A 72089-nucleotide genomic window follows, 5' to 3' on the forward strand; every position below is an offset into this window, starting at 1 on the left:
CCGGGCAAACCCATAGACCAGCCGGTATTGACCAGGCTAACAGGGTTATTTTGGACGCACGAGCCCGTCGGGCCAAGTGCCGCCTCGATCCGCGTCCTCCATTCATGAGGGCCTTTGACAAAACCCGAAGAAAAGGCGGCTTTGTTCCGATTAGTTATCAGGGACGCGCTCATTTGTTCCAGTGTGGATAAGTGCTTTTGACAGCCCCTCTCACAGTCGTCAAGGCCGATGGGTTGCGCTCCGGGAAACGAGGCGATCAGCGCATGCCAATTGTAACGGCAATCTGTTGCCATGGCAGCTAATTAGCTTAATTTCAGGCGCAGCTACTGTTCTCTCCGGCTGTATCTCTCAAAAATATGAACAAAAATCCATGAACACTTTTGCTTCGGCTTCGTCTCTAAAGCTGTACGACCAAAAATCAGGTCCATCAAACTGCTCAGTGTATTCAGTCGTCAATCAAGAAAGAACAAGAAATGTACAGACTGTCTTTATGTGATTTTGGATCAAGATTACAAGAGACTTAAGTACATTTACATTTGCAGCTTTTAGCGGACGCTTTTATCCAAAGCGACATACAGTACTGTCACAGTATACTGTCTAAACAATTAAGGGTTAAGGGCCTTGCTCAAGGGCACAACAGTGGCAGCCTTGGTCACTAGGGCTTGAACTGGTGAGCTTTTGATTACTAGTCCAGTTCCTTAACCACTAGGCTACAACTGCCCTAGTGTGTGTGTGTGTGTGTGTGTGTCTGTGTGAGTGTGTGTGTGAGTGTGTGTGTGTGTGAGTGTGAGTGTGTGTGTGTTTTGGGCTTCCTAAATCCAAACATGAACTCGTGAGCCGATTCCTACCTCTGGGGGCGGCTCGGTGGCTCGGTTGGTAGCATTGTTGCCTCACGGCAAGAAGGTCCTGGGTTTGATCCCCAGGTGGAGTTAGCATGTTCTCCCCGTCTGTGTGGTTTCCAAAAATGAAATAATTTTGGATTCATCATAAATTAGTACGAACTTATTCTGATTACAGCGGTATCTTCAAACTCAACGTCAGCTGGTTCTTGAGTTTAAACGACGTTGAGTTTCAAGGTATTTTTTCACATAAGGATGTATGGGAAACCTGTTAATGCGTCCATGATCCCGTGGAACTGCATATATTTTAGGCTCATGTAAAATAATGAGGATGTTTTTGACACTCATACAATGAAAATAACACAAATATAATGTAAACACTGAAATAAGCGTCTTAATTAGTGGAGAGAACTTATGAGCAGTAATAATGAAGAGAAGTTTAGTGCTCCTGTCTCCTTTTAGTACATTAAACTACATTAAGCTTTTTTTTTTACGATAAGTGTTTTAGACTTTCGGAAAAGCTGATTCTCTCAGTTTCTCAGAAGCTGGAGCTGTAACACAAGTTTAAAAGTGAAACAGGGAGGAAAATCCAGATCAACACAGATACACGTGGAGCTGTAACCCTGGATCTGACGTTTATTCCACACTGAAGCAGATTCGTCTCATATTCACACACGATGACGTTTTACCGCTCAAGCCGAGCACTGAACAAAGAAGCGGTCGCACACATTTTGAGTTTAAGGGAAACGTTGAGTTTAAGGGTACAAATTTCTTGACAAAGGGTGTTGAGTTACAAGGTACTACTGTACTTAATGATTATGATTAACTCTCGTGTTCTGCCTCTCTAACAGCTCACAAATTATTAATAGCCCAATTCAATCAGCTTCATACTTCATGACTTTACCTAATTTGACATAAACAGCAAATAAACAATATTTAATGTTGACATAGCATTCCAAACAACCCCTAATTTATACACCTCTGTTTGGGGTCTCAGACACCCCCCAGAGCTAGAATACATGATTAAAAGAAATAGATGTTTATATGTTTTTAGTTTCTGTCTGGTGTCTCTTTTGATCCACCCACACCGCACTGGGGTCTCTTGGAGCCCAAATACAAGACGGTAAAGTCAATGTCAACAGAACACAAGGGTTAAACATTTCAGCGTATCCAGATAGGAGTGATTTCTGCTAAACAATATACAATGCCCTTATCTACCAGTTTGAGGTGTGACTCAAACTGTCCCGGTTCCATTGCACTGTATCCAAATCCGGAACCTGGAGTACTGGAACGTGGAGTACCTGATGTGCTATTGAATGTTTCCTAGTGCACAAGGGTACCTTTGAAATTGGGATGAGTTCACAGAAGGGAAGGCTGTCATGGCATTCTCCTTATGAGACGATGCTGAGAGCAAATAAGTCACCGTATCTATAAATATACTGCTCAGGTGAATAAAATCTACTGCACTTACACATTTAGCATGAGTACAGGTAAAGTAGGGGTCATTTGGCAATGGAAACAATTACTACTGTATTGTATGATACTGTGTAATGAAAAAAGGGTCATAAATGGTTTGATTACAAACAAAATTATGGAAATTAAATGCTCCAATATCTCATCTCAAAACAGTTTGATATCTATATCCATATACACGATCAGCCATAACATTAAAACCACCTCCTTGTTTCTACACTCACTGTCCATTTTATCAGCTCCACTTACCATATAGAAGCACTTTGTAGTTCTACAATTACTGACTGTAGTCCATCTGTTTCTCTGCATGCTTTGTTACCACCTTTCACCCTGTTCTTCAATGGTCAGGCCCCCCACAGGACCACCACAGTGTAGGTATTATTTAGGTGGTGGATCATTCTCAGCACTGCAGTGACACTGACATGGTGGTGGTGTGTTAGTGTGTGTTGTGCTGGTATGAGTGGATCAGACACAGCAGTGCTGCTGGAGTTTGTAAATATCGTGTCCACTCACTGTCCACTATATCAGACACTCCTACCTAGTTGGTCCACCTTGTAGATGTAAAGTCAGAGACGATCGCTCATCTATTGCTGCTGTTTGAGTCGGTCATCTTCTAGACCTTCATCAGTGGTCACAGGACGCTGCCCACGGGGTGCTGTTGGCTGGATATTTTTGGTTGGTGGACTATTCTCAGTCCAGCAGTGACAATGAGGTGTTTAAAAACTCCAGCAGCGCTGCTGTGTCTGATCCACTCATACCAGCACAACACACACTAACACACCACCACCATGTCAGTGTCACTGCAGTGCTGAGAATGATCCACCACCTAAATGATACCTACACTGTAGTGGTCCTGTGAAATGACATGAAAATCAGATGCCACTAAATCCGGACTATAAGACTCTTTCAGTCTCTCAGACACGACCAATGACTCCTCACCGCTTCCAACAAAAATATATCTATATATAAAAAGTACAGGGAACTTTCTGAAGATCTTTGGTATATAAATATATATGTTTATTTTGGAATGATTGCTTGTTCTTGATCACGGTGAGCACGAACATGCGCTGTTGGTCGGATTTCCAACATCTGTCTCCAGAAATGTGGAAGCACTAAGAATCGTGAATGGAAAGATGTTCCCAGAGCTAATTAGGTTGAGTTTTGTGAATGTAGCAGCACGTAACGATATGGTGAAGAACTCATGAGAACATTCTCATGGAGCTGGGAGGGAATAAATGTGAATGATGACGCAGTCCCGCCCATTCATACCCAGCGACGCCCCGGCGGGGAGACAACGAACCGAGAGAGGGAAGCGAAGCGAGAGAGTGTGAGAGAGAGAAAGAGAGAGGAAAGGTGAGAGAAAGACACTGAGAGAGGGGCTGGAAGTTGAGAAATAAGAAACAGTTCGGATACAGAAGTTGAATTCTAACAGGACTTGCGCGCTGAATGCGAGAATGACGGCAGCGGTGGATACGACGCCAGTGTTAACTATTATAAAATCTGAAAAAGCCGACGGTGAGTAGCAGGATTTGTTCTTTTTCCAGATGTTGCTTATGCTGTTTAATCTATGCACATTCGAGTGTATTGTTACTGTAACTTTAGTACGATCAGTTTACTGGATGCCGCATCAATACTGACTGACGCGCCAGATGCGCCTATCAATTATTTATTATAAGCTTTCAGTGCGCTCCCCAGCTGCAGGGTTCAGAGTGCGGGTGGTTTTCACATCAGCTAAACATCTAGCCATCTATACTCTAGTGATTGATTCTGATAACATCCAAAATCTGATGTACAGGCTCCAAACATTGTGGTGAAGTTTGTGAAACATGCTGTGCGTGGGCAGCGTGGCACAACAATCCCTGTAACCGAGCTGCAGAACTGATAGCTTCCCATTAAGTGTGTCATGTTTATATGTTAATGTTAGGTAATCACATTGTGCACATTGCAGGCAGTCACATGGTTTGCATCTACACCAAGACCACATTATTTGCACGCTGCAACTTTTGCATCACTTGTGTTTGCGCAGACGTTGCAAGTAGTGGTGTTGTGGTAGACGGTGCAATTTCAAGTAGTTCAACTTGCTTGGGTGTCCAGTTAGGCACAAGGTACACATGATTTCACTGGTTTGATCAGTTGGTCATGGTCGTATCAGTTGTATTTGCGCAGACGTTGCAAGCAGTGGTGTTCTGGTATGAGATATTATGCAAATGAACTATAATGAAGCTGTTTTTTAAAGGCAATACACACAGGTCAGAGCACCAGTCCATATCAGGGCAACACACACTCATAAAGTTACTTACCTACTCAGACTAGGTGCAGTTTTGGGTAGTCCAACTTGCTCGGGTGTCCAGTTTGGCACAAGTTACATATGATTTCACTGGTTTAATCAGTTGTTCATGATCGTATCAGTTGTATTTTGTCAATCTGCACCCTGTTACCTCTGATATAGTGTTATAAAAGTATTGTCCACCCATAGGTTATAAGAAAAACTTGTAAACAAACAAACTGCCCCATCATGATACCTGATGAGCTTTTGTTTAATAAAGAAATTTCTTTCTACGATTAACTGATTAACATTTAGCCTATTTGTAATTCATGTCAAAGCAAAATATGTGTAGTTTATGTGTAGTTTTGTAGTTTAATGATGTAAACTGCAGTCAGAGACACTTATTTGAGTATTTTATAAATTTTTGTTGGATGTATAGGAACTGTATGTTGCATGTGTGAGATTTTACTGTTTAAATGAAACTTTTCTTCGATGCCTCTCTGTTAAAAGGCGCCTTTTCTGAGTCACAGCCTTTTTATGAGATTTGTACCAGCTTTTGCCATCCATTAATTAATCCATGCCATTAGGAGATTAGATTTCTGTCAGGCCTTTATCACAGCTACATGTTTTCTGTCTCCCACTACATATTTATCCTCTTTTGGGCGGCTCTGTGTTTTCGTGAAGTGGATGCGGTCGTGAGATGAAACCTTGGTACTTTTTTACGTATGGACAGTGCTGACTCGCTTACTCGTCATGTTGCTCTTTGCCCCTTCGTACCACACCACACCGGCGGGCTGGGCCAAGGCTGCACGTATTACTGTGATGTCGGGAGGGTGGGAGAGCGAGGGCACTGCATGCGGCTTGAGCAGTCAGCACAATCGTCCTCCCCCTCGCTGTCCTGAGAAGACACTCCTGAAATTTGGACCGAGGTGATGATCGTGCAGGATAGTTAATGCTTAAAAAGGGAGGGAGGGAGAGTATGACAGATTATAGTCCTGCTGGACACTCGTACGATGCACTTTTTCATATCTGACCCTTTTTTCCTGCTCGGTCAGCAGAGCATAGCGAGTTCAGTGGCCGCTGGCTTCCTAAGTGAAAAAGCTGACTATTAGAACTATGTTTAGTATTTGCTTTCACACACACACATGCTCACACACACACATCTCAACAGCTGTAGATACATCATGGAAACATGCCATTCGCACCGCAAGCAGGTCAGAATGAAAACGGTCTGCTGTCTGCTCTATACCTTATGAATCACGCAGGCATTATCTTGCACGTACATGCACAAGCAGTGTTCACACACACACTCACACACACATAAACACACTTTATCAGGCGCATGGAAAAACACTTGCATGCATTGAAAAAAAAATGCTGATAGTTGCACTCGATTTGCCAAAGCGCTGTGGTATCTTGCAAAACCATTTCTCAACACAGAGACGCTCCCTCACGCTTGATCGGTCCTGGGTTTGAAATCTGCAACGCTAAATTTTCACTCGGCTGTAATCTGGTCTGTGTGTAAGAACTTTACTGGTACCCGAGCATGAGCTTGTTGGGCATAACATTGCAAATTAATAGCTGTTGTTGTACAGGTACCTAACAAAGTCTTCACTTCTCTACAAAGGTGTTTTTGAGGGATGGATGGATGGATGGATGGATGGATGGATGGATAGATAGATAGATAGATAGATAGATAGATAGATAGATAGATAGATAGATAGATAGATAGATAGATAGATAGATAGATAGATAGATAGATCTAACAGCAGCCCAAGGTGAGGATGAGGTCAGGGCTCAATCCAGGCCACTGGAGTTTCTCCACACTAAAGCCATCAAACAACGTCTTTATGGACCTGAACCGTCTCCAAACCGTTGCCACACATTTTGTACACCAGTTAGCAATAACTAAAACCCTTGAACTTAATAACAAGAAGGTCTTTTGTACATACATTAGCCCTGGTTGGAAGGAGAGCATCAGTGTGGCCTCCAGACTGATATATATATAATTATTTAATAATGGTTGAATGAGCAGAATAAATTGATAAACAAATGCATCATCAATTCCTACACCTTTTCCCTGTGTCTAACCCGCTTCCCCTTGTGTTTAAACAAAGGTGATGAATTGGCAGGTAAACAAATGGAGTCAAGAATCGGACCGAAGTAGTTTAGAGTTCATCAGATAATCTCATTTACTCTAAAGACAAAAAGAGGAAAAGCACACAATGGAAGCTCCAGAAGAGAGCACCAGCTTCAACAAACACTCTTAATGTGTTCCGACGTCCACACGTCTTCTAAAACAATGTCCGCACGGCGTCCGAGTGTTTCCTACGTAACGCAGAGTCACAGTATCATAGCCTAGCCCTGATTTGGCAAAAGCACCCCAAGCCATTTTAAAATTAGCAATCTCTTGCATCAGCGTCAACGCCCACTATCCAAACAGCATGAAAAGTCTGGATTGTACGTGCTCATAACTCGCGGCGTCGGATTACTTGACGACAGGGTTACTTCTTTCATGTTCGACCAAAGAGTACTTAGCACAGCCAAGCGGGTCAGCAACAACATGGGAGAAAGCCGGAGGTCACCTCCCACCCACTCGCTCGTTTCAGGCCTGTAGAAAGAAGTAGCGCTCGATGAGGGTGCCGCTCGCTTTCTTCTCTTTCTTGTTCTTTCCCGGTTGGAGTCCAGGGTTCAGTAAGTGACAGGAATGTGTAAGGGCTGGGGTGGCTGCCTGCCTGCTGCCCTCCTTTATCTGATGGAGTCTGCACCATCGTTTCAGACCATGCTCAGACACACTTCATAGGGACTCGTTATCAGGACGCATCAATTACATTGTGTAGCCCGAGGACTGTGCTGTTTCCTCGACGCCCTCGCTGACTCGGTTTCATCATAACGTTCCTGTGAGTAGCTTTTAGTCGGACGAGCCGAGTTTCCTGGAATTAGATCCAGCCTGGGGTGCTCTGCCCACGGGATGCCAGGCAGAGGTCATACCAGGTACCCTGACAGCTGTGCAAACATCAGTCTGGGCGATCCATGTTTAGATGTGGGATGCTGGTAAGGCAAAACAAATGCCTACAGCCCGGCTCATTTTAGGAGGAGTGCTTTAGGAGTCAGCTTGGACGGACTTGGAAGGTTTTAATAAAAGCTGCCAGGCATGCCAAAGGCTGGTAGACCTGAGCTTGCTTAAGCCAGCATAGAGTATCGCCGTCTACCTACCTCATTTGTGAGGGACTTAAGTGCGTAGTTTGCAGTTTTTGAGGCTAAACACGCTTGGTGAAACGAGGGCGAGGTTTTAGCAAGTGGGTATAACACAGGGGCGTAGACATACACATACTAAATAATACTCATTTTTTTATATCAGCATCACAAAGCAAACCAGGTTTACTTTACATCTGTGGATACTTCTCCTTTTTGCAGAGATACCTAGTACAGATACCTAGTATTATCCAGTCATCTATACCACCTCTTGCTGGTTATATATCTCTAGTAAACAACTCCCTTTGACACAGTCTGTGCTGGCAACAAGCCTCCCCTTTTAGCATGTCTGCTCTGCGACCACACGTATTTATTGTTCTCTTTTTAACGAGTAGTCATCAAAGGGAGGTGGGGATCATTTACCTCCAAGGGACGACCCTTTGTCAAATAGTAAGCATGTGTGAGGGCAGTCCAGACATCAGTGAATAAAAGAACTTGCTGATCTGTTAGCTTGCATCATCAAACGTCTTCGGGCACCAGGCGCTGGGTTAAAACGGCAGCGTACTTTTTTTAAAGTCCATTTTTAGTCTTCGAAACAGCCGTGTCAGACTACCCGACCAAACCGAAACAAAAACAACAGAAACAGCATGTCCTCGAAATGAGAGGAAGAAGAAGAAGATCGCGCAGGGAGTTTTGTTCCAGGCTTTTACAGCACGGCGTATCATTTCCACTCCCCATCTACATCTTGCTCCCTTCATTGATCTTTTTTTTCTCCTTCGTTTTCTCCTCCCTCGCGGCCCACATGCCTCTCCGGTTGTGTTGTGTCTCCCTGGCTCCTGATGTGGTGCCTGTCTGCTGCGCCGTCGTCTCATCCCAGCCGCCTGTAACGGGCTAATTACTCATTTGAGTCAGAGTCTCAGATGGGTAACGTACAGTCCCTCCCCCAGCCCTTGTTTAGAGACCCACTGGTGGGATTCAGACTCCCTCCTGGGTGGCAGGAGGCTCTGAAATGGTCTGAAAGGTAAGCCAGCATGGTAGGTGCCTGTCTGTCTCTGCCAGGCTTCGGTTTAGCTGTTTTATAGGGATCTTATCAGACCTGACGCCAGGCTTGAGCTCTGGTTTGGAGAGAAGCGTATCCTGAGTGGCTTACTGTATATTTATACAAATATAAATGGCCTGTCTTGTTATTTCCTTCTCAGCTGGAGCTAGATCCATCATCAAACCAACTGTTAGTGGACTTACAAGCCATGAGCTGCTTTAATACTTAGGCTGGTTTGTTCTTCACAGCACTGACAACGGAAAGCGAGAGTCTGGATACAGTTTGCACTTCATATGCGGGACTCTCGGCAGCGTAGTGCGACTTTACTTCGCTTCCCGGCTCTTTCTCTACAGCGAGAACTTGTTCGCACTCTGTGATGTGCCCTCGAATGGAGGACACATGTTTTTCTGACAGTCCCAGTCAGCTTTTGCAGATGGGCTTAATTTTTTTCCCCCCTTCCACTCCTCACATAGTGTCTTATGTCAGAAAACAGCTTAGGGCAGCTGGCACAAACATCTGGATTGGCTCGCAAGCACTGCCGTAATGGCTTCTAGTATTTGACGTTTTGCACATACGCCATCGAAACTGTGTAGCCCAGCGATTCAGACATGACCTGCTTTTGTACTTACGCTGTTTGTGTGTCGACCCTGACAACCGGGGCTGAAAACAGCCTGACTAAGGTCCTGCAGAGTTCTGTGACCATGCTGTGGTTTCTTCCTTCTCTAGAATCTTCTATAATCCAGAGGTTTCAGGTCTAAAACAGCTAGCAGTTGTCACAGGTTTCTGGATTGGTGCTCAGAAAGGCCCAAAAAGCATCAAGCTTTTAACACTTGGCATAAGAGCTGTGTGAAATCCAGGAACTGTCAGATCTGATCACCAGAGGTTTATACATGAGATCCAATGCATATGGTGTTAACATCTACTAAAACTACCGCTCCTGCAGATGTGCTCTGGTTTCCAGGTGTTTGGCTGGAGTGAGAACGTTATTCGGACCGTCTGACGTGCCCTTGAATCACAGGCGTGTTCTCTGACGCACATTTTCTGATTCCTTCTTAGACTTCTTACAATGTCTGGAAATGATCTAAGAATTTGATATTCATGGACATGCAAGTAGCGGTTGTAGCAGTCTGTCCGAAAACCTACTGATCTCTCTACATAGGTGCATTTGAGGTCATCCTACACTCCTGAGAAGAGGACATGTCTAAACCCCTTAAGATGCTTCTACTGAGGCGGCTTAATTCTGAGTGATAATCTGACTGAATAACGAGGGAGCGTCCGATGCCTCCTCAGCGCTCAAGGCAATCCCAGGAGCAACCAACGGAGTTCTTTTCAAATGTAATAAATTCTTGTTGATGTGTAATTTGTATAAAGGTGCACAAGTGTCGTTTATTTGTAAATAAATAACCGTTTTCGGTACACGGAGGGAGACGTTAACTGTCGGTTTAAACAGCCTGAGGCTGTGTTAGCTTAGTACGCTAAAACTGCAGTGCTGTATTCGGCGTATCTCTGTCTAAGTAGTGCGTCTAAATAATCTGCCTTATGAGTTCCATGTCTTATTAGAATCTGTCTACTGAGGCAGCTGATCAGGTAGGTAGTAGGGAGCAGGGCGGGTCACTAGGTTTTCAGACAGACGCTTGAATGTCAGTCATGGTCAGAAGGTTTTTAGATTGTATTTCTAGGTGGCTAGCTCACCTGAAGTAGGCTTTTTGGTTGGCTTGTGGTCACCACATATGATATTAAAATCACTTAAGTGATGCTGTATCCTTGCACCAGTATGGCTCTGTAGGCTTCTAGTGCATATTTTCCCCAGCATGGGTAATGGGGTAATGTTTTACTTCATTCAGTGCACAATTAGAGCTTGTAAACCCTGCCAATAATGGCAAGAGTCAGTATATAATGCCGTGCATGCTGATGGTTCTAGAAAAGCAGTCAGTTTCTGTTCCAAAAACCTAAATGTAGATGTAGGGTGTCACTTTCATGACAAGAAAAGAAACCCACTGAAACTGATAATGTCCTGAATGCAGTCTGTGTGGTTATTTTAGGCGACTACTTTTAGAGTGTGAGTGACAGTAAGGCTTAATGCTGTGTGTATGTATAAAACGTTTTACATATAAAAGCTTTTGTATTTAAATTACCGTACAGTAACGTGCAACCACACGAATGCAAACGCGTCCACATCAGTGATCGTAAAACAGGGCAAGAATGCCTGGCATGCAACATGAAAACATTGTGGTCTGCAGGGAATTCATTTAGCAAAGTACGCATCTGCTGGCCCTGCCTGGCCCCACAGCATACAGGAACCATTAGCCACCCAGTGCTAATTGCACACACGGGTTTTCCTTATTCGATCACTCCGGCTCGGGCATTTATATCTGTTGGTCAGCATCGCGTTTCTGTTCTAGCAGTAAGATAGACCCGGTGGGGGGGCGGAGGCTTCGGCTTGGGAGGGAGGACGTTTGACGGTTAAGTAAACTGTTTGTCATGTTTTGTGCTTGTTTGTTTCCGAGCTCTAAACAGTGCCGCTCTGGAGCTGAGCGTCGAGCACGTCAGCTTTTGGCAGCTATCACCAGTTCATGCAACTGCAGAGTGTGCAAAGTGTGCAGTGCAAACCTGCTGGTGCAGCGCGTACCTTTACAACACACCTTGCTACAGGGCGGAGGGCTGGCGGTCACGCCTGGATAGCTTTTGTTCCACTTAAAAAAAGGATTCATTATTATTTTCATTATGGAGACCTGATGTCTTATTACACATTTACAGTGAAGCCAAATGTTTACAAATACTCGTAAGAGGCACGTTTATCATGGCAGGCTTGGAACGTGAACTAGTGACTTATCTGTGCCCATGTAAACTTCATGTGCACAAGTGGTCTCCTTACCCTGAGAGAACGTTGTCCTTATGGTCAGCCCTACATATATGGGTATAACGACTGTTGCTCAGACTCAGTTTTTTGTTTGTCCGTATGATCGTCAATAATCTTCCGTCAAGCTTCCACGTGTCTCTTTTAAAATAACACAGCCTGTAAGCCCATAATAATGTAAAGCTTGCTTGACTGTGGACAGTGTTGCTTATGTTCCATCACCTCATTTCCTGTCCTTGAATTGAGCCATGTCTTCCTAATTCCCTGTTAGTGAATATAATGAACAATATCTAGTGACTTCTCTGTGCCCATATAAACACAACGTGTGTTCTTGCCGAGCTTTTAGGTGTCTCTTTTAAAGTAGCACAGCGTGTAAGCCCATAATAATGAGAAGCTCGCTTGACTGTGGACAGTGTTGCTTGTGTTCCATCAGCTTAAATTAATAAGAAATAAAACAGAACGTTCAGTAAAGAGACTTAACTTTGAGCCACGTCTTCCTAATTCCTTGTTAGTGAATATAATAAACAATTAACAATAACTAGCAACTTCTCTGTGCCCATATAAACACAACGTAGTTCAAGAACCTGTGAAAACCCAAATTCACACCTTTTGCTGCATCTCTATGGGTATAACGACTGTTGCTCAGACTGCTTTTTGTTTGTCCGAATGATCATCAACAATCTTCCGTCGAGCTTCCATGAGTCTCTTTTAAATTAGTACAGCCTGTAAGCCCATAATAATGAGAAGCCCGCTTGACTGTGGACAGTGTTATGCTTATGTTCCATCAGCTTCTTGTTTCTTGTCCTTGAATAGGGTAACCAGTTTGATTTGTCTTTCCAACCTTGGCAAGAGTTTACTGTTCCATGAGGTGGAATGTAGTATAGCAGTTGTAGCCTAGCGGGTAGTATAGTGGACTAGTAGTCAAAAGGTCGCTGGTTCAAGCCCTACGTCTGCCAGGATGCCACTGTTGGGCCCTTGAGCAAGGCCCTTAACCCTCAACTGCTTAGACACTATACTGTCACAGTACTGTGAGTCGCTTTGGATTAAAGCGTCTGCTAAATGCCCTCCTGTTTATAAAGTTTTGGGACGTCTGAGCTTCTAAGAATAGCGCCAGTGTGGGCCAGGAAAACCCCTGCTTGTAATCCTGGTCATTGCTGGCACAGAGTCTGGGATCTCCTGGCATTCCCGTGCTGGCCTGGCACAGCGTTTGATTCTGTTGAAATGGAAATCCAAACAGTGGGTAAAACAAGCACCTCTGTGAGTGAGTGAGCACCCTGCCGTTACCCCTGCCCCCCGCCGACTCTGACCGAGTGAAGTGAATGACCCTCCTTCATCCCGGCCAGATTTTATGACCCCACTTCTTACACTCCGCTGGAGAAAGTAAGAGATAAAGATCTGCAGCGCAGTGGTTCTGATAATGCTCTCACGTCCGGTCGGCAGAGACGAGGGGCTTTTATGCCTTCTTTCAGACCTCTGCCGGGACTTTAAAAGGCATTTTAAAAGGCGGACGAGCGTTTTTCCATTTCACTCAGACTTTCTTGGTGTTCTGCTAATCGAGCTCCAGATCCAGTACCAGTGCCAGTTTCCCAGGCAGAAAGAGCCTCCTGCTGGGTCAGCCGGTTCCAGATTGTTGATCCACTCTGGTGACAACTGAGAAGGTTCCTCTTTTATCCTGGCCAAACTTTATGGACTTGCCGGAGAAAGTGGATGATAAAGATCTGTGACCAAATGGTTCTGACAGTGCCGCGCCATCCAGACAGCGGAGACGAGAGGCTTTTAAACCTGCTCTCAGATCTCGAGCATCCTTAACTTTTTCTACTAGAATCTTCCTCCTGCTTTCTGCTCTCTGGTGCTCTAAAAGTGGATTTTGGTTGATAAACAGGCACCAAATCCAGTACTGAACATCCTGCTCAAAGTACTCAAATTTCCCCCATGGGGATCAATAAAGGAATCTTATCTTATCCTGCTTGGTCAGCCTGGTCACTGGTACCAGATTGGCGATCCACTCTTCTGAAAAGGGAACTTTTCAAGAGTTTGGGTGTATTACAGTGTGATGGGCTGGGTCCCTTTTAGGCCAGTGGTCGGACCCATCATGATGGACCGTCCAGGCTTTGTTCTTACCCTGTTTTGTGTTTCTGGAATAGGTTTTGGACCTACCATGACCATTGCAAGTTCTTAGCTCCTTCTTGTTGGACATTTGACTTCAATATTGCAAACAAGCTCACATGATGTGGTGTCTTTCTTCCATGCACCACAATACACCAACGCAAACCAGAATAAAATGCAGAATAGAAAGATAAAATGGGCGCCATATGCTAAATCTGACATATAGGCAGAATAAAACGGTTCCCACAAGCATTCCTGCCGCGTTTTGTAAGACTCGCGTAACACAGCGTGGCTTTTTTATTGCCCACCCGCTCACTTTCTCTCACGCACCATCACAAGGACACCCACAGTCACTTCCACACACGGTTAAATCTGAAGTCCGGGCTTATTTATAAACCCAGACTCGGCTGAACCGCTCCTTCTAGTCTGGAGACGTCCCAGCTGTGTGTGTTACCCGACCTCTGAATCAATAGACACACAATATGTATGAATGAACAATCTGAGACTACGGGCTTTGTGCCCTTGGCCACCGTGCCACTGATGTCATAGTTTCTGAGGGGCTCCATTCATGCGCACATTACAGATGAGTTAATCACTCGTGGCCCTCCTCGCCACACCTCGGGCCCTGAGACGGCGGTGGCGATAATCTTTATCTCACGGCTTTCTGTCTGGACACAGAGCCGAGAACGCCTGCTCCACGTTGCTGTCTATCTATCTATCTATTGCTAGTGCTGCTATTAATATACTAGATGACCAAAAGTATTTGAACACCTGACCATGAGCTGGTTGGACATCCAAGTAAAACAGCCACGCTTCTTAGAAGGCATTTCACAAGACTTTGGAGTTTGTGGGAATTTGTGCCCATTCAGTCAAGAGAGTATTCATATGGCCTGGGCACTGCTGTTGGTCAAGAAAGCCTCAGTTGATGTTCCAGTTCATCCCAAAGCTGTTCAGAAGGCCACTGGAATTCCTTTAAACCGAGCTTATCTTTGTGCACAGGGGCACAGTCATGCTGGAACAGGAAAGCTGGAGGCGCATAATTCCCTTTATTTCATTTATTTATTAGACCTGTTAATAATAATTTGTCTATATAGTGTATCTGTTACTCAGGGGTTTTATAACAACATGGCAACCTTATGAAGTTTGATCCTCCCCTTCACTCACTGCAGGAAGTTTAACAGGTTCTTCAAGGCATGGTTTCTTCTCACCTCCCAAAAAATGCAGTGCAGGAGGTCTGCAGTACTGTTGTGGACCAAATATTGATATATATTTTTACACTCAATAGTGGCTCTATAAGGTAGGAAAGCGATAATAAAAGATCTGGATTCATGTATTGATCATATTGTGGATTTTCCATGTTACGTTCTAATTGATTATGTGGTTAAATAATAAGTACATTATTTGTTAAGTACTCATTACTCTACGTCCTGTTCAGGCACGGTTAGAAACCCAATATTCTCGGTGACAATGTACCGAGCCAATAAACACACATATAGCTTCCATATGTGCATCATTTCAGACAAGCACACAGATCACTGTCTTTACTGATGTGTTGCCAATCATATGGAGCTCCATCAGTGTTAGACATCAAAGATTCAGGAATGTTGAGTGCCTCGTGTCAGTCATGATGATGAATGGCCACGCCATCGATGGCCCCATCAACCAGGGTGACGTGGCGACAACCGCTACCATGGAATCAATACGCATAGAACAGGGTAGAGAAATATGAACCAGTATCACCGTCTTTTATGGAAACTGTTAATGGGACTGGGTGATATGACTGTTATCAATATTGCCACCTAATAAAATAATAATACAGTTTGCTGTGCATGATGCTAGTGGTTTGGTGTTAGTGCTATTTTACCATAATAGGTTTATTATAATTGCAGGCATGAATTTTATTTCTTTTTTACATTTTTGATCAAATAAATGTTGTATTTTACTCTGGTAAAAGCAGAAAGGAAGTAATTTTCATGATTTTCTGCATTTTTGTTAGCCATACCACTTCACTATCAATACATATCTAATACATGTCTAATGTAAGTCATAACATTTAACTGAATTAGGACTCTGAATCATAAAATCGTGTTAAAACAAGGGTCAAGGTCTTGCTGGGTCTTGCTGGTCAGGTGTCTCCATCCATTAAAATGTAAACCAATGTAAAATACATTTTCAAAGGGAGGTTTTCCTATAGAATATTTTAAAAGTAGTAGCACAAGGAAGATTGTGGACTGTTATGTATGTTATGGATGATTATGTCTGTAAGTTTTTTTTCTATTGCTGGGGAGTCGAATCCTGCATCCTAGTGGTAATGGGCTTGCATAGTTTACCACAGCACCATGCACGCATCTTATAAAGCATCAAATTCTATTTTTTTTTCTCTGTCACATGGTCGTCATAGTCAGTGTTTCTAAAATTGCATTGTCACATGACTCTAAGAACCATTCCAACATTGAATGGAACTGAAGTCAATGTCAAGCATGATCTTCAAGTCTTATAATGCCTCCAAGTGTCAGACCGGCAAGTGTAGGCCTTTAATTAAACACCTACATGGGTAGGAGGAGCAAGCCTGCTTGAATCTGATCAAAATTGATAATCTGTTATATCTTTTTGCCGGGTGTTTGCACACTTAACATTATTTACCAGGCCTCCTCTGCACCCCGTCAAACCTCCTCTAAAAACACTCGAACGTGCATCCGGCAGTCAACCTGTCTGGCTTTAGCACAGCGATGCTCTACCGCGCGAGTTCAGCTAATGTAAAAATAGGCCTCTTCTCCAGCCGGCGTGAATGTTCCGACACACGTCAGGGCAGGAGGAACGGCCACGCTAATGTGCAATTAGGAGCTGAAAATGGAGAACGGAGGGAGCCGCGCCTCGTCCTGATCGAATCACGGCGGAGCGCCACATCGGCCCCGTTCCATTTAGACGCGGCGTTTAATGTAACGCTGTCAGAAAGCTGTAAAAAAAGGGTCACTGCTAAGTGGAAAGAGAGGGGAGGGAAGGAAGGGGAGAGAGAGCTCGGGAGGGTAAGGACGGACAGCTGTTGCAGATTCCTGGCTTGGCGATGTTGCATTTGAGACGCAGGTACAGCACAGCCTGATATGGCAATATACAGATAGGTGAGAAATTAATATAAAAATGATTGGAGAAACGAGTGCGGATGCTCTGAGAGACAAATTGCTGGCATGGTTTTGGGACCACATGTCCCCTTAGAGGGAATGTTGAATGCAAACACACCCATTCACCTATAGGGCAATTCAGTGTCTCCAATGGACCTGACTGCATGTTTTTGGACTGTGGGAGGAAACCCACACAGACACGGGGAGAACATGCAAACTCCACACCCGGGGATCGAACACAGGACCTTCTTGCTTTGAGGTGACAGTGCTACCCACCAAGCCCTATAGTATAACACTTCTATTCTAATTTCTATTATAAGTCATTGCTTTTAAGGCGTCAGTGCCCTCAACCTCATCCACGGGACACGAGGGTCACTAAATACTTTGATGAGCAGGAGATCAGATCTGATCCTGATGACATGAACACAAATATCCTATCAGATTAACGTCATGTATCGATCGATCTAAATAATGCCATTAAAGTAAATATATACAAAAAAAGAAGTGTGATTGCGATACAAACAGTCCTCAAACAATCCTCCTCCTCCTTCTTAATAGTGTTACTAATTCTGCAAAAGCCAGTTGAAGTAAATAATACAATTGTACAATATAATATAATACAATATTTAAAACATAAACATACATACATTATACAGCAGTGTGATTTAAGTCAGGTAGTACCAACCAAACTGCCTTGTAATAAAAAATAACAGATTTATCAAAGGGAAAAACAACTATTCTTCCTGGCGTGGTGTTCTTTGCCTTTGTCTGTTTGTATTCCCTGTAACAGGACAGTTTAATGTGCATTATCTTCTAGTACTATCAGACCAAAATGCTGAAGCAGCATCCATCCAGGTTTGAAGCATTAAATCCATCATAATTTAGGCTTCCACCAAAGCCTTATAATGATTTCTATGTTCAGTAAATTGTGATTAGCTATAATCAGTAAAAAAAAAATCTATAAATAGCTCAGTAAGCATTTCAGGGCAGTGGAGGATGTATCTTACATCCTAATATTGATATTATACTATCAAATCACCCAGTTCTAATGTGCCAGGCTGTAATAAGGTCACACCATACCCATCAAGCCCTAAATTCTATTATCCACGCTCAGTTTCCGGTGTGGCTGCATGGCATGTTCCTGATTTAGATTAAGTATAGTAAACAGTGGCACTTTCTGGCCCTCAAAGGGGTTTCCCCTAGGCCATTATAATTGCATTAGCAGGAGTCATAGGGTACTGTTTAACCCATAAAAGGCCCTCTGTGTCCCACTGGGCGTCCGCCCAACAGTGGCACGACTGTTCCGGCCTGACATCACTGCCCCGCCGGCACGTCCTTTGACCCCTGCCCACGGACTCCCGCTGATAGAAGCCTGTTTGTGCGCCGCAGGGTGGACCGGAGCACACAGGGGTAGGAACGGTGAGAGGTAAGGCGAGGTCGTGAACAGGCATCGGGGTCTGACCTGCTGAGCCCTCGACGGCTTAAGGCTGAATCTTTAGGGCGTGTCGGGGTTTTGAGGATCAGTAGGGAGGCAGATGGTGGATAAGGAGGTTTGAAGTGAGAGGTCGGGAGCATCATATGGTCAAATGACCTGCAGCAAGGGAGCATGAACTGGGAGAGAGGTCAATATTTCATACAGCATGTAGGGAATAAGTTTGATATAGATCGTTTTATACATATATAATATACATATACAATACAATATACATTATATACATATCTTTTATAAATATATTTATGTGTTTATTGTTACTGCACAGGTTTGTTTAATCCAGGGGCAGCACAGTGGGTGGTGCAGTGGGTAGTACAAGGGTTCGGGTACGGGGCCTGGGTTTGATTCACTGGCTAGATGACCAGAGTTCTTTCTGTGTGGAATTTGCATGTTCTCCCTGTGTCTGTATGGGTTTCCTCTGGGTGTTCCAGTTTCTTCCAACAAGTCCAAAGACATGCAGTCAAGTTAACTGGAGATACTGGAAACTGGCATAAATGTAAATGTGTGTGTGTCTGCCCAGTCATGGACTGGCGACCTGTCTGGGGTGTTTCGCCCAATGAATCAGACCCACTGTGACCCTGACCAGGATAAAACAGTGGTAAAACAGACAATGAGTGAATATGTAATCATTTTAATCAAATATGTGCATTTTTATTCTAATAAATCCATAGTTAATCTATTAAAAATGCAAAATGGGTTAGTAACACCCCTCTGTAACACTGGATATTGCTTGTAAAAGCAAGTCACGTCTGTAACACAACATTTATCATAATAAATTATATGCCAAAATAACAAATGATGCTAAATGGTCAAATATGTGTGAATACTAAACGTGAAATCTGCAGATTAGAAGATAAGTCTTGGAATAACACATTTATAATGCTAAGACTGCTTAAATATTAGAAAATATATAAATATACAGATAGAAAGATCTCAGGTTGAGTGTATTTTGAATGCAGGACACAAACCCATGCTGTATGATCTGACAGTTTCTCTTGTTTTTCTTTTATATTCTCACAGATCTGGAATGTGGAGATGTTCCTCTGCTGACCCCAGGGAGTAAAGAGATGATGTCCCAGGCCCTGAAGGCCACCTTCAGTGGTTTCACCAAAGAGCAGCTGAGACTTGGTATCCCCAAAGGTACTGCACACCTTCTATATTTTACGGTGGCATCAAAGGCGTTTTCTATTCAGTAAGTAGTGTTGGTGCAGATAGACAGACGGACAGACGGACAGACGGACAGACGGACAGACAGACAGACAGACAGACAGACAGACAGACAGACAGATAGATACTTTATTTATCCTGAAGGAAATTATTGATTGAATTATTGGTGCAGGACAGGTTTAAAGACCTAGGTTTAATCCTTGATTCTTCTTGCCTGTGGAAAGTCAAGCCGGTTTCCTTTAGGTCTTGCTTTAGGGTCACTCACTGTGACCGTCTTTACAACAGCAATTACACAGCAGATGAATTAGTCATTTAATAAATCAATGAATTAATCAATATGCCACCATAATATTCTGTCAAATAAAGAGTTACAGCATTTTTTATTTACATTGATCATCGGCTATTTTGGAAAGTTGTCCATTCATTACATGTAACATTTTTTGTTGTCAATTTTGACCAAATGCAATGAAATTGGGTTAGCAGAGACCACTTGGCAGTTGTGGGGCCTGAACCAGCAACCTTCTGATCGATAGTCAAGTAACTTAACCGCTAATCTACCAGTGGTCTATATAAGGCACATGATATTCAACCAGGTCTTTAAGGACCTCACTTTGTTCACAGGGACACTGTCATGCTTGAACAAGAAAGAGCCTTCCTTAAACTGTTGGCATTAAGTTGGAAACATGTAATTTATAAGCGGTGTTCATTTACAGTATATAAAACAGTATAGACATATATTACATTACACTTCTCAGACTAGTGCGGCCCACAGGGTGCTTCATCTCAACAGGTCTGCAATGGGTCTGGGATTAAAAATAGCTGTGGTGTATTAATATAAGAATATACGTGTGTGTGTGTGTGTGTGTGTGTGTGTGTGTGTGAACTGGTAAACCCTTAAACTATAATTACCACATAAACCACATAAACATGTTCTTTATAACTACTTGTAAATTGTAACTATAACTACTAGTAATTTAGACCAGCGACTGATACTAAGCATCATGGGAATCATGGGAAATCCCTAAAAGCTGACAGCGATCCCCTCCCCACCCTTCCCCTTGACCCCTTTTTGTCCTGCAGATCCCCGACAGTGGACCGAGGCTCACGTACGAGAGTGGCTGATGTGGACGGTAAACGAGTTCAGCCTGAAGAACGTGGACTTCCTCAAGTTCTGCATGAACGGTGCCAACCTGTGTGCGCTGGGCAAGGATCGCTTTCTGGACCTGGCACCCGACTTTGTGGGGGACATCCTGTGGGAGCATTTAGAGATGCTACAGAAAGGTTCGTGCGGATGTTAAATATGCTGATTCTGTTGCTCTGATTATATAAATATGGATGATTTGTATTATATTTTACTCCATACGTATAAACTTGCAATAAATACGTCATCCTGCTTAATGATGTATAGAAACGTTTATGACATAACAACAGAGTTAAATTGGGGCTGCATGACGATGCTTAAATAGAAATCAATTTCAGAAAATGTTATCTGTCTAAAGAATACATGCAAATGCAGCAATAGTTTAGGGAAGGACCTTTCCTCTTCCAAGCTTGGTTTAAAGAAACCCCAGTATCCTGCACCTAGGCACCAATCTACAGCTTTAAGATGAACTGGAACGTCAGTAGAGGCTTTGTTGACCTCAATCACTGCCCAGTCATACAAATTCTGTAATCTTTTGACCGAATGGGCACAAATTCCCACACAAATTCCTTCAAAGTCTGGCGAGAAGCCTTCGCATAAGAGTCACTCCATTTTAAACACCGTGTCCACTCACTGTCCACTCTATTAGACACTCCTACCTAGTCGGTCCACCTTGTAGATGTAAAGTCAGAGATGATCGCTCATCTATTACTGCTGTTTGAGTCGCTCATCTTCTAGACCTTCATCAGTGGTCACAGGACGCTGCCCACGGGGCGCTGTTGGCTGGATATTTTTGGTTGGTGGACTATTCTCAGTCCAGCAGTTACAGTGAGGTGTTTAAAAACTCCAGCAGCGCTGCTGTGTCTGATCCACTCATACCAGCACAACACACACTAACACACCACAGAATGATCCACCACCTAAATAATACCTGCTCTGTGGGGGTCCTGTGGGGGTCCTGACCATTGAAGAACAGTATGAAAGGGGGCTAGCAAAGTATGTAGAGAAACAGATGGACTACAGTCAGTAATTGTAGAACTACAAAGTGCTTCTATATGATAAAATGGACAGTGAGTGTAGAAACAAGGAGGTGGTTTTAATGTTATGACTGATCGGTGTATGTAAATAATCTTGATCTTGTACTTCTGGTTAGATGTTACTGCATTGTATTGGCTCTGTTCTTGTACTCTGCACAATGACAATAAAGTTGAATCTAATCTAATTATTATTATTATAATTATTATTATTTATTTTTCTCCCGCAGAGGATCCGAAGCATTTCCCCGTCAATGGGCTAACCTCAGGATTCCAGGAATCTCGCTATACCTCAGATTACTTTGTTAGTGAGTATCCACCGTTCATTCAGACACACTTTCACCGCCGCACTAGAGACCGAACATGAGACGAGACGAAACGAGAGGTTATTGATTTGTCTGAGAAAGGTGTTAGCGCAGGAGCGCCGGCTCATATCTGCAGGTGTAACCGATCACTCTTAAATAACAGACTGATTTCATAACACACACGCCCACGGCTACAGACGCCGGTACCGACACCTAAAACCGCCTCCGCTTCTCCCCAGGTTACGGCATCGAGCACGCTCAGTGCGTCCCCCCCTCGGAGTACTCGGAGCCTGGCTTCATCACAGAGTCGTACCAGACCCTCCATCCCATCAGCTCGGAGGACCTGCTGTCCCTCAAATACGAGAACGAGTACTCCAACGTCATCCTGCGGGACACGCCGCTCAACCCGCTGCAGGCCGACTACTTCTCCATCAAACAGGAAGTGTCGCCCGATAACATGTGCGTGGGACGCATCAGCAGAGGTGAGGACGGGGACCTGAGGGCGTGGCCGGGTGGGGGAGTCTTTGTGTGTGTGGGGTGGTTTGATATGAAGTACAGAGGGGTGTCATACCAAAATAAATTATATATTATATAAAATATATTAACAAACAAACCAATAAATAAAAGTCAGTAAATTGAAGCACATGGGACGAGTGTTAACATTTTTAATTACACCTCTCTATAGCACTGGTGCAGCGGGTTGTGTGGGTGGTGCACAGCAGCACAGATGCTAGAGACCCGGGTTTGTTTCTAAACTGGTCACCATATGTGAGGAGTTTCACATGTTCTCCTAGTGTCTATGTTCCTTTATTTATATATTTTTTAGTTTTTATCTAGTGCTCAGATGCCACTGCAGTGTTTTACAGTAGCTGACTGCCTCTGAGATCTGGGTTCGAATCTTAAGGGTGCTGTCGACCAGCTTGGGCATCTACACAGACATGGTTGGCTGTGTCTGAGGGGGGTTGTTAAAATTCTGCGATGGATTGGATAAAGCAGTTAAGAAAAATGAAATAAAAACAAAATAAATCAATAAAAAATTAGTTTTATCTAAAGTTTAGTTTTATTATTATTTATTTATTTATTTATTGATTTATTATTGATTTATAGATTTGGTTTAGTAGCATTTTATTATCAGTTTTTATTTAAAATTAAAATTTAAAAAATAATAATTATTAATAAATAATAGGCTAATAATTAAGTAAAATACTAGCTTTATTTATTTATTAATTATTTATTTATTTATCAATAATGTATTTATTTATATGTATTTATTTATTGATGTTGTTATTTATTTATTTATAGGTTTGGTTTAGTAGCATTTTATTATGAGTTTTTATTTTAAATTAAAATTTAAAAAATAATAATTATTAATAAATAGTAAGCTAATAATTAAGTAAAATACTAGCTTTTTTATGTATTAATAATTGATTTATTTATTTTAATTAATTATTTATTTATATGTATTTATTTATTTATGTTGTTATTTATTTATTTAAGTCTCATTTTGTTTATCAATTGATATTTTTTTCAGATTGTATTATATCATTGGCCTGTACGAACATTATTATTATTATTATTATTATTATTATTATTGAAAAAAGAACTGTATTTGTTTAATGTTGCCAGTAAAAAAATGTCCTTTCCAACTCTTATAAAAACTCAGTTTGTATTCTTGTAATATGTATAGAAGAAAATCTTTACTGAAGTGATTTTACTGTTTGTGACCCGTTTAGCTTTTCTTGGTTTCGGTGCAGCTTTTTTTTTCTTGCGTTTGTTTCTTGCACTGCTGCATGTGTGCCTGCCGCGCTGGAGAATGAAGGGGACGGTTGGGGTTTTATTTGTGGTTTCTGCACACCTCGCCTTAGATACTAACGACTGTGGTGAACTGACAGAAGACAGAGGGAAGAAGAGAGAAAAACAAAGCTGTTTGTTAGCGTGCAAACCCGCAGAGAGCGGCAGGTTTAGGACCCGAGTCTTTTATGTAACCTTACACAATGCGCTATGCTAATAGGGACGACGAGCGCCTCGACTTCTCATAAGGTGCCAAAAAGTGCCAAGAATCAGTCGAGCTCTTCACACAAAGCTGTCGGAGTGTTTCACCACATACATTCACACATACACCTCTGCTCACTTTACACTCCTGGTTTAAACATGAATTAAAACTTACGTTTCTCAGAACGCTGAATCTTTAAGTTTTAATTTCAGCACAGAGCTGCAGTCTGGGTTTCTACTGCGAGTGTTTCATTAGTACTGCACTTACTGACATGATCAATTCCTGAAAACATCATTAGTGGGGAAAAAACAACAAAGTTTAAAACTATGTGCAAAAAAGTATGATTGCATACAGTGTTGGTCTATTTCAGAGCCAGAGTACTTAGCAGATGATTCTGTCCAAAACAACGTACAGTTGTGACAGTATATAAGCTAAGCAGTTGACGAGTAAGGGCCCAACAGTACCGACCTTATTTGTGATAATAGTGGTAGTGGTAGGAATTGTTATTATTTATTTATTTTTCCACAGTTGTTTTCCTACAAACTTAAACATAAAACTTGGATCTGACCCCCTGACAGGCACTTGTCCATGTTCTTCCTTCTCTCTGACCCAGTGCTGTGCAATGTTAATTCCAAATTTGGCGAGCGCCGTGTTTTTTTCTGACGTGGGAAAGTATTTGTGGCACCATCAAACCTACATGTGGGTTCAATTACGCAGCTGAAGATTTCAACATCTGCCCCTCTGTCTAATGTATTAGCTTTCATTCCATAAGTGCTGCTCAATTGGTGCCGCTCTTTTATCTTTACTTCGGCTAAAAATAGAACAATTTTATTTGATTTTATCTTCTGATTAGAAAAAAAGCAAGGATTGAGAAATGGCAGTTGTGAGAGGGAGGAACATTTTGGGTTCTGGATGCTTCTGGATTTTTTCTTGTCTTTTGGTCTAGTAACTACAACCTCACCGAACAGATTTGTTCCTAAACTTTGCTCTCTGTAAGTTGTTCTGTAAGTAGAGTTGGAATTTAAGGTCTGCAATATGTAATAATACTATATAATAATAATAATATAAATTAAATATTCTCAATATTACAAATTAACACATGCTAACACAGGGAGAACATACAAACTCCTAATACATACAAATCAGCAAAAGGAAAAAAAGGACCAAACCCAGATCTTTAAAACTCACCTGCTGCACCACTGTACCAAATGATATATTAATACTGTCATAATATGCAACAGCATTCCTAGCTAGCTAAGATTAGCTTAGCTAGGCAATAAACCAACTTAGCAGACTAGATATCTTTGAATACTAAGCAATGATTCATTATTAAATGAGTACAGTAGTGCAGTTGTAGTTTTTACTACGTATATATTAATGATTTTGTCTATTTTAAGGAAGGTAAATGATATAGTAGTGTAGTATTATGTTTTCTATAGTATTATGTTAGTATAGTATAGTATTATGTTTAGTATAGTATAGTATTATGTTTAGTATAGTATGTTTAGTATAGTACAGTATAGTACTATGTTTAGTATAGTACTATGTTTAGTATAGTATAGTATTATGTATAGTATAGTATAGCAGTATGTTTGTTATAGTACAGCATAGTACTATGTTTAGTATAGTATAGTATTATGTATAGTATAGTATAGCAGTATGTTTGTTATAGTACAGCATAGTACTATGTTTAGTATAGTTTAGTATAGTACAGCATAGTACTATGTTTAGTATAGTATTATGTTTAGTATAGTATAGTATTATGTATAGTAAAGTAAAATTTTTAGCATAGTATTATGTTTAGTATAGTATAGTATTATGTTTGGTATAGTATAGTATCATGTATAGTATGGTATTAAGTTTGGTATAGTAAAAGGTATATTATTATGTTTAGTATAGTATAATGTTTAGTATAGTACAGTATAGTACCATGTTTGGTATAGTAAAATGTTTAGTGTAGTATAGTATTATGTTTAGTATAGTATAGTATATTAAAGTATTATGTTTGGGATAGTAAAATGTGTAGTATTATGTATAGTAAAATGTTTAGTATAGTATGGTATTATGTATAGTATAGTAAAATGTTTAGCATAGTATTATGTTAAGTATTGTATAGTATGCATTATGTATAGTCTAGTAAAATGTTTAGTATAGTATAGTATAGTATAGTATAGTAATCTTCCAGGTGCTTCCATCTTGAGAAATGTAAACATTATGTCACTATTCATGAATTTAAAAAGTTCGACTTTTAAAAAGTTTGGATCTTATTTGGAGGTGTTTAAATAATAGAAGTGATCCTGCACCAGTCAGAAACAAGCGTATTTTATTTTTTATTTCTTTTCTACATGATCTTAACCTGTCTGTTTCCGTTTGTCAGGTAAGCTGGGCGGCCAGGACTCGTTCGAGAGCACAGAGAGTTTCGAGAGCTGCGACCGCCTGACGCAGTCGTGGAGCAGCCAGTCGTCGTTCAGCAGTCTCCAGCGCGTCCCCTCCTACGACAGCTTCGATTCGGAGGATTACCCCACAGCCCTGCACAGCCACAAACCCAAAGGGACGTTTAAGGACTACGTCCGGGATCGCGCCGACCTCAGCAAGGACAAGCCGGTCATCCCCGCCGCTGCCCTCGCCGGCTACACGGGTCAGTGTCTCTCTCTCTCTCCTCTGTCTGTCTGAAGCTCACTGACGCTGCTGTTAGTCAGTGTCGTAAAACTGAGGAATGAGTTTTGTCACGCCGTCGATCGTGAATCACTGGAATCTGAGCCGGTTAGTCAGAAAGAATCTGACGCTCAGAGAGAGAGAATCCAGCAGAGGGTTAAAGTCTCAGTTATGATTCAACTAATTACTTAAAGAGGATAATAATTAAAAGCATCTTCACATCACGGTCATTCCAAAGCATCAGTGTGTCACCTAGTCATCTCATCATAACGGTCCTTGTGGTACAACTTTTGCCCTAGTGGTTACAAAGTAATAGTAGTTACATAGCGGTAGTAGTAATAATAATACTATAATTATTAATATATTATATAATAAATAATATTATATAATAATATTATATAATATTATAATATTATTATTACTAGTATTAGTAGTATTAGTAGTAGTAATAGTAGTAGTAGTATAATAATATTAGTAGTAGTAGTAGTATTGGTAATATTATTAATAGTAGTAATTATAGTAGTAATAGTAGTAGTAAAAGAAGTAGTAGTGATAGTAATAATAATAATAAAGAAGTAACAGTAGTTTTAGTAATAGTATTAGTATAGTAATAATAATAGTAGTAGTAATAGTAATGGTATTAGTAGTAGTTGTAAATAGTAGTAGTAGTTGTAATAGTAGTAATAATAGTAGTAGTAGTAATCGTAGTAATAGAAGTAATAGTAGTAATAGTAAAAAGTATGTATGTATTTTGAAGCATAATCTTTACAACGGTCATTCTAAAGCATCACTGTGTCACCTAGTCATCTCACGACTGTACGTCATAAAGGTCCTTGTGGTCGAACGTTAGAAAGTGAACTGCAGCAGCAGGTCTTTGTGGTAGAGAACTGCAGATACAAGGTGCTTTTTGTTTTATAGAAATTAAAATATTTTCTAACGCTCACAGATGAATATTACTGAGGGCTAGAGCTAGTTAAAGCACTGTCTTATATTGTTGACCGCTGCTAAATCTAGTCCATGATTTAAACTGAACTAAATGACTATAGATGAACCCTGGTGTAAACATGTTGCTGCAGTTAATCATTTAAGCCCAAACAAGTAAGTATCTGTAGCTAGGCTAGATGATAACCGTGATGATTACAAATACAAAGAACAATTTAAGGATGTACTTATGGGGGTGCAAGGTGGTTTCCTACATTTTGGGGGGTGGGGTGCAGAAAGCTTGGATAAACAAGCCTTGGCTTCACACCAACTAATTCTATATAAATCATATAGAGATCTCATTAAACCAACATTACATTCGACATTATTCTCACAATCATTTCAGCTTCATACTCAAAATTAAAGCTTATTTTTTTCAGTGGCCCTAATACATCGCTCTAGATTGGTATTTGGAATCAAAAGTCATGTTTTTTTTTAGGTTTGGTGTTAGTAGTGGTATTAGTAATAGTAATACTAGTATTAGTAGTAATAGACGTAGTAATAGTAGCAGTAGTAGTATTAGTAGTAATAGACGTAGTAATAGTAGCAGTAGCAGTAGTAGTATTAGTATTAGTAGTAATAGTAGTAGTAATAGTTGTAGTAGTAATAGTAGTAATAGTAGTAATAGAAGTAGTAATAGTTGTAGTAGTAATAGAAGTAGTAATAGTAGTAATAGTAGTAGTATTAGTAGTAATAGTAGTAATAGTAGTAGTATTAGTAGTAATAGTAGTAATAGAAATAGTATTAGTAGTAATAGTAGTAATAGAAATAGTATTAGTAGTAATAGTAGTAGTATTAGTAGTATTAGTAGTAATAGTAGTAGTATTAGAAGTAATAGAAATAGTAATAGTAGTATTAGTAGTAATAGTAGTAGTAGTAATAGTAGTAATATACTAAAGCTTTATACTCAAAATTAAAGCTTATTTTTTTCACAGTGGCCCTAATACATCGCTCTAGATTGGTATTTGGCATCAAAAGGTTTGCAGGTTTGTGCATGGTGTGTTCCAAGCATAAAACAGGAGTCATTCATTTTTACAATCATGAGCTATAACTTAGCCCTACTGTCCACATTTCTGACTTAGTTCATAATTAAATTAATCCTTGTATGTAATTATTAATATGTAAAACATGTATTTAATAAAACTGCCGAAAGATGTATGTTCAGTATAGAGGAGCCTGCAGGTACTAGGAGATGTTTGGATTTAGCAAAGTGGCACCTTGCACCAGTTTTGTAACCACAAGGCACATCTTTGAAATGGATGTGAGCTCTAAATCTCACATCTAGTGTGTGTGTGTGTGTTTGTGTGTGTGTGTGTGTGTGTGTAACCAGTCTGCACCTCTGAAGCAACTTAAACAATGAAAAACATCTCTTTTTTTTTGTACACCCTCTTTTACGTCTCCTTGTTTTTCTTGTACCTCGACTTATCTGCCACCCGAATCTCGCTACGCCTTTTCCCAGGTCGTCTTGGTAACACAAAAAACTCCAGCAGCCCCTGTGCACTTAACCTGAGAGTCTCTTTATTGTTCCATCTCTGAAGGCTTTCTGAACCTGCACTACACACACACACACACACACACACACACACACACACACACAGACTCGACTCCTAAACCTACAACACTGCTCACGTCAGAGCTCTGGATTTATAAGAAGTATTTATGTGCACATTATTGTTAATATAGTTATAGTTATTAATATTTAATAATTTAGAACGCCTTTATTTGTCATACAGCTATTTTACGGCACCCCTGGAGCTGAGAGGATTAAGGGCCTTGCTCTAGGGCCCAACAGTGGCTGCATGGCAGAGCTGGGAATCGAACTCTCAGCCTTTCAGTTGATAGCCCAAAGCCCTGCCCATTAGGCTACAACTGCCCCTCATTTGCTGTTTATTGCCTGACAGCTTGTAATGCACTATAATATTCAAAAATATACACTGTAAGATACTACTGATACATAAATAGCATTGTAAAGCATGCATAATGCCATAATACCTTATAGTGTCTGTGTCATAAGGTATAATCTCTTTGCTGTGGTAAAACATACATAGACATATTTATTAACACACCAAACATCCATAATTCCTTTCAATTCCTGAGCTATAAGTACTCATGTGTATCAACAACATCAATTTATCAATTCATTTCTTTATTTATTTACTGGTCAGTGCAACACAATGCCGTATTAAGACACATAAATTCATTATAATGCATTATAAACTGTTAGAAAGCATTATTCATGCCACAATACATCAGATTGCCTGGTGAAAGGAAACTGTATTTAACTCACTGGTGCATTTGTATTTAAAAATTGACCTGACATGAGCCTGAATTAGACTCAGGCTTTTAGTAGAGCGAGTTGTACCAGTAAATACAGTAAAATAAAGTGTTTAAGCATCACAGGGTGTGTATATGGATGTCTGTTATGATGGATTATGACTGTAGGGTACAGATGCAGACAGCTGTGTCACAGTGGTTCAGGATTTATTAATCAAATTCAGGCCCCACCAAACTATTACTACTGAATTACCTAAACTGTTAGGAGGTGGTGGGTTAGTGGTGGAAGTACAGCACGACTGATCGAAGGTTAGGGGTTCAAACCCCACTAGTTTTGGAGTAGGATGTACAGCTAGCTCATCAGATGTCCAGATCATTTTGGTCATATTTACCATTTGGGACCATGTGGTTGCCTGGTGGGTAGAGCTTTGGGCTATCGACTGAAAGGTTGAGAGTTCTAATCCCAGCTCTACAATGCAACCACAGTTGGGCTCTTGAGCAAGGCCCTTAATTATCTCTGCCCCAGGAGTGCAATGGCAGACAAGCCGGGATAATTCTATTCTATGTATGCTTTATAACGTGTAATACATTTATTTATCATCTGTTCTACCAGTGCTTTACTCCGGTCAGGATGGCAGTGGGCAGTGGTTCTGATTCACTGGGTGTTATAAATATATTATTAATACATAACAAGATTATTTTCCATCCACTAAAACCTGTTTGCTAAATGAAAACGATTAGATTAAATCATTTCGTTTGATACGATCTACACGTTGCACGTTGCAAATTTATCGCTCTACAAAAAAAATAAAAAAGCACAGATAAGCGAAGCCTTTGCAGTTATTAAAAACTCACGTCGAGCTGAACTCTTAGCTGCTCGTATATCTGATTGAAACACACGGTGGAAACTCTGGAAACAGAAACAAGAGAGAATAAAAAAACCCCAGCATGAGTGCAGCAGCGTGAGTGCCAGCTTTAAGCGCAGACACTTAGACGTCCGCGTGCATCATTAAGCCTTTATGTAATAGAGAAGACTGTCTGAGAGCCCAGCGGACGTGATAGAGAGACCTAGAGAGAGAAAGACAGTGAGATAGAGGTCTGCAGACTCATCTGATTGTCCTCTCTGTAATGACCTGAGACGTCTCCTCGGTGCAGTGGAAGCCGCAGTGCTGGTCGGCTGCTGGTGCGAGTCCTGCTGCGTGTGGAGATCAGAGCGGCTGATAAGATAAAGGAGTGATAAACACAGCACTCGCCTGAGCTCTGAGGTTAGCTCGTTATACCTTAGTAATCGTAAACAAGGTTACAAAAGTGTCATGCAAAAGCAAAACAACACTACTGCACTACCACAGGACTGTTGACAATATCTGACTGTTCTCTTTAGTATTTAACACTTAAAACTATGTTTGTTTGCACCTTTAATAATCTGATAAATGTAAAATAATTCAGCATTTTTAATTGGAATAATGAGAAAACTTTGCATCTACATGAATTAAGCACTTAGCTTTATTACACTTTCTGATATCGAGGTGGTAGCTGCACTGTTTTGATTTCATTAACACAGCACTAAACACCACATCACTGTACAATATACACTGATCAGCCATAACATTAAAACCACCTTCTTTTATCTACACACATTGTCCATTTTATCAGCTCCACTTACCATATAAAAGCACTTTGTAGTTCTACAATTACTGCCTGTAGTCCATCTGTTTCTCTGCATGCTTTGTTAGCCCCCTTTCATGCTGTTCTTCAATGGTCAGGACCCCCACAGGACCCCCACAGAGCAGGTATTATTTGGGTGGTGGATCATTCTCGGCACTGCAGTGACACTGACATGGTGGTGGTGTGTTAGTGTGTGTTGTGCTGGTATGAGTGGATCAGACACAGCAGCGCTGCTGTCCTTTGACCACTGATGAAGGTCTAGAAGATGACCGACTCAAACAGCAGCAATAGATGAGCGATCGTCTCTGACTACATCTACAAGGTGGACCAACTAGGTAGGAGTGTCTGATATAGTGGACAGTGAGTGGACATGGTATTCTAAAACTCCAGCAGCGCTGCTGTGTCTGATCCACTCATACCAGCACAACACACACTAACACACCACCACCATGTCAGTGTCACTGCAGCGCTGAGAATGATCCACCACCTAAATAATACCTGCTCTGTGGTGGTCCTGTGGGGGTCCTGACCATTGAAGAACAGGGTGAAAACAGGCTAAAAAGGTATGCAGAGAAATAGATGGACTACAGTCAGTAATTGTAGAACTACAAAATGCTTCTATATGGTAAGTGGAGCTGATAAAATGGACAGTGAGTGTAGAAACAAGGAGGTGGTTTTAATGTTATGGCTGATCGGTGTTTGTGGGCTGGTTTGAAGTCTGGAAGATAAAAACAATGTCAGGAAGTGTTTACACCATAGGGTGCACCTGCTCCTATAAAATCTAATTTAAAATCTAATCTAATCTAAAATCAGGACCCTCTTCTTGTACTTTTTGGTGAATTATGTGCCAGCAAACAGTGGTGAACCCTCGTGAAATGAACAGTCTTCTTTCTAGAGTATGCATCAGATACTGAACCCCATTAAGAGGAACAAAAGCGAATACTGACTTATTTCACTATTTATAATATCTGTGCTATTATAATACTGTTATTATATGTTTTATGGCAGTAATTACTTTTCCAGTATTTTACTGAATAGATTAAATTATATTTGTTTAGTTAAATATTACCATCAACGAATTACAGGTTCTACAGTGATGACTTACACAGGACGTGTGGTTTTAATTTTTGACATAGATCAATAATCAAGAATTGTATTTCTTGGCGATTGTGTTAGGAAATTAATCACATTGAGATTTTAGGGGAATCAGTCTTGGCTTTCTGTATTTAAACAAAATCTGCTGAACAGATATCCAATATTGACCCATTATCATCTGTCATATGATTTATTTGTGTTATTTTATTATTTTATATGGCATCTCTGGCTTAGGTAAACATTTAGGATCTGTATTTACTGATGGATTACTGTATATGCCAATAAGCAGAACCATTTTAAAAATAAATATGGCTAATACTAGCAATAATCTATAAAGTATGCACTATATTTGAACATACTTTGAGCCATAATCGAGTTAACAGGCGCTGACTGTGTTTAAACATGAGGTGTAAGAACGGCCAATATTTTTAGCTGATTATTGATCCGATCTCATCAGGTTTCCTTTATAAGCTGATAAGTGTCAGTCTCTCAGAGTTTTCTCACTTTTTCGGATTAGTGCTGCATTTCTCGATAAACGCCGGTTGGCTGTGAAGAGGGTGTAACGTGAAGCGCCGGTTATTTAATGCACAAGCCGCAAGCCGAATGCACAGAGGGGTGCAGCGACGGGCCTCGATATTTACTCCCTTTACAGAATATTCTACCTTCAAAATATAAAACTGTATATATTATATTACTATACTTCATTATATTATGTACACTAATTTAAATACTATACTACTTATAGTAGTAATCTGTATTTATTACACTTTGAAAATAAACCGTATTCTCTTTATTGTTATTTTATTATTTTATTTATTATTTTTCATAGATTCTCTGGTTCGTGGCAGCATTAATCATTAATAGAATCATAATAATCCTTCACCAGCTAAGCTGCTAGTGATTAAGTCCTGCTTCTGTTTACCAAAGTGCTAAATTTGGGCCATATTACTTTACAAGATCAACATTTTTACCCTTAAATGAGGGTTTTTCTAATCTAACTTTTTAATGCCGTCGGTTGAGCACGTAGACACTGATGCGCCGCTGCTTTTACATCATTGGTGGGTCAGTCAGTGGGTCGGTCAGCTCACCAGTCAGTGGGATAGTCAACCAGTCCCTCAGTCAGTGGGTCAGTCAGTGGATTAGTCAGTGGGTCAGTCAGCTCACCAGTCAGTAAGATAGTCAACCAGTCCCTCAGACTTCAATAATTCATCAATAAGTCAGACTGTTGGTTATCTGTTATCTGTCAGACTGATGATCGGTCAGTCAGCCAACTAGTAACTGCAATTTGGTGTATCCCCATATCAATAAATCACATCATCATCACATGAAAATCTTCTTCCCCCTAAAGCTTCCTTGAGCGTCCAAAAAGGTGGAGATCAGATGGAGCTAAATCCGGACTATAAGCGTCTCTCAGTCTCTCAGACACGACCGATTACTCCTCCTACACCCTCAACGCTTATAACCAAAATATAAAAGTGAGGAAACTTTTTGAAGATCCTTGGTACAGGGACGTAGCGTGAGCTTGTTTCTCAACATAAATGCAGGAAAACATCGGTTTTATTTTCGCTACGTCCTTTAAATAATAACTTGTATTTATTATCTTGAATTGTTCTTTACCTTTGCAATGTGACCTTATAGGTTGAAAGGAGGTTGAAACTGTTGGCCCTTGATTACTGAGGGTTGCCAACGACTGATCTTTCTTACACCCATGTTCTCACGTGGCCACTCACACACTGTAATTTCACAGTAACGCACCCACTCGTATGCACTTATTTCATGTATTTTTAGTCCACGCTGATGTCAGTGGACTGGAATTCACATTGCGAGTCAGAAGTCAGTGTGAATACTGGGGGCTTTGTGTTCCTCGGGGCCTATTTTGCATTTTACATATCATAAAGCTGTGCGTCTGCAACACAATACAGACGCTTTGTCACGAACAATATATGACCAGCCATGTCCAGACAACATCCTATTATTGTGTACCAGTATAGACTCTGATGTATACCACTGTAGCCCTGAATAGCATAGCGCGGTTAAATGACCATGTCTGTTTTATTTCTGATTTTGCTCGCAGGCAGCGGACCCATTCAGCTGTGGCAGTTTCTGCTGGAGCTCCTCACAGACAAATCCTGCCAGTCATTTATTAGCTGGACAGGAGACGGCTGGGAGTTTAAACTCTCCGACCCTGATGAGGTAAGAGGTCACAAGAGCGAGAAACCAGTACCATCAGTATAAGGGGTGTACGCAGGGTCAAACAGCAACGGCAAAACAAGACATCCATCCATACTGACAATGAAACTTCTGTTTGTTTAGGGATCCATAAGTCAGTGAGATAGTCGACCAGTCCATCAGTCAGTGGGTCAGTCAGCTCACCAGTCAGTAAGATAGTCAACCAGTCCCTCAGTCAGTGGGTCAGTCAGCTCACCAGTCAGTAAAATAATCAACCAGTCCCTCAGTCAGTGGGTCAGTCAGCTCACCAGTCAGTAAGATAGTCAACCAGTCCATCAGTCAGTGGGTCAGTCAGCTCACCAGTCAGTAAAATAATCAACCAGTCCCTCAGTCAGTGGGTCAGTCAGCTTACCAGTCAGTGAGATAGTCAACCAGTCCCTCAGTCAGTGGGTCAGTGAGCTCACCAGTCAGTGAGATAATCAACCAGTCCATCAGTCAGTGGGTCAATCAGCTCACCAGTCAGTAAGATAGTCAACCAGTCCATCAGTCAGTGGGTCAGTCAGCTCACCAGTCAGTAAGATAGTCAACCAGTCCATCAGTCAGTGGGTCAGTCAGCTCACCAGTCAGCTCACCAGTCAGTAAGATAGTCAACCAGTCCATCAGTCAGTGGGTCAGTCAGCTCACCAGTCAGTAAGATAGTCAACCAGTCCATCAGTCAGTGGGTCAGTCAGCTCACCAGTCAGTAAGATAGTCAACCAGTCCATCAGTCAGTGGGTCAGTCAGCTCACCAGTCAGTAAGATAGTCAACCAGTCCATCAGTCAGTGGGTCAGTGAGCTCACCAGTCAGTAAGATAGTCAACCAGTCCATCAGTCAGTGGGTCAGTCAGCTCACCAGTCAGTAAGATAGTCAACCAGTCCATCAGTCAGTGGGTCAGTCAGCTCACCAGTCAGTAAGATAGTCAACCAGTCCATCAGTCAGTGGGTCAGTCAGCTCACCAGTCAGTAAGATAGTCAACCAGTCCATCAGTCAGTGGGTCAGTCAGCTCACCAGTCAGTAAGATAGTCAACCAGTCCATCAGTCAGTGGGTCAGTCAGCTCACCAGTCAGTAAGATAGTCAACCAGTCCATCAGTCAGTGGGTCAGTCAGCTCACCAGTCAGTAAAATAATCAACCAGTCCCTCAGTCAGTGGGTCAGTCAGCTTACCAGTCAGTGAGATAGTCAACCAGTCCATCAGTCAGTGGGTCAGTCAGCTCACCAGTCAGTAAGATAGTCAACCAGTCCATCAGTCAGTGGGTCAGTCAGCTCACCAGTCAGTAAGATAGTCAACCAGTCCCTCAGTCAGTGGGTCAGTGAGCTCACCAGTCAGTGAGATAATCAACCAGTCCATCAGTCAGTGGGTCAATCAGCTCACCAGTCAGTAAGATAGTCAACCAGTCCCTCAGTCAGTGGGTCAGTGAGCTCACCAGTCAGTGAGATAATCAACCAGTCCCTCAGTCAGTGGGTCAGTGAGCTCACCAGTCAGTGAGATAATCAACCAGTCCCTCAGTCAGTGGGTCAGTGAGCTCACCAGTCAGTGAGATAATCAACCAGTCCCTCAGTCAGTGGGTCAGTGAGCTCACCAGTCAGTGAGATAATCAACCAGTCCCTCAGTCAGTGGGTCAGTGAGCTCACCAGTCAGTGAGATAATCAACCAGACCCTCAGACTACAATAATTCATCAATAAGTCAGACTGATGGTTATCAGTCAGTCAGACAGCCAGTTAACCTCTGAGATGATCAGTCAGTCAGCCAACTAGTAACTACAATTAGGTGTATCCCCATATCAATAAAATGTATAAAAATATACAAACAAAGCATATATAAAGAGATAATAAGTCTAACCACATCTGTTTCCAACGCAGGTGGCGCGGAGATGGGGCAAGAGGAAGAACAAGCCCAAGATGAACTACGAGAAGCTGAGCCGCGGTCTGCGCTACTACTACGACAAGAACATCATCCACAAAACATCGGGCAAGCGTTACGTCTACCGCTTCGTGTGCGACCTAAAGAGTCTTCTGGGCTACACGCCCGAGGAGTTACACGCCATGCTGGACGTCAAGCCCGACACGGACGAATAAAAGACCGGACTGGGTCGACCGGGGGCTGATAACAACGGGTGTCCAATTGGGTCCGATCGAGTCCTGTTTTAATTCCAAGTCATGGTCCGGTTTTTGTTTGAGCTCATGACTGCAACCAAAAGGAAGCATTCCAAACCAAAGTCTATAGTCTGTAGCGTGTATTATATTCATATGCAGCTCCAAACAGAAAACTGCAGGTGGGTTTCGACCCCAACAGGACCGGAACGGTAGGAAGGACTTCCTCAAAAAGTGGACGTTATAAGAAGAGCAGAAAGTTCTTTTTTTTTTTCTTTACGAAATATATATGTTGCCAAAATTATAGAGAAAGGAACATCACGGTGAAATATTTACTATACGTTACTGTCGCTGTCCCTCTGCGTAAGGCACGGACACGGTCCTCACACGGACCGGATAATTAAAGTATTTTATTTTTTTATTTTCTTTGTGCCAGTATTACTTTCCGAATCCACGGCTCATGTACGTAGGTTGTATGAAGGGTTAAAAAATGTCAGAACGTTTCAGTTTCTTTCCCCCCGTGTGTTTGTGAGTCTGCTTGCACATAACTGTCATTACTGAAAGGTCAGCACGCGATACCAGAGACTCGAGACTATAGAGACTGCTGCTTTAATCACGCGGTTCAAATAAAAGTAGCAGCGCTTCGCATTCAAACCCAGAACGGGTGACAGACGCAACCGAAAGTAGCCGTTTTTCTTTTGTTTTTTTCTGCTCAGGGGCACCAGGCTGTGAACACCCATCCACCCTCGACTTACAAGCAAGAGGCTTTCGCTTCTAACCGTGCACAACACAGGCAGCTGCCGAGCACGACCTGCCTCAGATCTTCATTTTTTATGTTATGTTCAGACGAAAGGGCGTGGCTCTTTGTCCCTCGCCTTAGTCTCGTGTCTATTTTAACGGTTCTCTGTCTGTCTGATTGTCTGGCTTTGTCTATGTTGATTTTTTTGACAGTATCATGTCTGGCATGGACATGCAAACTGGAGCACAATATATGTGTCATTTAAGTGTCTTAAATTTCAGTAGGAGCAGACGGGTGTCCCAAAGAGCTAAACCATATCGTAGACCGCACTCAAACCTTTAATATACAGAGATTACAAATCTTAGAGTAATGGCCATGCGAACAGCTCCTAATAATGGAGAGATGAAGCACTGGAGTACGATTCGTGCCTGTATTTTGGATGGGTGATGGATGTAAAGAGGACGATGATGTTTTTTGCAAGATTTATTCTGGGAGGATTAAGAAAGTAGGGATGTAGTGATGGAAATGTTGGCTTTGACTGTTTTACACTTGATATTGTTGCTATGTCATGCTTAGAACGTCCAGACGTTATTTCTTGTTAGCTTTTCTTGTCTCAATCACAACCATTTAAGAATATTTCAGATTTATTTAAGAATATGAAGTACGGTGCTGCAAAGCAACATTAACATTGAGTTTGGACCTAATCTTTGGTCACTTTCTGTTAAGAGTTTTGTTAGGAATGTTCTCTCATGCCTGCGTAACCGCTAGGTACTCCTTACCCTCGTCCCACCTCCCCAAAACGTTAACAGTTAATTCTGCAATTCAGGACAAGTACTCACTCACTGTCTTAACCGCTTATCCAATTAGGGTCACGGGGGGGGGGGGTGCTGGAGCCTATCCAAGCTATTCAATGGCCGCAAGGCACACAGTAACACCCTGGACGGGGCGTAAACACACACACACATACACACACATTCACCTATAGGGCAATTCAGTGTCTCCAATTAACCTGACTGCATGTCTTTGGACTGTGGGAGGAAACCGGAGCTCCAGGAGGAAACCCACGCAGACACGGGGAGAACATGCAAACTCTGCACAGAAAGGAGTTTGAACCCAGGACCTTCTTGCTGTGAGGCGACAGTGCTACCCACTTAGCCACCGTGCCACTTTCAGGATTAGTCAAGATAGAATTAATCATTTTTAATGTGTCAGATCTATCACTGATGCTTTAGAGTGGTCCAAACTCTCAAGCATTCTGCCTGATGATGCTGTAGCTGTTTGTGTCCGAGAGTCCATGAGAGTGAGGGGTATATCTGTGCTTCGCCAGGCTAGTTTGGGTCTTAAAGAATGCATAACAGCCCAAACCCTCTCCGATGTGGGTAAGCGAGCGAGTGAGATTAGCAGTAAAAACACCCACCATGTGGGAAAAGCCAGAATTTAGAGGTTTAATCTAGAGAAATGTTATTGTTTACAGTGGTGTTGGGCTTAGTTTTAAAATTGTATATTTACCCGGACTTAGTTTCAAAACTCTTCATTAAAAGCACCGCACTGAGACCGATGTGAGAGCAGCAATAACATCCAGATGTGTGTGTAGTCTTTATGAGTTTTGGAACTCATCTGTACTGCTTATCATCGATTGGTGTATTGTTAAATATTCAGGAAAGCAACGGTCAATGTTGCGCATACGTCCACTGTATCTATATCTAAATATATATCTAAAATATAGCACAGATACAGCATGGTGAGCTGATGAGATATGCCAAAGGTCAAGGGTTGGACATGTTTTAGTCTAACAGAGCCGGACTTGCTCTCATAATGATAAAGACGTCTGGAGAACCGTCTCTTAAATGTCGGTGGAAAAGTCTAGTGGAGTGTAGATCCAAACCCAAAGTAGTGTGGCATTTTTTGGGGCATTTGGAGAAGTATATTTCATAACACAAGCAACACAGTGGCTCGGATTTTGGAAAATTTAAGTCTTCAAAGTGAAAGTTTCAGAAATATACGTCACAAGTCTTCGTTAAAAGACACAGTTAAGTTTGGTTGGATCGCTTCAACAGCAACATCCATCTTTCCATTTTTCTAGCTGTCCAAAACGACTACTAGAAAGTCAAATTTTAGTAGCTTACACCGATTAGGCATAACATTATGACCACCTTCCTAATATTGTGTTGGTCCCCCTTTTGCTGCCCCATACACAACTGTGCTGCTCTGTGTATTCTGACACCTTTCTATCAGAACCAACATGAACTTTTTCAGCAGTTTGATCTACAGTAGCTCGTCAGCCTTCGCTCCCCACGTGCATCAGTGAGCCTTGGCCTCCCATGACCCTGTCGCCGGTTTACCACTGTTCCTTCCTTGGACCACTTTTGATAGATACTGACCACTGCAGACCGGGACACCCCCCCCATTTCTGGAGATGCTCTGACCCAGTCGTCTAGCCATCACAATTTGGCCCTTCTGCTTCTAACATCAACTTTGGGGATAAAATGTTCACTTGCTGGGTAATATATCCCCCCCACTAACAGGTGCCGTGATGAAGAGATAATCAGTGTTATTCACTTCACCCGTCAGTGGTCAGAATGTTATGACTGGTCGGTGTACATCCACATAAACAACAGGCTTGTTGTCGGTCTAAGAATACTGACAAACACACCCGAGCAATTTCCTGGCTGCATTTCACACCTTGTTCTATGTTCTAACAGTATGTAGTGATACTGCTGTGTGAAGTGTGCTTGTTTTATTTATAGATTTTATTTAAGATTTAAGATGTATGAACCTGATTGTCATTTCAAATGACGTTCCTCCAGGACCAGGGTGCAAACGACACAATACACACAGTGCAGATTAAAAATAACCGCTTATACGATCAGGGTCGCGGCAGGGGTGCTGGAGCCTATACCAGCTTTTCAATGGGCGCAAGGCACACAGTAACACCCTGGATGGGTGCACACACACTCACACATACAGACGCCCATTCACCTATAGGGTATGTAATTCAGTGTCTCCAGTTAACCTTGACTGCATGTTTTTGGACTGTGGGAGGAAACCGGAGCTCCTGGAGGAAACCCACGCAGACACGGGGAGAATATGCAAACTCCGCACGGAAAGGAGTCCGAACCCAGGACCTTCTTGCTGTGAGGAGACAGTGCTACCCACCGAGCCACCGTGCCACCCACAAGGGACATTTTCTAACCTAAAAAAGACAACTACGGTGCTGTGCCGTACGTGGTAAAAGTTCAGGATGCGAGTACTGCTTCAATTTCTGCTGAAACTGAGTTTGTTTCCACCCACCTTAAATCCGGCTTCATGAAACGGTTCCTCAGATACGTGTTCTCATAACAAGATCAAGTCTGGCTCCTCGAGACGTCTTCATCTCACATCTTAGACATCTTTCCTGATTTGCTTACCTGTTTTTGTTATTGCTTCACAATGTCACATTTTCATTCTCTGTAATCTGAACACCAAGTTTTCTGTCTCAGCCGTGCGTACAGTCTGTGATGGAGGCGAATCACAAAACCATTAACGAGGACTTTTTTTGTACAATTTATAGTGTTTCTGTATTTGTGTTGAAAATGAAAAATGTTAATGTATTTAGTTCACAAACCTTTGAGTATTTTTCAATAATTTATATTTTATAAACTTTTTTGAAATATGAGATGCAGACAGCTGGTGCTTTCATGGGAAATTTAAGATCGAGCAGGACCAAATGTAGAGTTGTTTTATTTTTATTTCTATTCTTTATTCTTTTCCTTTTTTTATACAGAACAAAAGGTTGATATGAAATATTAAATTTAAAGACCTGTCTGCTTATACAGTTCTATAAAGAAAACAGCTGATGCTGGCCCATCATTAAGTTCTGCTGGAGAGTTTTATAAACGGTAGCTTCTATTTCTTTGTACTTGGAATTGTTATGTTATAAAAATGTATGTGAAAAATTTGCCTTCGTTTGTGTGGTCTCGTGTTTTGTTCTCTGCATGAGCACGTTTACACCCACGCAGGCAGGTAGGATTTAGCTTAGCGCTGCAGTTTCTGTGGCTCGTCTGTGGTTTAGTTTATTTTAAAGCTAACTGGAAATATGGCAACGGTGTCGATCGTCGCCCACGATGATCCTGTCAGCTACATGAAGTTTATATCGGGAACGATAACGAACAAAAGCATCACAACAGTGCATCATGCACCATGCAGATTGAATCTAATATTTCATTACCTAGTTAGTCTTATCGCAGAATTGAGAATGGTCCACTATCCAAACATCATCTGGTCACTGTGGGTTCATATTTGGGTCCCTTTTGATTAACAAATGGGGTACAGAGCAGCATATGGGATTACAGTAGCAGCATGAAGGGTTAGGGGTCTTGCTCAGGGGTCCAACAGTGGCAGCTTGGCGGTTTGCCTATGGTGAGGCTTAAGATAAGATAAGATAAGATAGCCTTTTATTATCCCACAGGGGGAAATTTGTAGTGTTACAGCAGCTTACAAGAATACAAAAAAATAGAAAATTACAAAAAGTGATCACACGTATGTACACATATTAAAAAGTAAGAATATGTAAAAGTTACAAAAATATAAACAGTATTTATAGAGGAAGTTAACCTAATATTGCACAGTTATTAAAAATATTGCACAAAGTACAGCAGGTACAGCAGGTTTTGCACATAATTTAAAAGTCATTGCACAGAGAAGTACTGAAAAACCAAGTGAATTATTGTGATGGTAATTGTCTACGTTTGGGGCGCTGCTGGTTGTATAGCCACATAAACACATATTAAAGAAACCACAACGTACAAACCTCTTGCATCTCTTTGTCAAGACCGACAGCAACACTTGGAACATTTGGAAGTTTGTCTGTGGAGATTTGTGCCCATTTCTGAGGTCAGGTTAGGCACTGATGTTGGGTAAGAAGGCGTGGCGTTCATCACTGTTCCATTGTTTTCCAAAGGTGTTCAATGGGGTTGGGGCCAAGGCTTAATCCAGGCCACTGGAGTTCCTCCATACCCGCTTATCAAACCACGTCTTTATAGACCTCAATTTGTGCACATGGGCGTGGGGATTTTGGAACAACATTTTAAGCAAATTAATCATTAGTTTTATACATTTGTTAGCAATACATGTGGCCTGAACAGCAAAGTTCACATATATTTAGCCATATAGTGTAGTTAGGAGTAAAATAAGTACACTTTTTAGGTCACATTATTATGAGCACCAGCTAAGATCCAGAGTAAGCGGCGTGTGCAGCACGGACTGTAGTGGTGGGCGGATCAATCCAAATATCGACAGTATCGATACCAACGTTGGTATTGGAATCGATCGATACTAGCGTGATGGGATCGATACTTTAGTTTCGTTTTTTTTGTCCGCTACATTCAGTACGTTCCTCCCGTTTTATCAAGAAGTAGACGTGTGTGTGTGTGTGTGTGTGACTGTGTGTGTGTGCGTGTGCAAACACCGCTCTTTTACATCTAACATGCACACTTTGCTCCTCCCTGTTCCGCTGTGTTTTATTGTCGTGCCATCACGTGACTAAGCAACACAGAGAAAAAAAAGTTTTAAAACATTTGTTTTTCAGTGATAATGTTGTACTGTACTTTGTTTTAAGTCCGAGAAGAAGTGCAGTGAAAGGAATAAATTTAATTTTATTATAATATTGTTTATGAACAAAGACCTTTCACTGAAACAAGAATTGACGTTCTTTAATATTTTTGTGTACTTTATTTTACAAAAAGCCAGAGAGTGCAATAAGAGTAGGAATTATGTTTTCTTATTATATAATTGTTTCTGAACAAAAACCCCCAGACTTCATTAAAGTTTATTACAATTAATAAAATGACTTTTTATTCACCTAAAAACTGTAGTGGGTTTTCACATGCACATGATTAACTAATTAACACAAAATCATTTAGTCCTCAAAGCATATTGATGATACATTCACCTCATACATCATGACATGCTGCTCTTCCCTACATGAAAGTAAATAAGCTGCTTTATAAGTAAAAAGTATCGGTATCGGTATCAGTATCGGCGATACTGGCCCTGTATTTACTTGGTATCGGATCGATACCAAATTTTGCAGTATCACACACCACTAACGGACGGCAGCTCGACGTGCTGGGCGTGACTCAATAAGGTCCTGGTAGGTCGTCACAGGTATCTGACCGCAGTGCATCCCACAGCTGCTGGAGGGAGCGTTGGGAAGAATCCATAGAGCCAACACGACCATCGAGGTGCTCCCACAGATGCTCAGTTGGGTTTAAATCTGGAGTGTTAGGGGGGCAGGGTAGTACTTGAAAGTCCTGGTCATGCTCTTCCAACCAATGTGGGACATTTCTAGGCATGTGATGTGCCGCATCCACCCCAGGGAAGATAATCAGCATGTATGGGTGTACGTTATCTGAAGGATGGATTCATACCCGAATCGGTTGAGAGTGCCTTCAACATGGATGCATGGGCCCAGAGAACGCCACAAAAATATTCCCCAGACGGTAACGCCGCCACAGCCGTCGAAAATAGGAAGTGTGTGTATATGGTGTAGATGGTGTATATTTGTTGGGTAAATACCACTGAAGAGTGGGATCAGTGGTCATTGTTTAATCACTTTAAGCCCCTTATCTTCTGAACTGAACCGTTGTACTATCACTATTCAGAGAAGTCTTATACTGAGAATTATTATGACCTCACAGTAATGGAAACTGGAAACACTCGCTCAGTATTAAACCGTCCCAGTGCTAAAACTGGGGACGGAACATCAGGGAGAGACTCGGCTCGTTTGAGTCCCTCGTTAATGACCATGTCCCCTCGGTGAGCCGTAGTGACGTCAGTACTAAAACATTCACACTGAAGCCATTCATGTACTCGTAACCTCAGGCTGTAATAAATTCCTCATGTCTAAATAAAAACATGCATGGAATATCGTTCTTATTCTAGCTTCGCTTGATTTTTATTCTTTGAAGCAGTGCAGCTGTCTGGCATGATGATTTGTAATTCCTTCCAAAACATGAAAACAGGAATTTCAGGAAAAAAAAAAAACAACGTCGCATAGGAACTTGGTCGCTCACAAGCCCATCAGACGGAGCTTGAAAGGTTCGGCCATGAAGGATCTTCGATTCACCTCACTTGCACGTCTTGTACTGTGGGAGGAAACCTACACAGACATGGGGAGAACATGCAAACTTTACACAGAAAGTACCTGGACCGCTCTGCCTGGAAATCGAACCCAGGACCTTCACGCTATGAGGCGACAGTGCCGCCTATACAAAGTACAAAGTATTAAATTTACATTTACATTTTCAGCATTAAGGAGACGCTTTTATCCAAAGCAACTTACAGTACTGTGACAGTATATTGTCTAAGCAATCGAGGATTAAGGGCCTTGCTCAGGGGCCCAACAGAGGCAACCTGGTAGTGATGAGGCTTGAACCAGCGACCTTTTGATTACTAGTCCAGTACTTTAGCTACTAGGTTACACTTACTTTCTTAACCACTTATCCAATGGGTGCAAGGCATTGGATTCCCAGCACCGGACCGCTCCACCTGGGAATCAAATCCAGGACCTTCTTGCTGTGAGGTGACGGTGCTACCCACCGAGTCACAGTGCCGCCTATACAAAGTATAAAGTATTATCCAAAATGACTTACAGTACTGTGACAGTATATTGTCTAAGCAATCGAGGGTTAAGGGCCCAACAGTGGCATCCTGGTAGTAATGGGGCCTGAACTGGCAACCTTTTGATTACTAGTCCAGTACATTAGCCACTAAGCTACAACTGCTCTAAATGCACTTTCACAGCAAGAAGGTCCTGGGTTTGATCCCCAGGTGGTGCGGTCTGGGTCCTTTCTGTGTGAGTTTGCATGTTCTCCCTGTGTCTGTGTGGGTTTCCTCCCACAGTCCAAAGACATGTAGGTGAGGTGAATTGGAGATACAAAACTGTCCATGATTGTGTTTGACATTAAACTTGAACTGATGAATCTTGTGTAAGCAGTAACTACCTGTCCTGTCATGAATGGAACCAAAGTGTAAAACATGACATTACAATCATAATAAAATAAATAAATGCACTTAAAAATGTAAAGTAAAGAAGTAAAATATTCACCAGGAGCAGACAAATGGGTAAAAAATATAATTATTAAACATTTATTTAAAATCTACAGCACTGTAAGACTTCCTGAAGACACTGCATGTATCATTAGAAAGAAAATAACACACGTTTAAATAAAACGGAATAATTGTTATCAGGAACATGCAGACTGATTTAAGAGCTGGTGTTTGTGAGCTACATGATGGAGCAGATGAGTTCAATGAGCTCGGTGTAGCTGCGGCTTTGCTGGTATCAACAGTTGGGGATTTCAAAGGCTGATTTACATTTCTCACTGAGGAAAGTTTCCACTGCGTTTAGGTGCATAAAAAAAGAACCAAAAAAAAAAAAAAGAGCAAGTGTGCAAAGGCGTGTCACACCTGGTGGCTCATATATATATACTTCATTCCTGCTCGTCTCTAACACACACACTCACACACACACACACACACATACGTATATATTCATAGTCTGAAAGAGATTGTGTCTAGTCTCAGCCCAAATATTTATGCTGAACACTGGGGGGGTTCCAGCTGTCTCATGTTCCAACAGCCAGAGCAGAGCAGAGCAGCCAGGCCCAAAAATCTTCACCTCATGAATCTTCAGATCAGAGCTGCCTAAAAATTTACTTCTAAAGCTTATTTCACATTTAAAATACCATACTGGTAGAATTTAAACTATCAAGTCCTTCAAACATAGTGTTTTAATAAAGTTTTACCAATAAAGATACATATAACATACATATAGATACATATAACATGCATATAGGTACATATAGCATACATATAGCATACATATACGTAGATACATACAAGACAAAACATACATATACAGTGTATCACAAAAGTGAGTACACCCCTCACATTTCTGCAGATATTTAAGTATATCTTTTCATGGGACAACACTGACAAAATGACACTTTCACACAATGAAAAGTAGTCTGTGTGCAGCTTATATAACAGTGTAAATTTATTCTTCCCTCAAAATAACTCAATATACAGCCATTAATGTCTAAACCACCGGCAACAAAAGTGAGTACACCCCTAAGAGACTACACCCCTAAATGTCCAAATTGAGCACTGCTTGTCATTTTCCCTCCAAAATGTCATGTGATTTGTTAGTGTTACTAGGTCTCAGGTGTGCATAGGGAGCAGGTGTGTTCAATTTAGTAGTACAGCTCTCACACTCTCTCATACTGGTCACTGAAAGTTCCAACATGGCACCTCATGGCAAAGAACTCTCTGAGGATCTTAAAAGACGAATTGTTGCGCTACATGAAGATGGCCAAGGCTACAAGAAGATTGCCAACACCCTGAAACTGAGCTGCAGCACAGTGGCCAAGATCATCCAGCGTTTTAAAAGAGCAGGGTCCACTCAGAACAGACCTCGCGTTGGTCGTCCAAAGAAGCTGAGTGCACGTGCTCAGCGTCACATCCAACTGCTGTCTTTGAAAGATAGGCGCAGGAGTGCGGTCAGCATTGCTGCAGAGATTGAAAAGGTGGGGGGTCAGCCTGTCAGTGCTCAGACCATACGCCGCACACTACATCAAATTGGTCTGCATGGCTGTCACCCCAGAAGGAAGCCTTTTCTGAAGTGTCTACACAAGAAAGCCCGCAAACAGTTTGCTGAAGACATGTCAACAAAGGACATGGATTACCGGAACCATGTCCTATGGTCTGATGAGACCAAGATTAATTTGTTTGGTTCAGATGGTCTCAAGCATGTGTGGCGGCAATCAGGTGAGGAGTACAAAGAAAAGTGTGTCATGCCTACAGTCAAGCATGGTGGTGGGAATGCCATGGTCTGGGGCTGCATGAGTGCAGCAGGTGTTGGGGAGTTACATTTCATTGAGGGACACATGAACTCCAATATGTACTGTGAAATACTGAAGCAGAGCATGATCCCCTCCCTCCGGAAACTGGGTCGCAGGGCAGTGTTCCAGCATGATAATGACCCCAAACACACCTCTAAGACGACCACTGCTTTATTGAAGAGGCTGAGGGTAAAGGTGATGGACTGGCCAAGCATGTCTCCAGACCTAAACCCAATAGAACATCTTTGGGGCATCCTCAAGCGGAAGGTGGAGGAGCGCAAAGTCTCGAATATCCGCCAGCTCCGTGATGTCGTCATGGAGGAGTGGAAAAGCATTCCAGTGGCAACCTGTGAAGCTCTGGTAAACTCCATGCCCAGGAGAGTTAAGGCAGTTCTGGAAAATAATGGTGGCCACACAAAATATTGACACTTCAGGAACTTTCACTAAGGGGTGTACTCACTTTTGTTGCCGGTGGTTTAGACATTAATGGCTGTATATTGAGTTATTTTGAGGGAAGAATAAATTTACACTGTTATATAAGCTGCACACAGACTACTTTTCATTGTGTGAAAGTGTCATTTTGTCAGTGTTGTCCCATGAAAAGATCTACTTAAATATCTGCAGAAATGTGAGGGGTGTACTCACTTTTGTGATACACTGTAGATACATAAAGATACATATAACATACATATACTGTATATATATATATATATATATATATATATATATATATATATATATATATATATATATATAGTGTATATATGTACATAACATACAGCTCCACAATTATGGGTACAAAAGTCAAGAAAAACTTCAAACAAAAAAATAATTTAATCAAATCTAACCATTAAATTACATCTATTTCATCAATCAATAAATAAATAAATAAATAAATAAATAAATAGATAAATAGATAAATAGATAAATAAATAAATAAATATAAAAAAAAAAAAAAATCTAAATAATAATTTAATGTGTTTTGGTTCATTTTCCTGCTAAAGGACCCTTGACCTGCAACTGAAGCAATGATTTCTGACACTGGATTGTATATATCACTTCAAAATGCCTAGGCATTGAGCCCTGTACATATTCAAGGCACCCAGTTCCTGAGGTAGCAAAGCAACCCCAAAACATCACTGAGCCTTCTTCATGATTCAGTCAGTATGGTGCACTTTTCTAGAACAGTTTATTTATTTCTCTAAAGCTTTAATTTGGTTTTATATGTCCAAAGCACGCTCTCCCAGCAGAACTGTATGTATATGTTTTACTTGTATATATGTATATAAAGCTTAAAACGATGTTTAAAAAACTGTTCTCATGGCTCCAGATCAGATCAGATCAGAGGCTAAAATTTGGAGATTTGGAGTCTTTTTATTCTTCATTTGACTTGCTAGTTGAGAAGCAGCACTGTGCTCTGAGATTTATTAAAGGTTAAATATGAATACACGCTTAAGATTCTACTCAAATCTCCGTCTTTGTTCATTCCAGCCTTTTCTCTGCAGATGAAAATGGTTTTGGCTCGGTGTAGCCACAGGTGGAAAGTGTATTTTGCGGCTTTCTGGAGGTCAGGACGAGGAGTTCCTCCAGCTTTAGTTCCAATTTGCATTTTTATTACACTTGTCCGAGCCTCTTGTAACGTGCAGTTGAACCTGCGTGGAATCTGCATCACCCCTTTGCCTCCCCTCCCGAATGAGAGCGCCTATGCCAGGGCGTATTCATGAGGGGCCAGGAACTGCAGACCTGGCATACAAGGACAGGAAATAGCCCGGCTTCTGATGGTAATGTGTGCCTTCCATCAGGAATGCTGATTGATTTTTTGTTTTGGCAGCCTGACGCTTTTTTAAATGCACAATGAAATGAGGGTGAGCTGCGCAAAGTACGGTCGACAGGGGCGGCGAAGGGAAGGCCGAGGGTCAGGGAGGCAGGGGGGACCTTTGTGAGATTTATTATTTCATAGCAGCCAGTATGGAGGAGATGTGGAGTGCCCGCTGAATGGGTTTATTATGCTCCCATTGTGGTAGTTTGATTCTGGGCGCTGGCCAGGAGCCGTGCCAGCTATGACTCCATTAATAATGCAGTTTTTGGTATTTACAAGGGCAGCGTGTTTGCGTAGGCGTAGACTCTCAGCACTTTTACCCCCTTCTCATGATTTTAAAAGTCTCTGGGTACTTCAGCTGCCTCGTAATTGTGATTCCAGACGTATATTTGTGCAGAGCGTGTATAAGTGTGTGTGTGTGTCTGCAGCTGGATCAGTTCTGAATCTGGTCCATGTCCAGTCGGCGTGTTTTCACTCCTTTTTACTGAGCTCTGGCTGGGAGAAAGAACTTCTTACCCAGGACATCTGCTCCCAGCACCCACGGACGGCCTATCCTCCAAACGCGACCATTAAAACACCCTTGGCTCGCGCGGGCGCTAAGCATCGATTGGTCGAAACAGGCAGAGCCCAAAAAGTGTGGGCTGGAGCCTGAGAATTTTGCGCACCCCCCTCATCCCAACTCCACCTCCACCAACACTAGCCAACATCTGCTTTCAATCAGAGTTCCTCCAGAGACCAAACTACTATATCAATGAACTTACCCCACTACGCCCCCTCCTCGCTCTCGTTACCCACTTCTCAGGGGTCCTCATCACAGAATGTGGCGTGGGATTTAAAAACTGGACTAATGGTTTGATCCCTGTTTGGCAGCAACACCGAGGATGATTCCCATGATTCCCATTCCTCTATTAAGCTGTTAGAAAACGACGTATCGGGGGTTCCTAGATATCCAGGACTAGGCTAATTTCTTTTTTCATCAAGTAGATGAAAGAAACTCTTTGGGGAACTGATTAAGAACATGTACATGTATATACTGTATGCATAGTTTTATTTATCTTATAAATATGTGTACACATATATATGTTTACGTACGTGTATGTGTATATATATGCACATACAGTGTATCACAAAAGTGAGTACACCCCTCACATTTCTGCAAATATTTCATTATATCTTTTCATGGGACAACACTATAGACATGAAACTTGGATATAACTTAGAGTAGTCAGTGTACAGCTTGTATAGCAGTGTAGATTTACTGTCTTCTGAAAATAACTCAACACACAGCCATTAATGTCTAAATAGCTGCAACATAAGTGAGTACACCCCACAGTGAACATGTCCAAATTGTGCCCAAATGTGTCGTTGTCCCTCCCTGGTGTCATGTGTCAAGGTCCCAGGTGTAAATAGGGAGCAGGGCTGTTAAATTTGGTGTTTTGGGTACAATTCTCTCATACTGGCCACTGGATATTCAACATGGCACCTCATGGCAAAGAACTCTCTGAGGATGTGAGAAATAGACTTGTTGCTCTCCACAAAGATGGCCTGGGCTATAAGAAGATTGCTAACACCCTGAAACTGAGCTACAGCATGGTGGCCAAGGTCATACAGTGGTTTTCCAGGACAGGTTCCACTCGGAACAGGCTTCGCCAGGGTCGACCAAAGAAGTCGAGTCCACGTGTTCGGCGTCATATCCAGAGGTTGGCTTTAAAAAATAGACACATGAGTGCTGCCAGCATTGCTGCAGAGGTTGAAGACGTGGGAGGTCAGCCTGTCAGTGCTCAGACCATACGCCGCACACTGCATCAACTCGGTCTGCATGGTCGTCATCCCAGAAGGAAGCTGACGCACAAGAAAGCCCGCAAACAGTTTGCTGAAGACAAGCAGTCCAAGAACATGGATTACTGGAATGCCCTGTGGTCTGACGAGACCAAGATAAACTTGTTTGGCTCAGATGGTGTCCAGCAAGTGTGGCGGCGCCCTGGTGAGAAGTACCAAGACAACTGTATCTTGCCTACAGTCAAGCATGGTGGTGGTAGCATCATGGTCTTGGGCTGCATGAGTGTTGCTGGCACTGGGGAGCTGCAGTTAATTGAGGGAAACATGAATTCCAACATGTACTGTGACATTCTGAAACAGAGCATGATCCCCTCCCTTCGAAAACTGGGCCTCATGGCAGTTTTCCAACAGGATAACGACCCCAAACACAACCTCCAAGATGACAACTGCCTTGCTGAGGAAGCTGAAGGTAAAGGTGATGGACTAAACCCAATTGAGCACCTGTGGCGCATCCTCAAGTGGAAGGTGGAGGAGTTCAAGGTGTCTAACATCCACCAGCTCCGTGATGTCATCATGGAGGAGTGGAAGAGGATTCCAGTAGCAACCTGTGCAGCTCTGGTGAATTCCATGCCCAGGAGGGTTAAGGCAGTGCTGGATAATAATGGTGGTCACACAAAATATTGAAACTTTGGGCACAATTTGGACATGTTCACTGTGGGGTGTACTCACTTATGTTGCAGCTATTTAGACATTAATGGCTGTGTGTTGAGTTATTTTCAGAAGACAGTAAATCTACACTGCTATACAAGCTGTACACTGACTACTCTAACTTATATCCAAGTTTCATGTCTATAGTGTTGTCCCATGAAAAGATATAATGAAATATTTGCAGAAATGTGAGGGGTGTACTCACTTTTGTGATACACTGTACATGGCTATACTATCTCAGGGTGCAATACTTGTCACTTTATTATTATCTGTCTGTCTGTATCTTTCTGCCTGTCTGTCTATCTATCTATCTATCTATCTATCTATCTATCTATCTATCTATCTATCTATCTATCTATCTATCTATCTATCTATCTATCTATCTATCTATCTATCTATCTATCTTTCTGTCTGTCTGTCTGTCTGTCTGTCTGTCTGTCTGTCTGTCTCTCTCTCTCTCTCTATATATATATATATATATATATATATATATATATATATATATATATATACAGTACATATCAATCTGTCTGTCGTCCGTCCGTCCATCCATCCATCCATCCATCCATCCATCCATCCATCTATCTATATATCAATATATCAATATATCTGTCTGTCCACCTACCTACTTACTGTCCGTCCATCTATCTGTCTGTCTATCTATCTATCTATCTATCTATCTATCTATCTGTCTGTCTGTCTGTCTGTCTGTCTGTCTGTCTGTCTCTGTCTGTCTGTCTGTCTGTCTGTCTGTCTGTCTGTCTGTCTGTCTATCTATCTATCTATCTATCTATCTATCTATCTATCTATCTATCTATCTATCTATCTATCTATCTATCTATCTATCTATCATCAGAGAGGACATTGGTTCAAAAAATGATACCATGACTGATAGCATGACAGTGACTGAGACCTTCAGAGCGATGGTGGATAACAGACTCATCCAGCAGGTAAACGACTCAAGGAAAAAATGCAGCAAATATTGGGTCAAGAATCAACACATAGTTTAAGTGAACATGGACGAGGCTTCTGAGAATGATGTAAATGTTTAAAGTGTGTACGAGGGAACGGAGCTGTTGGTGTAAACACTCACAGCAGGACCACTGAGCTGAGCTGTAAGCAAGCTCTCCCACGCCATCTCTGAGCCATCAGGGGTAGGGTCATCTCTCTCTCCCTCCCTCAGAGCCTTTTCCATCACCTCAGCTCTGCTCAAACCCAAAACTTCTTTCCCTTGTACGACCACCCTGGAAGATTTTGACACGATTGAAATATCATAGGCTGATATTTCCCACCAAAATATTCACAGCTATGCTCGCTAAACCGCTACGGCCTTTACAAACACACAAGAGCTGGAACTTCACTGGGACGTGGTTCTGATCCGGTTTCTGATCTTGTTTCTGTTTCTTTCGCCTCGTTGAGATCCTTTAAGAATCTGACGCTGGCATCTGGAAAACAACATCTGGAAAATAAGGAATACATTTTTGCACAGAAACTTCCTTCTAATAAGTCTCTGATTATTTCCTCTGAAGAAATAAATAAATTCAGAAGATTTTAGAAGAGAGTGTGTCGCTTATTATTTATTGTTTCAGCACCCACATGAACACATTAGAGTCTTGACAACACAAACATGAATAGTTTAACATTGTGTTACAATAGCAGCGTCGCCTCTAGAGATCTAGTGCTGAATACTACATGCAATATTGGATACCAATATTTAATAATAATAATAATAATAATAGGACGTTCTGGGGTCACAGCTCTAAATCACACTAGCCCACTGCTGGTATCCAGGGTTTCAATGTCCATTGGTGCTATCGGCCAGCCGAACATCCACATACAGACATGATTATGTCCGACTTGGAGTGGCGTAGTGTGTTATTGCATTGTGCTCACTGATTCCAGGAAAAAATGAAACCACCGCAACCCTGACCAGGAAAAACTAGGTGTGAGGTTCTTTTCTAAAACAGTTTAAATAAATAAATTAATTAATTAATAAATAAATAAATGTAAGCAAGTAAGTAAATATATAAATAGATAATAAATAAATAAATAAATAAAGTTAGTAAGTAAGCAAGAAAATAAATAAATAAATATTAAATAAATAAATAGATAAATAAATAAATAAATAAAAGTTAGTAAGTAAGCAAGTAAGTAAATCATATATAATTCATATACAAGCTGTATAATAAAATAACAATAATAAAAAATAATATCAATCATAAAAAATATAGAATAAATAATAATACAAAAACAATAAACATTTATTCATTCATTCATACTCGAGGTCGTGGTGGGTCTGATTTATTAGGCGAAAAGCAGGAAACACCTTGGACAGAAACACAGGACACACACACTGTGGGAGGAAGCCAACGCAGACATGGGGAGAACATGCAAACTCCACACAGAAAGGACCCAGATCACCCTGTTTGGGAATCGAATCCAGGACCTGTGAGGCAACAGAGCTACCCACCATGCCACCCATACTATAAACAGTAAATAATAATACAAATAATAATAATAATAATAGAGCAGTCAAAGCATCTCTACATTGTAATCAAATAATTAACAGTAACTAATTATAAGTAAGTTTTAGCAGCAGCTGTATAGAAAAAATAGTAGGTGCACAGTCCGCATGTGAACCGCATGTAAACCATAGTGTGTGTGTGTGTGTGTGTGTGTGTGTGTGCATGCTGACAGTCTTTTTCAGTCCTGTGGTGTGTTTTATATAAAGCTTTTATTATATTATATGATATTAATTTTATTGTAAGATTATTTCACGAGGTCTTTGTCTACAAAGAGAGAAGTAAGAAGACAACAGGTCAAGAGTGAGACACAGGTCATTCCAGGTAACCCATTACAGAGTTACGGTCAGAAGTGATTTGACCTAATGCTCATTTACTGGAAGTGAATCAGCATGTCAGTAATTCTATGTAAAAAAAAGAATGGTTTAATTAAGAACGCCAGTGGATTACTTGGTTTCCTAGATTTAGTTTTAGATCAGAACCTAGGTTTATATATTTTAAGTTGAGGCTTTTGCTTCCTTTGCCTTCTCTGATAAAAATTAGATTCTACATACGTTGAGTCACCGTTACTTAGAAATGCTTTCAGCACGCAACCCTTCATCTAGTTAGCCGTGGAAAAAGTTTCGAGGCCTGTTACTCATCGTTTGCATGACTAAGCAGCGTGAAAGCAATGTCCAGGCGGTACGTCATGACTTGTGTACTTAAGTGTATGTCACACATTCAAAAAATGCAACCAAACCCTGGTGTACAGCCCTTTTTTACTATCTTGGTCCCACGGCACCATTCAGCACATCATGTGAGCATCATAACACTCTCACAAGGATCAGTTGTCAACAGACACGAAGAAAAGAAGGGAATAAATCTGGGAGCGATTCCCAAACAGAGTAAACAGTGGCTGGGTGACTCAGAGATGATAGATACCAGAGTGCAGGACGCCATGCCAGCTGGGCACCACCTCACCGAGTCAATGAGATGCCTAACGTTGATCAGTAAAAAGGATACGCCGCATTGTAGCTCAGTAATACCCCACTGAGTCAAAGTTACAAAGGATTTCCTGCACCGCAACAATAAACGCTCGATGCGTTGGTGGCGATGATGGCTGTGATGCAGCTGTGAACCCAACACCAATCAGCATCGCAGAGGTTACATATGGACACTGAGTTCACCCTGACAAACAAACCGAACTGCGGACAGGATCTCCGGCGCGTCTCTGTGATGTTTGTGTTTGTGTTGTACTATTTTATCCCTCACTTCTAGATGGTCAGTGACACATCGACCGACAGCGGGATGAGAGCTTCTGCTTCAAATAAAGCTTTCCTGCAGATTGTGTCTGGGTGGCCAAGAATAGTCTCAATCAGTGACTGTTACACTGATTAGCCATAACATTAAAACCACCTCTTGGTTCTACACACAGCTCCACTTACCATATAGAAGCACTTTGTAGTTCTACAATTACTGACTGTAGTCCATCTGTTTCTCTGCATGCTTTGTTAGCCCCCTTTCATGCTGTTCTTCAATGGTCAGGACCCCCACAGGACCCCCACAGAGCAGGTATTATTTAGGTGGTGGATCATTCTCAGCACTGCAGTGACACTGACATGGTGGTGTGTTAGTGTGTGTTGTGCTGGTATGAGTGGATCAGACACAGCAGCGCTGCTGGAGTTTTTAAACACCTTACTGTCACTGCTGGACTGAGACTAGTCCACCAACCAAAAATATATCCAGCCAACAGCGCCCCATGGGCAGCGTCCTGTGGGAACTAATAAAGGTCTAGAAGATGAGCGACTCAAACAGCAGCAATAGATGAGCGATCGTCTCTGACTTTACATCTACAAGGTGGACCAGCTAGGTAGGAGAGTCTAATAGAGTGGACAGTGAGTGGACACGGTATTTAAAAACTCCAGCAGCGCTGCTGTGTCTGATCCACTCATACCAGCACAACACACACTAACACAATAATAATACCTGCTCTGTGGTGGTCCTGTGGGGGTCCTGAACATTGAAGAACAGGGTGAAAGCAGGTTAAAAAAGTATGTAGAGAAACAGATGGACTACAGTCAGTAATTGTAGAACTACAAAGTGCTTCTATATGGTAAGTGGAGCTGATAAAATGGACAGTGAGTGTAGAAACAAGGAGGTGGTTTTAATGTTATGGCTGATACACTTTACATCACTTGTTATGATGCAATGTAATAAAGAGGAATAATAATAATAAATAATAATAGAGTTATTAATAATTTTCTTGTTTGCCAGCATTACCCTGTAACAGGAAAGGTCCCGGGGTACTTCCTCTACCCAGCGGCAGGATCAGCTGACTGGGGTCCACTTAAGATAGCATCCACATTTGTTCCCACACTACAAGATCCAGAGAGTCGCTGGGTCCTGTAAGGCCAGGAGATGGGGCTGGGGGATGGGGGTGGGAAAAGCAGGCCTCTGATGTTCTCACATTCTGCCTGCGCTAGCTGAATGCAGCCCAGATGTGTTTCTTATAGATCTGAGCACCACTGCACTTCAACCCAGACAGTTCCACCAGCTCAGTGCAGTTAATGTTAGTGTGTAGCAGAAGTTTAGAGGGCACCCAGCTATCACAGGCAAACAAAACGCTCAGGGCGCGTTCACACGAGAAGCAAAACGTCATCAAAGTGTGAAAGCTCCACGTGTATCTGTGTTTATCTGGATTGTCCTCACTGTTTCACTTTTAAACTTGTGTTACAGCTCGAGCTTCTGAGAAATGGTGAGAATCAGAATCAGCTTCTCCCAGAGTCTAAAACGCTTCTGGTTCAAAATAAAGCTTAACGTGGTTTAATGTAGTAAAAGAAGGAGACAGGAGCACTAAACTTCTCTTCATTATTACTGCTCATAAGTTCCTCCACTAATCACATTCCTCACTCGCTGTTTTACTACAATAAGTCACGTTAAGCTTCGTTCAGGTTAAGCATTGTTCGCACGGCCTGAGTCGCTTTCACCACATCATATCAAACAGTTCATCTCATTGGAGGAGCTTTGAAAAGGTCAGCGGCAAACTGGGTTCAGCACCCCAAGCCCAACGTGGCAAAAGTGTGTGATGCACCGCTCAGGGAAGCACAGCGGCAAACTAAGCAGCACCGCCACGCTTCTTAGCAAACAACGGCACAGCCGGCACATGTGAATACGCCCTTAATTTAACAAATGTGTCCTACATATACGTATATTGTGTTTTTGAGAATTATGTCTTTTTTATACAATATATATATATATAAAGGCCACCGTTAAAACCAGACCGGACGGAGTACAGCATCACAGTTCCAAGAGAAACTGAGGACAGAGAAGCTGGCAAATGTGAGAGGAAGAAACCATAATAAATAGACAGTTATCACTGTCAGTAAGAGGGAACTGACATGTCATTCATCTGCACCTCCATGCCCCCTCTGCTGACCATGTTTGGCAGGACAGAAGGACATGATTCTATAACCGAGCCCCCAAGCCACTCATAACACAACATGACAGTGACCAATACGGCCATAACAACACATCCTGTCTGTGAGTGACCCACCCAAAGCCCATATTTACACCCCATTTAGCATCTGTAAAGAGAGCCAAAGATCTGTTAGAGCTTAAAATGTCCTGAAAGTTTGTAGAGAGGCTTCTACAAACTACTGAATATAGGACCTGAATATCTTTTTAAATAAGAGATTTTAGTTTTTGATTTCGAATGAATTTTTTCCCTTTTTCTCCCACTTTAGCGCATCCAATTTCTGCCCGTCAATCATCCTCTCCTTGATTGGTCCCTGCTCCTGATTGGGGAGGACGAGGCTGCTCCACGCCCCCTCCGAAACGTGCACAGCAATCGAACGTCTTATCACCTACACTTGACGAGTGCAATGCAGTACAGCGCTGTGTACGGAGAGCCACACCCTCTACCGCACTCCTATCCCATCTCCGTGCAGGCACCACCAACCAGCCAGCAGAGGTCGTAATCGCACTAGTCTGAGAGAGACCCCATCCGGCTTAATCCCGCCCCTATCTGAACAACAGGCCAATCGTTGTTCATGTGGCCGCTCAGCCTCAGCCGGCAGGCAGAGCCGAGATTCGATACGATGTATTCCAGATCTCAGCTCTGGTTCCAGCATGTTTTAACTGCTGCACCACCTGAGCGGCATTTTTTATTCATTTTTATTGATCACCAAATCACCACCGTCTTATCACCATTGTGTGTAATTAAGTTGTAAATTGATGATTAAAATACAGTAGCTACACTTTGTTTTTTTTGGTTTGTCCATGTCCACATTAGCCAAAATGTGACTGCAATAAACCATATAAATGTCTGCGAACTGAATAATGAATAAAATAAAAGCTCATACAGCTGTTACGTTTAAAGAATTGGAATTTAAGCTTCTACGGTCGGATTGTAAACAATGCAAGTTGCTAAAGCTAGAGCGAGTCAGTCTGCAGACTTAAAACACCTTTGCTTCCTCCACAACACAAATTTATGCAAGAGGAGTGGGTGGCAATGCACCTGATATAGAGAAAGCATGTGCATGTGTGCATGTAGGCAAATGTATGTATGTTTGCATATGTGTGTATGCATGTGTGTAAATGTGTGAGTGTGTGACAGAGAGAGAGATTCGCTTGTAGGTCAGTGACCACTTAAACATCAGCAGCAGCTTATCAGGAGGCCATAAGCAGAAATCGTTCACACGCCGGCCCCGTCGGCCCGATCAGAGACGAGACGGCCTGCAGATTTGTGTCGAGCACCTTCCCCGTTTTGCAGCGAAAGCACTTTCACAATCTCCACATGCAAAGTGGAGCAATGACAGGAAACCACCTTTATCAGGAAAACAGAGATCACAGACTGTGAAGAAGACAAGACGCAACGCTCTCAGACACTTCTACACTAGATGCAAAAAACATAACTCTGAAACCAGCCTAAAAAGATGTGAAACTAGTACCTGATTCATATTGATAACAGATACATTTTAATCCTCATCAAACTCAAATTCATTCATTTCATTTTGTTATCTAGAACACACTCTGGTCAGGATGTTGCTTAATTACTAGGGCTGTCACATGATTTTTAATTTTTTTATTGAGATTAAACACGATTAAAGAACCAATCACAAAAATAACAAAGCAAAATTTGAACAGTTGTGCACATTTTTTATTGCAAGAAAATGTTTACCAATAAAAAATTAATAAAATTGTAAAGTTATTAAATCTAAATTATTTTTAGAAAGCCAGCCAATTCCTACATAGAGTTGTTAACAGCTACCCATCTTTCAGAGTTCTTAAATACCGTGTCCACTCATTGTCCACTCTATTAGACACTCCTACCTAGTCGGTCCACCTTGTAGATGTAAAGTCAGAGACGATCGCTCATCTATTGCTGCTGTTTGAGTCGGTCATCTTCTAGACCTTCATCAGTGGTCACAGGACGCTGCCCACGGGGCGCTGTTGGCTGGATATTTTTGGTTGGTGGACTATTCTTAGTCCAGCAGTGACAGTGAGTGCTGCTGTGTCTGATCCACTCATACCAGCACAACACACACTAACACACCACCACCATGTCAGTGTCACTGCAGTGCTGAGAATGATCCACCACCTAAATAATACCTGTTCTGTGGTGGTCCTGTGGGGGTCCTGACCATTGATGAACAGCATGAAAGGGGGGTAACAAAGCATGTAGTGAAACAGATGGACTACAGTCAGTGATTGTAGAACTACAAAGTGCTTCTATATTTTAAGTAGAGCTGATAAAATGGACAGTGAGTGTAGAAACAAGGAGGTGGTTTTAATGTTATGGCTGATCGGTGTAGAATAATAATAATAAAGCCTGCGGTAGCGTTCACACCCAAGTTAAAAATAAACAGACAGTACGATCACAGTAGTCGTGTGATTCAGCCACAGCACCGTGACACGGTATCAGTTCTTTTAAACGTCTGTGGTAATTCTAGTATCCAACCACACACACCAAGTGACTTCACCACAGCTGGAAGGACTAATGCAGCGAGCATGCTGAAAATCATCGCGGCAGCTACTTAAATGCCAGGGGTCAACCATCCGAGTCCCACACATTCCAGTGCGACGTACCAGTCTGCCGTGCCAGCGCTGTGAGTGTGCAGGTGCGTGATGAAAAAAAAAAGCTTATTTTTTTATTGGAAAGTTATCCAACAGCTTTAGTGTCAGTGGCGAACTAGCAAAGGTCGATCCGATTGGTCCAGTTTTTATTACCAGAATGTTTGCATAAACTTTTATGTGCTCTTAGCATCCTCACTGGCTTTATTTATTTTTTTTTTTAAAGACATTATTTACAGCACATCTCTATCTATTTCCTCGGCTGCTCCTGTTAGGGGTCGCCGGCGGATCGTGATCCGCATTATTGATTTGGCACAGTTTTTACGCCGGATGCCCTTCCTGACACGACCCTCCCTATTTATCCGGGCTTGGGACCTGCACTACAATACATATAGGACAATTCAGAGTCTCCAGTTAGCCTGGCTGCATGTTTTTGGACTGTCGGCGGAAACCCACGCAGACACTGGGAGAACATGCAAACTTTTAAGTAGGGAACGACGCTTCATCACTACGCCGGAAGCTGGCTGGAACATTTACCCATTGCGTGCGTTGCGGGTTAAGAACAGAATGATGGCGGATCATATATATATATATATATACAGTATATCTATATATCTACGTATAATTGTCACACGTAACTAATGTTGCTGACTTTTGTTGTACACTAGTCATTTATTGTGTGTCACGACTCGAGTCATTTGAAATGAGTCCGAGTCGAGTCTGAAGTAACTCTGTGTAGAGTCGCAGACTCGAGTCCCCATCTCTGCGTCACACCTGTACATTAATGTTCCCCAGTTTTTAGACGCCAAACACTGGGAGTTCAAAGGGAAGTGGGTATGTTTAATTAAAGGAAGTATAATAATCTTTCCATTAGGATTCTAAACTGGTGAGTGAAGTCGGCAAAATCTTAGTTTACTCGACACTGTGGACGGTAGATCATTAGAACTCAAATAAAAAGAAAGTGTTAGTAATTAGAAGCTCTGTTATATTTTTATTTCTTTTATTATAAAAGACTCTGTGGCCTCGTGTTTGTGTTTGTTTTACTCCATCTGGCCCCCAACAAGAAAGGTTCAGACACCTCTGATCTACTAAGAAGGAATCCACTTGTTTCCATCTTCCACCATCATTTCCAGTACTTCTCCAGTGTTAATCACTTTTGTTTTTGCTGCATTTATCATCATTATTTCTGTGCCACGCCTTCTCATCTAACAGTGCCTGACTGTTAGATGAATGGACACAAATTCCTACAGACCCTCTGTAAAATCTGTTGAAAGGCCTTCCCAAAGAAGCATGCCCATGGTTTTGGAATAGGATGTCTTATAATATTCCACACATGGTCACATGTCCACATATTTTTAACCATACAGTGCAGGATTTAATATTTATTTAAATGAGGTATTTAAAAAGCAGAGGAGAACAGTGAGAGGTGCAGGATTAATCATGAAGTGAAACTGAGCGCGTTTCTAAAATCAGCCTCCCTCCTCAGCGAGACATTAATGTTAAGCATGTGTGGACGTCCACGCCGGAGCGCCCGTCGGTATTTTTAGCTCCGGTCATGCTTCTCATTTACCTGCAGACACATAAAAGGCTGATTTATTGATCGCAGAGTCGGGGCGCTGGCTCATACGATGAATTAATCAGGTGTGATACACACGGGGCGCGCGAGGTTCCAGAGCTGGAGAGCAGACAGGGGAGTTGTGGCACATGTTGTCTCGGCGTGTCCGGTGTGGACGGACGTTTCTTATCTGAGGGCCCGACTGAGAGAAGATGAGAAGATCGCCCCCTCAGATTTGGGTCAGGCTCATATGGAGATGGGAGGGGGGCAAGTTCGGCATCCTTTCCTCCTTAGCACACCCCACCCACTTCTTCTCTTTGAAGTGTAGCTGGTGTTCTTTAGCCACGCTATGTCACCAGACCCTATTTTAGGCCCTTTTCTTTTATCCCAGATGAGGTGGGTTGCATAATATACAGATTACTTTGTGGATATACAATTACTAACTGTATCCTACTAACCGTGCTACCCCTTTGATAATGCAATCAAAAAATAAAACATACACCGATCAGCCATAACATTAAAACCACCTCTTTGTTTCTACACTCACTGTCCATTTTATCAGCTCCACTTACCATATAGAAGCACTTTGTAGTTCTACAATTACTGACTGTAGTTCATCTGTTTCTCTGCATGCTTTGTTTCTCTGCATGCTCCTTTCATGCTGTTCATCAATGGTCAGGACCCCCACAGGACCACCACAGAGCAGGTATTATTTAGGTGGTGGATCATTCTCAGCACTGCAGTGACACTGACATGGTGGTGGTGTGTTAGTGTGTGTTGTGCTGGTATGAGTGGATCAGACACAGCAGTGCTGCTGGAGTTTTTAAACACCTCATTGTCACTGCTGGACTGAGAATAGTCCACCAACCAAAAACATCCAGCCAACAGCACCCCGTGGGCAGCGTCCTGTGACCACTGATGAAGGTCTAGAAGATGACCGACTCAAACAGCAGCGATAGATGAGCGATCGTCTCTGACTTCACATCTACAAGGTGGACCAACTAGGTAGGAGTGTCTAATAGAGTGGACAGTGAGTGGACACGGTGTTTAAAAACTCCAGCAGCGCTGCTGTGTCTGATTCACTCATACCAGCACAACACACACTAACACACCACCACCATGTCAGTGTCACTGCAGTGCTGAGAATGATCCACCACCTAAATAATACCTGCTCTGTGGGGGTCCTGTGGGGGTCCTGACCATTGAAGAACAGCATGAAAGTGGGCTAACAAAGTATGTAGAGACAGTCAGTAATTGTAGAACTACAGAGTGCTTCTATATGGTAAGTGGAGCTGATAAAATGGACAGTGAGTGTAGAAACAAGGAGGTGGTTTTAATGTTATGGCTGATCGGTGTATATAGCAGAATTTGTAAATTTTTAACTGTAGGTGCAATAAAACCAGTGACGAGGAAAAGCTGTTAGGTCAGTGCTTTAAAACAAGGTCAATCATGTTGACATAGTCCATCTGTGGCTCATATCATTTTTTAAATAAATAAATAAATAATAGATTGACCAGTATGTGGACCTTGGCTTGACTCTGCAGGAAGCATGGGCGATGCTCCTCGTACTGCCCCCGCTTCCTCCTGACTTTGAAGTGAGCAGAGCTTATGCATGAGGGGCACGGTGCCACCCGAGGATCGGGGCGGATTTCCTCCGTCCTCCAGGACTCCTCCAAATCTCCTCTTTTATGAGAGGAAGAACCAGAACGATTGAATTATGGAGAACTTAAAAAGGGGAATAAGACGGAGCGTCTGCCCGACTGTGGCCAGACCCCCGAGCCAAAACGTCTGGACAGGATCTGCTTTTGGTGCTGCCATAAATATCAGCTTATCTGTGAAATCCGTCTGAAATGCTGGAGGATATAAAATGAATCCAGCGTCCTTAACACCCATAAATCATAGCATCTCATAAAGGCAGCCATGTATAGCGTGTAAGACTATACAATTTATTACAAAAGCAGAAGATCCATCTTCTGATTATACACTGACTCCTCGTGTAAACCCACCTTTGTTTTTCTTATTAATGTACTTCCAGTGCATTATATATCACTATACACACTATATAGTCAGAAATATGTGAATACCTGACCATTAGCTGACAGGACATTATATTTCAAAACCCTGGTCATTAATATTGGATGCCCCAACCCCCCTAATTTTGTGTTCAGGTGGGTTTAAGGCTGGTAGTTTATTCACATAAAAATTTGTCAACCATGTCTTTATGGACACTGATTTTTGAGAACTAAATCCAATCCCTTACATTTTTACATTTTTTATTGTTTTTTTTATAGGTCCATAAAGACATTATTTTACAGATTTTGATGTGAATCAGTGACGTGGCTCGGTTACGGAATCATTTCGTTCTTCCCTCACAAATTGGGCCAGTAGAGGGGGCATGGAGGCGCAGATGATTGTGTCACCTGCGCCAAAGTCAGAGTTTATTCGCTCCAGGTGGACGTGTTTCTATTCATCACGGTTTCCCCCTCGCTCCAGGTGGACGTGTTTCTATTCATCACGGTTTCCCCCTCGCTCCAGGTGGATGTGTTTCTATTCATCACGGTTTCCCCCTCGCTCCAGGTGGACGTGTTTCTATTCATCATGGTTTCCCCCTCGCTCCAGGTGGACGCGTTTCTATTCATCACGGTTTCCCCCTCGCTCCAGGTGGACATGTTTCTATTCATCACGGTTTCCCTCTCGCTCCAGGTGGATGTGTTTCTATTCATCACGGTTTCTCCTTCACAGATTAGCCAGCTCCTGTGCCGGCAACCTGCTTTTTTTCTCTGAAACCATGATGCCGGGTTTGTTTTGGGTCCGGTTCCCACATTGCAAGTCAAGTCAAGTCAAATTTATTTATATAGCACTTTTTACAATGACCATAGTCTCAAAGCAACTTTACAGAATTCAGGATCAACAGACAAAAAAAAAATAACCCTGTTGAGCAAGCCGAGGGCGACAGTGGCAAGGAAAAACTCCCTTAAAATTACAGGAAGAAACCTTGAGAGGAACCAGACTCAGCAGGGACCCCCATCCTCTTTGGGTGGCCTTGAAGATACTTTAAATAAATATAATTTACACAAATCATACGAACACAAAATTAAACTAAACTGAAAGTTATAACTAGCCAAAAATAATGTGAGTTCTTCATTGTTCAGTCCAGGCTGTGATAAAGTCGGTTGTAAGTTTTGGACATTTTGGTGCAGCATTGTTGGCACTGCAGTCTCAGCTTGCAGTCTTTAACCTCGAGAGGGTGAACAGGTTTCCCTCAGAACCACCTCGGGGTAAAACAACAGAAGGTGTAGTTACAATGTGAAATCCTTAAGAGTAAAATGTCCGTTTTACAGAGAGTAGCTTTAGATGGAATTTAACTGGCAGCCAGTGCCGCTGGGCTCGGGCTGCGCTATTCGATGATGTGGTGGTCCCGGTTTTATTCCGCTGTCCCCAGCTCATTTTAGGGTTCCCGGGAACTAGGTTGTCTCAGATGGCAGGAGTAGCCAATCTTACATACTTCACCATCACTTTGTGAGTTTGTTCTGTAAGCTTGTGTGGTCTATTACTTCTAGGCTGAGCTGTTGTTGCTCCTAAAGTTTAGGTTTTTAGTTTATATTAACAGAACTTAGACACGTACTTTTGCTGTTCGCTTATGCAGATGGCAAACGTGTGATGAATACGTACGAGTACGTACAAATAATAATTGCTTGGGTTGCACAATGGGTAGCGCTGTCTCCTCACAGCAAGAAGGACCTGGGTTCAATTCCTCAGGGTCCTTTCTGTGTGGAATTAGCATGTTCTCCTCCATGTGCTTCTCGGATGCTGCTCGGGAGTCCAAAGACATGCAGTCAGGCCAATTAAAAATACTAAAATTGCCCAGTGTTTGCCCAGTGATGGACTGGCGACCTGTCTGGGGTGTTTCCTGACTTTTCACCAATGAATCAAAAGCACCGTGACCCTGACTAGGACAAAGTGCTGGTAAAACAGACAATGAATGAATGAATGAATAATAAAAGGTATGAATAGGAATCAAATAATGCTTAGATGAACTAGAGGGGATTGTTCCAGGAACATAACCAATGTTAAATAAATTAATAAATAAATAAAAGATAATTAAATAAAACTGTTGCCTTGCAAACTCATAATAATAATAATAATACATTTAGTTTATTTGCACGTTTATTGCACAATAAGGTGTGTGTGATTATATGATGCTTGTTTGGTCCCGTCTCCAGGCAACCCAAAGTGAGTCAGACCTGCGACCGGGGGTTTGGTGCTGAGACAAAAAAGCGGCCCGTGACCATCAACCCCCGTCACATCAGGAAACATCTGGGGTTGTGAGAACAGCAGATGTCCCATTGTGATAACAGTGTGTGAAAAACACAGCCGCTACCAAACACAGCGCTCACCGCTCATGCGCCGGTCTGTGTCACGTACAGGTGGGCCGTAACCCCAGCCTCGGCCCCGAGGCCCGAAAACAATCGCGAGGTTTATATTTTATTATTTTTTTCCACAGGAGGGGGGCCCACCTGGCTCAGCTGTAGTTCAGATCTATTGTTCAGCGTTGGGGTTTGATCCATTGTTATTCAGGACTCTTGGGAGAATCCCACTTAAAGTGATGCAGAGGCTTCATGTGCGTCATTTCCTTCACATGTTTAGTCCGAAATATAAATCAGTGCTCTGTCTGCTCTGTCGTTCAACCAATACAGCGCTACCTTAAAACTCAACGTCAACTAGTTCTGGGAGTGGCGTCGAGTTTTAAAGACGTTGAGTTTTGAGGTATTTTTCCCCATAAGGATGTTTGGGAAACCTGTTAGTGCGTCTTTGTTAATGGTTCCGTGTAACTGTTTATATCTTAGGCTAATGTAAAATAATGGGGTTGTTTTTGGGGTTGTTTTTCCCCCTTTTAATTCAGTCATATCCAAACCCCTGCTGCAGACCTTCACTCCTCACTGCTCCATTTTTGTGAATTCCATTAAATCCAAGCCCCTGTTACGTTTCTATTGGATTCAATTACAAAAATCAAGGTCTATAAAGACATTATTTGACAGATTTGATGTGAATCAGTGACCTGGCTCGGTTACGGAATCATTTTGTTCTTCCTTTCCAAAATTGGCCAGTAGATGGTGCATGGAGGCGCAGATGATTGTGGCACTGTGTAATTGATAGTGTGGCGAGTGGCCGCATGCTGTCATACAAAGGCAAGAGACGCCCTTTTTACCTGCACGAGGTGAGTTCATATGGGGATCTGTGTTGCGCACAGAGAATAAAGCACCGATCCCCATTATTTCCCATCTCTGTGCAGGCGCCATCGATCAGCCAGCAGAGGTCGTAACTGCAGCAGTTGTGAGGGATCCATACAGCCTCCCTCCCTCAAACCAGGCCTGCCTTCCATGAGAAGTGCTGAGATGCGACCTCACAAGCTCATGATGTCAGCACTATTGGGCGGAACCTGTTTACATGAACAAATCTTTCTTTTTTTTATTTTATTTATTCATTTTTCTCCTAGTTTAGTGTAGCCAATCCACTGCTGGGAACCTCGACGTTGTCCAAGGAGGGTATAATCGCCTGACCACACATGCACGGTTCACCAACCTCTTCTTATTCACCTGTGAGGCCAGTCTTGCGCATGGAGAGTTACACGCTGATCTACACGTTCCTTCACTTCTGTACCTCTAACCAGGGTCCTTACACAGCGTTGAAGACCCCGCCCCCTTTTTTGGTCCAGTCTTTTTCCACCCATCAAGCTTAGTGGCCAATTGTGCCTGCTACGGGGCGCCCAGCCGACCGGTGAGTTCATAATCCCAGCGCTGGTGTGCTGGCAAAATATCTCCCTGCGCTACTTGGGCACCTGAACAAAAATTTCTTGAAACATACACAGACTGTGTTTCTTTTTATTATATAAGCGCAGTCTACAACCCAAAACAATTCTTAATGCTAATAACCTTTACAAATTTGAGTTGTTATACATTACAAATCTCTTGCAAGTGTATGTAAACATTTGATTTCAATAATAACATGTTTAAAATATTGTTAGATGTAAAGCTGTCATACTGTTATGACTTGATATCTTTGCAGTAAATATAACGGTTGTCATAACAAACCAAACAATGTGTGAAACAATATCAGAGACGAAATAGAAGAACAGAATCTACGGAAACAATGTCGTGCACACAGACGACGGTTCTCTCTCGGGAGAAGGTTCATGTTTTCCTGTATGAGTCACAGAAAACCCTCCTGAGATTCGACATCACACCAAACGTGTGTCTGAGAGGTGAAGGCATCAGGGCGTTTGTTTAGTGCTCGCGTCTCATCTAAATATACGATTTTTAGGCAAAAACAATAAGATTAAAAACATCTCTGTATTTTACCTTTTTACCTTTATTATTAACTCCAGAATCTCAGAATAACAGCATCATATCTGCTGCGTTCCAACCAGAATACTCATAAATCTGACCTACTAAACATAGTAAGTCAAATTAGTTAGTACACAATAGCTGTATTGTGTATGTTGTATGTTTGCTCACTGTTTTTGGTCACACGCGGAATTATATTATCAATTTTACATTTAAGTTTGCTTCTCTGCATCTCTTACGCAATCAAAAAGCAGAATCTGTGACACCAATATATATATATATACACCAATTAGGCATAACATTATGACCACCTTCCACATATTGTGTTGGTCCTCCATTAGCTGCAAAAACAGCCCTGCAACTGTGATGCTCTGTGTATTCTGACACCTTTCTATCAGAACCAGCATGAACTTCTTCAGCAGTTTCAGCTACCCCACGTGCATCAATGAGCCTTGGTCGCCCATGACCCTGTCGCCGGTTTACCACTGTTCCTTCCGTGGACCACTTTTGATAGATGCAGACCGGGACACACCCCACAAGAGCTGCAGTTTTGGAGGTCGTCTAACCATCACAGTTTGGCGCTCGTCAAACTGGCTCAGATCCTCACGCTCGCCCATTTTTCCTGCTTCTAACATCAACTTTCAGGATAAAATGTTCACTTGCTGCCTAATATATCCCCCCCACTAACAGGTGCCGTGATGAAGAGATAATCAGTGTTATTCACTTCACCTGTCAGTGGTCACAATGTTATGTCTGGTCAGTGTATGTATATATATATATTTCCAAACACTGATAGGATCATATCTGGTGTTGTATGGTTTATCATACAAGAAGAACCATTATTATTAACATAAAGAAGGTTGACAGATAATGTCATTTAAAATAGTTCAAAATAAATCAAGCATTCGCGGTTCCTGTTATTCTTAAAGGCCGCAGGACTTGAAACTACGGTACGAGGACTAAACTGATCTTTCTTTCCACTTCTATCTGTTCTCATTCATCGTCAATTCTCAGTCACGACTTTATGCTCCACACCTTGCTAGCCAGACACACCCTCGATCCAGACTTCCCAGCCTGCTTCAGCAGTTAAATGACTTAACGAAAGCGCTGAATGATTATCCCCCAACGGGCCGATTAGACATGCTCGGGGGTTGGTGGTCACACAAACAGGAAGTGGAGGAAATGGTGGTAGATGCAGGAGGAAACCGGGTTGTAAGGAGTGCAGGGTGACCACAATGCTAAAGGAGGAAACAGAGGGGTAAAAATAGAGGTGGCCTTTTTGGGGGGGTCACGGCCAGGGCCTCAGACAATGGGTTCCAATTCCTGCCAGAGGTCAACGCTTGACGTAGCGGCTGAACTGACCTGGGATGAATAGAAAAAAATCATGAAGGGCCTCGGTGAGTCACGAGAGTTACCGTCTTAATCCCTGTAAGCTTTCCGATAAACAAACACACACACGTACACACACACACACACACACACACACGTACACACACACATGCATGGTGAACATAGCAAAATAAGACTCATTATTTGAATGTATTATTATATCTCTCTGTCTGTTTATCTGTCTATCTGTCTGTCTGCCTTTGTCTGTCGTCTATCTGTCTGTCTGTCTGTGTTTGTCTTCTATCTATCTATCTATCTATCTATCTATCTATCTATCTATCTATCTATCTATCTATCTATCTATCTATCTATCTATCTATCTATCTATCTATCTATCTATTATCTGTCTGTCTGTCTGTCTGTCTATCCAATTCCTTAATTTCCTATTCTATCTGTCTGTCTGTCTATTATTGGACCAATGCCATGTGTAAAGGCAAAAAAAAAAAAAATATTAAAGAAACAATAACAGGCCTTAACTCAGAAATGAACAGTGAACTCTGTGTTCGACTGTATTTGCATGAATGGTTTTTAAATGAATGTTTCAATTCCATAAAATGTGAGTAGAAACTTTCATCTATTCATGCACTTGAATGTAAATTTCTAGTATTCAGATCCTCTTTAAGAAAGGAAGTGAATCTTCTGCTTACCAAGCGTGCAAACAGGTACAAACACTTCAGGGAATAAACCAGAATACAACAGGTCGTATGGTAAGTGTAGCCTATAAAAATTTATCAATCTATAAAGCACATTGGTGTGCCTCAGTGGGTGAATAAAGCAGCTTGGTTGTGCAGGTAGTGTGTCTGCGTGTGTGTTAGTGAATGGGTGAGTGAGTGAGTGAATAAAGGAGTGAGTGAATGAGGGAGTGACTGATTTAGTGAATAAGGGAGTGAGTGAGTAAGTGAATGAGGGAAGAAGTGAATGAGGGGGTGTGTGAGTGTGATCGAGCGAGCATGTGAGAGAGTGAATAAAAGATTGAGTGAGTGTGTGAGTGAATGAGGGAGTGAGTGAGTGAGTGAATGGGTGAGTAAATAAATGTTTGGATGGGTGAGTGAGTGAATCAGAGAGTAAGTGAGTAAGCGAGCGAGCCACCGATTGAGTAAGTAAGTGTGAGTGAGAGAGTGAGTGATTGAGTGAATAAGAGATTGAGTGCGTGAGTGAGTGTGTGAGAGAGTGAATAAGGGATTGACTGATTGAGTGAATAAGGGAGTGTGTGAGTAAGTGAATGAGTGAGTGGGTAAGTGAATGAGTGAGTGAGTGAATGAATGTTTGGGTGAGTGAGTCAATGAGTAAGTGTGTTAGTAAATGGGTGAGTGACTGACTAAGTAAATAAGCAAGTGAGTGTGTTAGTGAGTAAGTGAGTGAGTGTGTGATTGAGCGAGCATGTGAGAGAGTGGATAAGGGATTGACTGAGTGTGTGAGTAAGGGAGTGAGTGAGTGTGTGAGTGAGTGAATAAAGGAGTGAGTGAGTAAGGAAGTAAGTAAGTGAGTGAGTAAGTGAATGAGGGAGTCAATGGGTGAGTAAGTGAGTGAAGGAGTGAGTGAGCGAATAAGGGAGTGAGTGAGTAAGGAAGTGAGTGAGTGAGTGAGTGAATGAGGGAGTGTGTGATTGAGCGAATAAGGGAGTGAGTGAGTGAGTGAGTAAGGAAGTGAGTGAGTGAGTAAGTGAATGAGGGAGTGTGTGATTGAGCGAATAAGGGAGTGAGTGAGTGAGTAAGAAAGTAAGTGAGTGAGTAAGTGAATGAGGGAGTAAATGAGTAAGTGAATGAGGAAGTGTGTGAGTAAATGAGGGAGTAAATGGGGGAGTGACTGAGTGAGTGAATAAGGGAGTGAGTGTGTAAGTGAATGAGTGTGTAGCTGAGTAAGGAAGTGAGTGAGTGAGTGTGTGACTGAGCGAATAAGGGAGTGAGTGAGTGAGTAAGGAAGTGAGTGAGTGAGTGAGTGAGTAAGTGAATGAGGGAGTGTGTGATTGAGCATATACGTGAGTGAGTGAGTGAGTGAATGGGTGGGTGAATAAATGTTTGGGTGAGTGAGTGAGCAAGCGAGCAAGTGAGTTTGTGAATGAGTAACTGATTGAGGAAGTGAGTGAGTGAGTAAGTGAAGAGAGTAAGTAAATGAGGGAGTAAGTGAGTGAGTGAATGGGTGGGTGAATAAATGTTTGGGTGAGTGAGTGAGCAAGCGAGCAAGTGAGTTTGTGAATGAGTAACTGATTGAGGAAGTGAGTGAGTGAGTAAGTGAAGAGAGAAAGAGAGTAAGTAAATGAGGGAGTAAGTGAATGAGTGAATGGGTGGAAAAATGAATGTTTGGG

The 72089-nt window shown here is 42.0% G+C and overlaps 1 protein-coding gene across 1 annotated transcript; it reads left to right on the forward strand.

Moving 5' to 3' along the window:
* The first annotated feature begins 3719 nt into the window (after positions 1–3719).
* ets1 (v-ets avian erythroblastosis virus E26 oncogene homolog 1) lies at positions 3720–37342 on the forward strand. The gene is made up of 8 exons (XM_063004896.1): positions 3720–3827; positions 19407–19526; positions 20634–20834; positions 21959–22036; positions 22273–22515; positions 26404–26664; positions 34771–34889; positions 36767–37342. The coding sequence occupies exons 1-8, from the start codon at positions 3767–3769 to the stop codon at positions 36980–36982; spliced, it is 1299 nt and encodes a 432-aa protein (XP_062860966.1). The 5' UTR covers positions 3720–3766; the 3' UTR covers positions 36983–37342.
* The last annotated feature ends 34747 nt before the right edge of the window (positions 37343–72089 follow it).

Source organism: Trichomycterus rosablanca, chromosome 11 (assembly GCF_030014385.1).
Source record: "Trichomycterus rosablanca isolate fTriRos1 chromosome 11, fTriRos1.hap1, whole genome shotgun sequence".
Lineage (NCBI taxonomy): Eukaryota > Metazoa > Chordata > Actinopteri > Siluriformes > Trichomycteridae > Trichomycterus > Trichomycterus rosablanca.

What these genes read in the sequence shown, in the direction of transcription:
- ets1 (XM_063004896.1), top strand. Translation starts at nt 3,767, where the DNA reads ATGACGGCAGCGGTGGATACGACGCCAGTGTTAACTATTATAAAATCT. An exon ending in CGTGGGACGCATCAGCAGAG is followed by an intron (nt 22,516 to 26,403) that starts GTGAGGACGGGG and finishes TCCGTTTGTCAG; the next exon opens with GTAAGCTGGGCGGCCAGGAC. An exon ending in AACTCTCCGACCCTGATGAG is followed by an intron (nt 34,890 to 36,766) that starts GTAAGAGGTCAC and finishes TTTCCAACGCAG; the next exon opens with GTGGCGCGGAGATGGGGCAA.